At 51.9% G+C, this 70926-nt stretch overlaps 1 protein-coding gene across 1 annotated transcript; it reads left to right on the top strand.

The window, feature by feature from the left end:
- Positions 1-15449: 15449 nt before the first annotated feature.
- LOC135326193 (olfactory receptor 14A16-like) lies at positions 15450-68325 on the top strand (the record flags this gene model as incomplete). Its single annotated transcript, XM_064504045.1, has 3 exons — positions 15450-15911; positions 67051-67118; positions 68082-68325. Coding segments are annotated over 3 exons (774 nt in total), but the record flags the coding sequence as incomplete, so codon positions are not given.
- Positions 68326-70926: the final 2601 nt, after the last annotated feature.

Raw genomic sequence — 70926 nt, 5'->3', positions numbered from 1 at the left:
ACTCCGTGGCAAGGAGAGGGGATGGGAGCCACGCTGGGGCCCCTCACCAACAGGCAGAGGAGCAAGGGCACATCAGAGAGGAGTTTTCTGTAATGAGATGGGAAGAGCATCCTTCCTCCTCATCTGGAGAGGCGAGCCAAGAACAAGAGGACAAGCAAGATGGAGGACTGCTGGACCACCACCATCAGCCCAGACTGCAGTTCCTTGTTGCCAGTGCTCCTGAAGCTCTCCACTGAGGGTAAGGGCTTTGGATGCTCCTTCCTGAGGGGTTGCACAGAGACTGTTAACTGTAAAAAGGGCTGTGGATCCTGGGCTGTGGGGGTGGCTGGACAGGGTGGGGGCTGCCAAGAGAGCCTTGTTGTAGAGTCCTGACTGGCTGGGGGCACAATGTGGCAGCCAGGACTCCTGGGTGCTGGGGCTTGGCCCTAAGCCCCCAGGATCCTGTGGGGGTGGGGGCAATCCATGGCCAGGTTTCCCTGGGAGTGGGTCCCCCTTTGGGATCTGGCTCTGACAGGAAAGGGGTGCTGCATCCCAGAGGCTGGGGTGGCCTGCAGTGGCCATGCCCAGGGCCCCCACACTGGCACCAGGGCCAGCACCAGCAGCAGCCCTGGGGCTGCTCCCCTGTGCCCGGCACGGCCCCCGGGTGCAGGGCAGCCAGGAGCCCCGTGGGGCCCCTGCGGCAGAGCCCAGACCCTGCGGGGCAGCAGCTGGGCCCCAGGGCCCCGCACTGCCCAGGCACATAGCACCGGGCTGCCCCCAGGCCCTGCCGCACCCCGCGCTGCCGCCCATAACATGGCGCCCCCCCGTGGGGGGGAGGAGGGGAGGGGAAGGGAGGGGCAGAGCTGGCCGCCAGGGCAGCAGGCTGCAACGTTTCCGTGTGTATGTGTGTGTGTGTTTTGGGGCCCTGGGGGTGCCCTGTCTGCTGCCATGTGTGGTGCTGTGCCCTGTGTGTCCCTGCTGCAGAGGCACGTGTTGGCTGGCCACCCTCCATGAGGCGAGGGGTGGGGGTGCAGGGTGTCACAGTGGTGGGGTGCCCTGTGGTGGGGGTAGGTGGTGGCTCCAGTGTCTTGGTGTTCAGAACGGGAAGAGGTGCCTGGAGAGAGCAGTGCTGTGCGTGGGGAGTGCCGCCAGGCTGGGGAGCTGGGGAGCCCTTGGAGGGGAGGAGATGACTTGGCTCGCAGGGCCCAGGCTGCCCTGGTGGCCAGAGCCAGGGATGCTGGCAGCCTGCTGCCTTCTGTGTGCTGAGGTTCAGGCCTTGAGTTTGTGAAGCTCTTGCCAGGATCTGCAGGCAGGATCCAGACTAAAGGGCAGGGAGTGTTTCTGCTTGCTCTGAGATGTGAACCAAGGCTGCTTTTTCCCTCCTTTCCTCTCATTTGCTTTTCCTCATGAGAACTTTCCTCTGCAGCCGTGTTTGCTGAGGGTGGAGGAGTGGCGGGACATGCTTGTTGCCAGCTGGGTGTTAACATGCTGGCAGCTCTTTGGACAAATGAAGGCCTTGTGGAGCGGTGGTCCTTGGAGAGAGGCAGGTGTGTTCTTGGGAGACGACTGTCAAGGGGCTGATGCCTTTATGTGCCAAATCTTCACAGACAAGCAGTTGCTTTGAGTAGGCCAGCCACAGCCAGAGTGCCCTGCAAGGCCTGCGCAACCCAAGTCTCTCTTCCTTCCAGTTTCAGCCTCTTTAAGATCCTCCAGCATCCTGCTGTAGTGTGAGCTTTCTATGCCGCAGCAAGGAAATGAGAGAGCACCCTCCATGCAGGCATCAGTGTGCCAGGTGTGGTGTGGTTAGGTGCTGTCACTGCTGCACCGTGTGTTTTGGGAGCCCTTGGTGCCACAGCTGCTGCCATGTGTGGTGCTGTGCCCTGTGTGTCCCTGCTGCAGAGGCGCGTGATGGCTGGCTATCCTCTGTGAGGTGTGGGGCAGTGGGTTTGGGGTGCCACAGTGATGTGGTGCCTTGTCTTGGGGACAGGTGGTGGCCCCAGTGTCTTGGTGCTCATCTTGGGAGGAGGTGTGTGGAGAGAGCAGTGCTCTGCTCCCAGAGCCCAGCCTGCCATCGTGGTGTCCTTCTGGGAGACCCGGGGCTGGGAACCATTGGGGACCATGTTACTGCCTTGGAGCATTCTAGTGCGAGCCAGGGATGCTTGCAGTTTGCTGGCTTCTGTCAGCTGAGGTTCAGGCTTGCAGTTTGTGAAGCTCTTGATGCTTCCCCGAGTCTTTGAGATTGTACTGAGTCTTCTGCAGAAAGTCATCTTCTTGCTCCTTAATGGCTTTCTGTTGAATCTGGACCCTCACTGCATCTTCCCTTCCCAGATCTTAATCCATTCTGATCCATCAGACAGATGGGGAGTTAATCAAAGCAGTCAGAGCCACTTCTCCCCTTTTTGCCTGCCCAGACCCTTGAGGCAGTGCAGATGCCACCTCACAAGAAGTCAGGCCTCTCGGGGAGACAGGTGCCTCTTAGGCTCCTGTCCTTGGTCAGCCATGGAGGTGGCAGCTCCAAAGCTGCTAGTCCCTTTGGAGTAGAGTCTTAGGATAGCAGATTCCTTGAGCCTGCAATGGGAGAAACATCTGGAGGTGGGGGTCCAACACCCTGCTCGAGGCAGGTCCCAGGAGCAGAGGTATTTTCAGGCCTTTTCCAGTGAAGTTTTGAATCTCTCCAAGGATGGAGATTGGGGAACCTCTCTGGGTCCCTGTGCCATAGTCTGGCCGCCATCATGGAGAAGAAGGGCTGTTCTTAACATCTAAGAAGAATGTCCCATGCTCCTAGTTGTCCCTGTTGCCTCTCATGCTGTTACTATGCACCTCCAAGAAAAGCTGGCTCTGTTTTCACTGCACCTTCCATAGGGTTGCTGTGCAGAGCAGGAAGATCCCCCTTGGCCTTCTGTTCTTGATGCTGAACAAACCCAGCTCTCCCAGCCTCTCCTTATATGCCCTGTACTCTAGCCCCTGACCTTCTTGGTGTCCCTGGGCTGGACTGCCTCCTATGTGTTAGTGCCTTTCTAGAACTGGAGAGCCCAAATGGCACCCAGTATCCAGACGTGGCCTCACCTGTGCCAAAAAGCCAGGTAGAATGTCTCCGGTGGCCCTGCTGGTTACGTTCTCACAAATACAGCTCAGCATAGAGGGGAGACATTTGCCCGTGGCTGTTGTGAGAATGCAAGGCCAGCAGAACTGACACTAACCCTCCGATTCTTTCTTCCTAGGTTGCTGCAGTCATGTAGGCTCCCAGTGCAGTCCTAGAGTCCCCGAGGATGGAGGCAGGGTGCCTTCACTGTGACACCAACACGTCCCAACGTGTTGCCAACACCGTGAGCCCTCTGTGGAACCTGCTGCAAGTGAATGAGGTGAGGCTGCGTATGGAAGTGAAGGCTGCCGTAAATGCATCTGGCTTTTTTGGGTCACCTGGGGTGTGAGTTCCCCTCCTGGTACCTCTGCTCTGCTGCAAATTCCTCCTCCCACAAATGCTGTTGGTGCCAGCCTGCTCAGCAAATGCTGTAATGCTCCCTCCTTTTCCTAGATGGTTGTGGTGCTGTATAGGATGAATCAAAGACCCTTATAATAAATGCCAGCATCCCCTGTGTGCCTTTGTCTGCGTGCCCCAAAGCCTGCTTTGATTGAACTGAGGAACTCTCAGAGCTCTTGGGCTTCTGGCTCTGTGAGGGGTGAAGATGTGCCCAGGGCCAGGCTGCCCATGGCACCCAGCCATTGGTGTGCCACAAACACAGCTCCGGAGCCCGGGTTCCTGCTGCAGAGCCCATTCCCACAGGATTGCAGGTGTTTCCCCAGACCTCCAGTCTGGGGCTGTCTCCTTGCTGGTGCCACGTTTTCAGAGCCTCTGCACCCTTTCTCCCTTCACAGAAGCTCCTTGTCCAGCTAATGAAAGGAAAGGGGCAGAGGTTACTTTAGGCTCAGGAGACCTACAGGACTCCCAAGTTGTGTCTGTAACTTTATTACAAAAAACAAATGCCCTAACCCTTGTCCCTAGCTGGAGGTTCATGATGTGGTGGGGTTGTGGGGGTGGAAAGCAGCAGCCTGCTGTGCCCACAGGGAGCAGCATCCTTCCTTCTGAAAACAGCAGCATTGCCCAAGGAGCCAGCTCTGGTCCTGATCTTGTGCTGAGTGTTTGCATACAGCTTGTGAGCCCAGAGTGCCTTGGCCACCTCCCGGTGTCACCACAAGAGCTTCCCTCTGTGTGTGGGTTGAGGAGCCAAGGCAGCAAGCAAAGCATTGCCTGGGGAGTGTGCAAGTGGCGAGGGTCGAGCATCCGTCTCTTCTTGCTGGCACTTGGTTGTATCTAGCAGAAGGGCCAGCTCTGTGGGGCAGAGACAGTGTGTTTACAGACTAGCTGGCACAGCCGAGGTCTGGTGTGAGGTCGATGCCTGGTGCAGGGCTGAGTTGATGTGACAGTGTCAGAAACCCTTTCCAGTGCAGCTGCTCCCTGGGCTGGTCTCTTTACCAAGGCCCTATAAATGGAAGTGGTGTCCTGCTGTCATTTAATACGTGCTGCAGAACAAGTTGCTCACAGCTAAGACTTGATGGTAAAGGAAATGCAAGTGCAATTGTTCCCTTTTGGGATTTGGTCCCAGGGTGACAGAGTGGAGATGTCCCATGACCTGGAGAGAGTCTTGCCAGGAGATGACAGCTGTTTGCAGAGGAGTGTCATGAAAGGAGTGATGACAGTGACATCAAGGGACATGAGGGTGATCCAGGTGATCTCCTCTGTGAAGGGCATCAGAGAAGCCTGCCTCAACACGTGTGGTTTTGTGAAATACAGGCTGGCCCAGAGATGTGTCTCATGCCTGAAGAAGCAGTGGAGGTTCCCAGCTGCCCCTGTGACAGATCCTTTGGCAGAGCACCTTCCTGTAGAGGAAAGGCTGTACCCAGCAGGCTCTTGGTTGGTGCAGGTTCTTGGGATGTCACCTCCGTGCATTCTCCTGATCAGCAGGAAACCTTTCAATAGCTTCAGTGTGGCCTTGGAGGTCCCTTCTGCCGGAGTACCTGACAGGTCAGCAGCAGGCCCATGGGGAGGGTGTGTGCTTGTGAGGTCCCTTTATCCTCAGGAGCTGCTGGGCAAGCTGCAGGCAGCTGGCTTGGGTGCTGCCTGTGAGGTGACTTGTGCCTCAGCACCTCCTAGGCCAGGGGAGGCACCTAAGTGCTGTTGGTGCAGGTTGGGAGGTGCTTCTGCCTCAGTCCTTGATAAGCCAGCAGCAGGCACAGGGCTTCGAGGCTGAGTGTGAGGTCAGTGGTGCCTTGGTACGGGATAGGCCAGCAGCAGGCACATGGCTGCCATTGGCACTTGTGAAGTCAATGGTGAGTCAGTACCTGATAGGGCAGCTGCAGGCACATGGCTTGAAGGCTTAATGTGAGGCCCCTTTTCAATCCCTACCTGGTAGGGCAGTGTCATGTACTTAACTGCTGGTTGTCTTGGTGAGGATGTTGAGAACCTGAGAGACAGCCACATGCACATGGGTTTGGTGATGATGGTGAGGTCACTTTCTGCCTCAGCACCTCATAGGTGAGCATCAGGCCCATGGCTTGGATGCAGATGGTGAGGTGCCTTGGCCTCAGTACCTCATGGGCCAGCACAGGCATATTGGTGCAGTTTGTACTTGTGAGGCCACTTCTGCTTCAGGCCCTCATAGGCCAGGCACACTGAGCTTGAGAGAAATTGCTTGTCAAGTGTAGGAGTTTATTAGAGATAAATGGTTCTACACATATAACAAACATTGGGCAACACCAAACAATCTACAAACTGTAAGTATTAACAAACCTCAGAGTATATCCAAGCCGTACTGTTAAGCCACGGATGCACGATATAATGACCATTCTTGCTTTTTTCTTGTCCTTATGGGGCCACCCCTACGGTAACAGTTTTCCCCAGGTTATTCTCACCACACTTCAGCTGTGCCAGGATGATTCATGTTCTCCTTGGCAGTTGGCCTCAGGGTTGTCCCCACTGATGAGTGGGTTGTCGAGTCCGCAGGCCAGCTGATGATGAGTCCGAGTCCACACAGAGGTATGTGGCTTACTCCCTTAGCCTTCCTGGGCTTAGTTCCTTATCCAGTCAAACAATGCCAGGCCATGGTTACACAACAGCTGTATGGCCCCAGTCAATACCAGTAGGCATACCAAAAGATAACCCAGTGCTCAGCTGACAACAGTACGCAAATCAACAGGTCCTTCAGTGGAGAATTCCACGGTAACTAGATGCCTGTGGTTTGAGTCTGTGGTGTCACTTCCCCTTTGCTGACTAGGTTTGTTGAGCGATCATGGGGTCGTTGGAGGGTGTGCCACTAGGCTACAGCAACCGCACAGTGTGGTGACTCCAGCTGTGGTGTTCCCAGGATTCTTGCGGAGCCCCCCAGAGCAAACCCCTCTTCTGTGGGCTGTCCCATCCTGAGTCCCACGCTTGCCTGTGTGACGCTTATCAAATGGCTGCAAAGGTTCTAGCAGGAGATGGATGTCCAGAGGAATTCCCTGTCCCAAGGCCTTGGAGGAATGGAAGTGAAGGGATATAGACTTGGCCTTTGTGTGTTTTGGGGCCCTTGTGGGTCCCCTAGCTGCTGCCATGCCTAGTCCTGGCCCCTGTATGTCTCTGATGCAGAGGCGTGTGTTGGCTGGCAACCCTCTATGAGGCGAGGGGCAGGTGGTGCGGTGTGTCACAGTGGTGGGGTATCCTGTGGTGGGGACAGATGACGGCCCCTGTGTCTTGGTGCTGCTCTGCCTGGGAGGAGGTGTCTGGAGAGAGCAGTGCTGTGCGTGGGGAGTGCTGCCAGGCTGGGGAGCTGGGGAGCCCTTGGAGGGGAGGAGGTGACTTGGCTCGCAGGGCCCAGGCTGCCCTGGTGGCCAGAGCCAGGGATGCTGGCAGCCTGCTGCCTTCTGTGTGCTGAGGTTCAGGCCTTGAGTTTCCTCAGCTCTTGCCAGGATCTGCAGCCAGATATGCCACATAGACTGTGAAATACCTAGAAATATGCAGCTTAGAGTATTTGGAGTAGAAGAGGCCATCTTTCAGAAAAGGTTCTTTGTTGGAGATTTTTGAAGTTATCACTTCTGGGATCTGTCCAACCACAAGGTTTTTTAGGCTAGAGGCATAGCAGTTGCCTCTCCCTCCTATTCGCAAAGGCTATGGGGAGATACTGCCCATATAGCTAATTGGTGCGGACACTCTTTTCTTCTCATGTGGCAGGACCCTAGAAAGTCTTTGCTAATAATGCAGTATTATCTCCCAATTAGCCCTTACTTAACCATTTGAGTAACTCCCCTCCAATCCACTGAACTATAGAGAGGATCTTGAGCTCTTCTTGCTGAAGACCTCGCTGCTTCGGGGCTGTGCTGCTCCCTGCACCCTGCGCACTGCCCTGGGCTCTGACACAAGACATCCAGGGGCTGACATCTAGCAGGAGGCCTCAGAGCAGTTTAGATCATGTGGGACTTTTTTCACCCACACAGTTCACAAGGAAATGATCTTGCCACAGTGGAGCACTCAGAGGCGCCCTTTCAAGTGGCAGTGCCACAGTCATTAGCTTTTAAAATGGGCAAAATAAGGAAAACTTCCAAAGACAAAGTATTTCTTCAGAAAATAATTGGCCTGTAAAACCACTTCTCCCAGATGTGTGACTACAGTGAGTTGTGATGCTCAAGCACTTGCCTGCAAGTCAGCAGGAAATACTTCATGGGTCATAGCTGAGAACCAGCTTGCACAGCTGAAGTTGTTTTGTGCAGATAACTTGCAAGTCCCTCAGAATTATGTTCCTTGCCTTTCCACATGCTCCTGTCTGCTCTAAGGGAGTCATTTCTGACCTGACAGATCAGGTGTCCAGCTCAGCTGAGCATGTTTTGCAGTGTGTCACTGAGCTGGTTGAGGCCTGCAGGTTCCCGAACCTCCTGCCCAATCAGCTCGGGCACAGCCTGGGTCTTAGCTCATTCATGGACTCTTCTTTGCAAGTGAACTCCCTGTGAGATGAGATCCCAAGTGTGGCTCTGAGGCTAATTTGGACAAAGGTGCCCTCTTGGCAGTGAGGTGTGGATGAAAGCAAGTGAGGGTCAGTTCCTTCTGGAGTGGTCCAGGGCTTTCCCAGCAGGCCTTGTACAGTTCAGCTCACCCACCCATCATCAAACTGCACATTGGAGCTTGCAAGATGGTTCCTTTTTGGTAGCACACTATAAAATTCCCCTCTGGCTGGTAAGAATCCATCATGTGCTGCTTTGGGAAGGTTGAGGTGCCAAAGGAAGCCTCCAGATAATGTCAACAGTGTGTCTGGGCCACGGGGGCAGCACACTTGGCTCGGAGCTGACCTCGGTGAGGAGCTGTGCACTGCTTGGTGGCAGGTGTGCTCCACAGGGCTAGTCCTGAGCAGGGTGGCCGTGAGCCGTGCCTGCCTGCCTGCCGGTCGTGGGCTAGTGGGGTGGCTGCAACAGAGGTGCCCTCACAAGCAGCACCCAGATGGGTCCCTGTCACCTTTGTCACCCCCTCCCCTCCCCAGGGCTGTCATTTCTGCAGGGTGGGCTCTCTGAGGTGCTGGGTGACATCAGAAAGCCTGCTGCCCAGCACATCTGCTGAGGGCCAATCAGGCAGCTGCAGTGGAAGTGACCTCACAGTCAACACTGCAGCCATGTCCCCTTTGCCTGCCTCTCCCCATCCTCCTGCCCATATATCATCTCTGATGGATGAGAGGTGGTGTGATTCTCTTCTTGTCCTCATGAAACTGGGCATCTGAGGAAGGCAGGCTGGGACGGCGAGGAGGTGCAGGTGTGTTCTGTGCAAAGGTGTGGCTGGAGTGCACAGGGCTTTGCCTTGGAGCAGGTGATGAGCCAGTCAAGACCTTGTAGGAAGGAGAAGAGGACACAGCAGTCTGGGTGACATTCTGGGAGTGTTTGCTAACAGCTGCCTGAGGAGGGAAGGGAAGCAGCTGAAACCTTGTGCAGGCAGCTGGGGGAAGCCACATGGTCCCAGATCCTGGTTCTCGCAGGGTAGTTTCACCCCCTTGAAATCTGCTGGGAGGGCAGTGGGCCTGGGCACAAGCAGCCCAGGAGATTCCTGGAGAGTGCCGAGAACAATTTCTTGGCACAGGCAATCAGTGATCCAACACTGGCTGGACTCTGTCAGTCACAAGCAGAACAGACCTGGATGGGGATGTAAGGGTGGAGGGCAGACATGGCTGCAATGATCATGAGGCGGTGGAGAAATTAGACAAAAAGCCAAAGAAGAGCCCAGGGCTGCAGGAGAGCTGATTTCAGCTCATTCAGGATCTGCTTGGCAGGATCCCCCAGGAGACTTCCCTGGGGGGCAGAGCGGCCATGAGGCCTCTGTAAAGACAGACTAGGGAGAGGAAGAGAAGACAGAGAGGCAGAAGAAGAGAGAGGAGACGTCAATCTGAATACAGTAGTTTCTCAGAACAAGGTTTTTCCATTTAGAGTGTTGGTAGGAAATTTATTGCATTGAATAAACCGTACATTTATATAAATATATACACTCATGCAGAGTAGTTATTGTAGTGTATGCATATGGTGCTGCCAATCAGAAGGAAAGAAATTTTCCATGAGAATTGATAAGGGATGTTTGAAAACAAAGATTTGTTTCAGCTCTTGCACAGAGCTGTTTATGGCATAGATTTCACTCAGTGATGGGAACTTTACATTGAGGCTTTTATACATACATACAGAGGCCATTGCTGCCTGAGATGCCCTGTGTAGCTGTGTTCCCATGTGGTGCTGGGAAAATGTGACCCAGGAACCATGAGAACCTTCCTGGAGCATTAGCTGGTCAGCAGGAGAAGCATCTCCAGACCTCTCAGTGGGAGGTCTATTTCCATCAACTAGAAAGGGCAGTCCAGACAACTGGATTAGCCAGAGACATCTGCCCTGAAGGGGTCTGGCATCGAGTGAACTAATTCCCATCCCTGTTGTCGCCTCAAATGGAGTTACACTTCATGACCATGCAGGGAATGAAAAGGGAGAGTGGCTAGATGTGTAGGGACTCCTTTAAGACATCACTGTAACACAGGTACATTGAGATTGGTGCAAATTAGGGCATGGATAAATAGAGCATTTTCACTGAAGCTGATCAGCCTGCTTTCCTCTATCAGTTGTGAGCGTGTGACATCTCATGGTGCAACTCGCTGTGTGCAAAGAGTGAGGAGCTGCAAGGATGATCCTGGGCAGGGAGTGGTTTGAGGGGTACTGGACTTGTGTGAGACACAAAGATATCATTTTTAATAGTGTAGGCCTTATTATAAAAGAAATCCTTAGAAACAGTCAATAGAAACGAAAGAAGAAAGAAATTTAAAAAATTATTTAAAGCAAAAAAAAATAATGTTTCATTAAACCTTTCAGCTTTTGAAACTTCTTTGTGTTCTTATTGCCCTGGGAAAGTGATGTTTCAGAGCTGGGGTGGGATGCAGTCCCCGGGTCATGGACATGTGGTGACATTGCAGGTGCCCTGGTCCCCTCTGCCCAGACTCCCTCTGCAGCTCCCAGGGGCTCTGGTCTCCCACAGGTCCCCTGTGAGAGCGGCCAGGCCCAGGCAGGTGCCTCAGAGACACCAGGGCCTCTCCAAGTGCCACTGGGTGCTTGTGGTTGGACAGCTGAGCTCTGCCTGGAAGGGTGAAGAACTGTTTTCAAGATTTCAAAAATATGAGCCCACTTTCATCAGATCAAATGATTGGCTAATTTTAATGTCGATGTTCTCCTATGGTGAAATAGTGGAAATCTTCAGGAAGGATTCTTCAGGAATCTTCAGGAATTAGTTTTACTGAGTACTGGGATGGACCATCCCTGTGCGTGGCAGATGCTCTCCTTAAAGACCTAATGGCCTTGCTGAGCTCCTGGGCCCTTCAGAACTGAAGGCCCCTGAACAGGCCCAAGTCTGCTCCTCTGAAGTCCAGGGTCTGCACTATGCTACTATCCTTCCTCGCTCCGCTCAGGATCTGGGACTCTACTTGTTCATGGTCACCATAGGCAAGGCAGACACTGCCAGTCCCATCCCTGGTTAGTTCATCTCTGTTTGAAATTTCCAGATACAAGAAAGGCAGCACAAATATTGCCTGTTGTGCAGCTGTGCTAAGAAGTTGTCCCTGATGCCCTCCAAAAACCGCCTGGCCTGCTTGCACTCTGCTGTTTGCTCTTCCAGTTCATGTCTGGGACATGAAAATCACCACCACCACCCTAAGAACCAGGGCCTGTGATCCACAGAGTTGTTCACGTTGCTTAAAGGAGACTGAATCCAAGCACTCACCCAAAGCCTTGCTTCTTCCATGGAAGAGCTCCACACATCTGAGCTACCCCTTCACACAAAGGGCATCCCCCCTTCTCATTGTCCCTGAAAGTCTCTCCTGAAGAGCTTGTACCCTCCAAGGAGAGCCCTCCAGATGTTGCAGACCTCTGACAGCTTGTGCTCCTGGCTGTGCCCCAGGCTGCATGCATTTGCATCTCTTTGGGCTACAGAGCCTCAGCTGTGGCTCAGAGCAGAGACATGCTGCCATAGATAGCAGGTGGCAATGTAGTGGTGAAAGGAGGTTCCCACTAAGAGAGCAAACCCTGCAGGGCCCAAGGCCAGGGAGAAACAGAGCTGGGCTGTGCAGGAATGGCAGGAGAGGGGTTCGCTGCCTGAGGTGACTCTGCAGCACCTTGGGGCCTGTGACAGAGGTGAACTGATCTCCAGGCAGCACAAGGTGCCACTGATAGAAAGTCCCTGGGCCTGGGCAGCCTGAGATCCAGCCACCCTGAGGTCATCATTAGCATAGTCCCGGTTCCTGTCATCTGGGGGAGAGAGAGGAGGTTCCAAAGGTGGAGAGCTAGAAGGGTTGGAGAGTGCAGCGAGTGGAGGGGAGACCTTGGTGTGATGTGCCTCCCATTTATGCAGCACACTTGAATGTAGCTGGGATGGACTTGGCCTAAAGGCAGTGGTGGGATTCAGTTGCTTGGGCACAGGTAGGGAACCCAAGATGCCCTGGGGCACTTGCCCAGCACCACTCCAAAGAGGCATAGTTTTCCTGCAGGTGCTATGCTGTATGTGCTAGAGACATGTGGTTGTGTTAGACATCCCAGGCATGGAACATGGCCCTGCCTACGGACATGTCTGCACTGAATTCTGTTGGCTTTTTAGGCTGTAGAGGTCTGCCTGTGTCTCTGCTTCATAGTGAGTGGAGCTCTAGTAGTAGCAGTAGGCATCCAGTGTCATTACAGAAGGCCAAGGAAACTCCCCACCTGGCCCCCACCTGACACTCCAGAAGGATGTAGGTCTCATAGTCACTCAGACAGAGCAAGCAGACGCTGGCATATGCCTGGGACCACGTCTGTCTCTTCAACTGCTACCAGGTGTTTGTGTGTGGGCAACTGACTCATTCTCCCTCTCCAGTGATTATAACGGGAGCTTAGACAAGGAGCTCCCATGCAGACCTCTGTGTGTGCTCACTTCAGTTTTGGCAAGGGCAATCCCACCTCCTGTGTGTTTGTGGAGTTCACAGGAGGGATCTGAATCCCACTCTAGCCCAGGGGCTTCTAAACCAGCGTGTGATGTCCAGATTGACTCATCTGAATCAATACACGAACCATGTGTTAATGACCTCCCTTCTTGTCCCTGTCTAGGTGTCCTGCCTAGTGAAGGGATAGGAATAGGGGCTTCCAGAGTGGGACATTTCCACTGATCATAGATAGACAGCCTCTGATGAAAGAAGTTGCAATGTTGGAATCAGTTTCTCTGCACTCTTTAGCAAAGGACAATAAGTGATTATTGCAGTGAACATTTCCCAGGAGGAGGGAGCACAAGGGACAGGGAAATTCAGGCCTTCAGCTGGGTCCCTGCTCCTGAGTGGGGCCAGGCTCCTGGGATGGAGGGAGCTCATGGCAACCTGCCAGCACTGCCCAGACACAGCTGTGTGCAGGAGCAGCTCCTCTGCAAAGAGCAGCAGGGCTGTGGGCACTGCCTGCTGCTGCTGACATGAGCTGAGAGAAGGCAGGGAGAAGTGGAAGGCAGTGTGGAGTGGGAGGACAGAGGAGAGCTGCTTGTGGGGGAAATCATCACAGCCTTTGACATGGTAAGTCTCTGGCTGTACAGCAATATTATTGAGGTTCCTGGAGGGGTCTTCTGAACCCAGCCCATCCCATGACTGATAGGCTTTTTAAGAATTGCTCTCCCTGTTCTTCTAGTGCATAAAAGGAGGAGATCCTTTAGAGCAGGGATTCCCTGCCACACAGTCAGAGGAACAGGGCATACTGCTCCCTCCTGCCAGGGGCAGCTGCATGGGGGTGAAGCCTGGGTGTGCCCTCAGGTCTGTGCAGGGCTATAAATCAGACAAGTTCAGAGCAGTGATTCTGCTGCCTGCAAGGGTCTCATCGAGCTGCTTTATCCTCACTGTAGTCTACAGACAGCATTAGCATCACCTGTGTGGCCTCATGGGAGTTTATCTGACCTGCTCCTTAGGACCTGCCTGCACAGAGATGCCCCTGGCAAGTGCCCTGTCCCAGGAGGTTTCCGTAGGGTAGAAACTGAGCACACAGAGGGTGGGAAGGGGTCTGGGAGCACTGACCAGGAAAAGCTGTTGGGACAAAGAAAGAGCTGCCAGCAGGGACAGCTCCAGGCAGCAGAGATGGTCAGGGAATGAGAGGCAACTGCTAACAGAAACATCATTTGTGAATGGATTTAGGCAAGCCATGGTCAGTACTTTTGATGCTGGCATCTTCCTCAGAGCAACCCCCCCATGTCTCCTCTCCCACCCAGCCTAGCCTCTGCCCTGAAAGATATGGAGTCGAGGGCATGAGCCATCTCCTTTGCAGCCAGACCTCCTGCAGAGGAGAGGAACCTCTCTCTTTCCACGGACCCATTTCATGCTGCCTGACAAAGCAGCTGAGAGTGACTGCCCTGCAATGCTGCCACCTGCAAGGTGGCATGCCCAGCTGGGTAAGGCTTTCCTGAGTTCCTGTCTGTCTCTCTTTTTCCTTGCCTCCTTCAGCAGCAGGATCATGGGGTTGCTCCTTCTTTCTCCTCCTGTCCACACTGCTCCTGTTCTTGCTCTCAGGTCTCAGGGGTGGGGTTCAGACATGAGTGCTGCAAGTTGTGCAACAGAGGGATCTGCATGGAAATGAGGTTTCCCCAGCCCCCTTCTGACCTGTGGAGCTCTGGGTTTGGGAAATGAGCTGATCCTCCCTTAAGGAGAGCCCATCTTCAGTCCTAATGGTCCTTTGACCGTTTCCCTGTTGGGTCCTGCTGGGCTGCGAGCTGCCCTCTAGAAAGGCACAGCTATCTCATAGCATCTCTGTGATATCTGAGAGAGAGAAGAAGAAGGTGCAGAGATGCTGAGAATATGGAAATGATGGTGGGAGGCTGTATATGGGCATCTGAAAAGAGCCCTGTGTGTCCTTGGCTAGAAAAGGAGTGTGGAGACCTCCCTCTGGTGCTCTGAGAAAAGCAGAGAAGGTTGGAGATCTGCATTTTGAAACTGGATTTGTCTGCTCTCAGCAGGGGCTGGTTTCTTTCTAGGGCTACATATGAGTGTGGCTCATGCTCCAGCTCAAAGAGATGCGAGCACGGGACAGCTGGGAACAGGACTAATAGACAGACTAGTTGTCCTCACTCTGCAACAAGGAACAGTGAATCCGTTTTTCTCAGGACTCAGTAGAAATGCTGAGGATTCCTACCTTCAAGGAACACTTCCCAGGGGTGATAAGGATATGCAGAAGAGAATAAACAATCTTTAAAAATCCCTAAAACTTTTTTTTTTCCCCTCAAACCTCATTCTTTACAATTGGGAGTGCAGACACTGAAAAGCCCTTCTACATACAGAGTGGATTTCACCTGACAGAAATTGTCTTCTGTTCCCACTGATGTACAGCAGGAGGGACTCCTGTGGAGCCCATAGGCAGAGGTCCCTGCTCCTCACAGCAGCACACTCAGCCAGTGCAAAGTGGAGCCCAAGCAAGGGAGCTGCACAGAGATCCTCTCAGTAAAGAGAGAGGCAATGTGGCGGGTTGTATGAGAACTGCAATTTTTTTTCTTTTTTTTGTTTGAAAATTCTCTCCGAACTTCTCAATATCTTTTCTTCTTTGGAGAGTCCCCCACGCCTGGTGATAGCAAAATGTCCAACAGCAGCTCCCTCAATGAGTTCCTCCTCCTGGCATTTGCGGACACGCGGGAGCTGCAGCTCTTGCACTTCTCGCTCTTCCTGGGCATCTACTTGGCTGCCCTCCTGGGCAACGGCCTCATCATCACAGCCATAGCCTGCGACCACCACCTCCACACCCCCATGTACTTCTTCCTCCTCAACCTCTCCCTCCTCGACCTTGGCTCCATCTCCACCACTGTCCCCAAATCCATGGCCAATTCCCTGTGGGACACGACGGCCATTTCCTACTCAGGATGTGCTGCCCAGGTCTTCCTGGTTGTCTTCTTGTTTGGAGGAGAGTATTCTCTCCTCACAGTCATGGCCTATGACCGCTATATGGCCATCTGCAGACCCCTGCACTACGGGACCATCATGGGCAGCAGAGCTTGTGTCAAAATGGCAGCAGCTGCCTGGGCCAGTGGGTTTCTCAATGCTCTCCTGCACACTGCTAACACATTTTCAATACCACTCTGCCAAGACAACACAGTGGACCAGTTCTTCTGTGAGATTCCCCAGATCCTCAAGCTCTCCTGCTCAGACGCCTACCTCAGAGAAGTGGGGCTTCTTGTGGTTAGTGTTTTTTTAGTCTTTGTGTGTTTTGTTTTCATTGTGGTGTCCTATGTGCAGATCTTCACAGTCGTGCTGAGGATCCCCTCTGAGCAGGGCCGGCACAAAGCCTTTTCCATGTGCCTCCCACACCTGGCCGTGGTCTCCTTGTTTCTCAGCACTGTCATGTTTGCCTACCTGAAGCCCCCCTCTCTCTCCTCCCCAGCTCTGGATCTGGTGGTGTCTGTTCTGTACTCGGTGGTGCCTCCAGCAGTGAACCCCCTCATCTACAGCATGAGGAACAAGGAGCTCCAGGATGCCCTGAGGAAAGTGATTTCATGGCCATTTTTCAGCAGTGGTAACATTGCCATTCCTCTCCACAAATGACTCCCACAGTATCCCATACCAGGACTGAATATTGTTTATTCACTTTATTTTTATTATGGCTATTGTTACTATTATTAGTAGTATTTGTACTCATGTTGCTGCACAAATGCTTGGGTTCATTTCACCTTTACTGAGACTGCTCTGTCTCAGCTGGTGCCCATATAAAATTGTACCCAACACTGGATCGGAGCTGACTCCCTCACAGTATCTCTGTAATAAAGTAACTTCTCCTCAGTGCAGTGCTTGAAGGCTGGCTCTTCTTCCAAAGCTGGTGTCAAGAGTAGGCCCAAGGAAATTATGACCAAAGCGGCTGCTGCTGATGGGGTTCTCCGTGGGTTCAGGAGCAAAAATCATGTAATAATCTCTTAGAGACCAAGGACTGGATTTAGGACTCCCCCATCAGTGTCCAGTGGCAGTGGGGGGGAGGCCGGTGGAGTGGGACACCTCTGGATGTGCATACCTAAGGCAGTACCACATGTTAAGGCCCAGCGTCAGATACCTGTCCTTCTGGAGGGGAAGCTGGAGCTGCCAGGAGAGCACAGGGGATCTTCTGGGACAGCGTGTGCCTGGTGTGGGTAGTGAGGGAAGCCTCACAAAGGGAGAGATCCTCCAACGTCAAGTCACCTAAAGGTGAAGTGCTAAACCCAGGTATCTGGGAGCAAAGGAGGACTCCACAATCTCAGGAGAGGCTGTGAGGACCCAGCTGGCACAGGGAAGGGAGCCTGGAGAGAGATTCATGTCACCCTCTGTGAAATACCAGGGCCAGGATCTAGAGGCACCCCTGGACACAACTAGCACCCTTGGAAATGCTCCATAGTCCCTCCAAGACCTGCCACATCTGCATCCCCATGGAGGGACTAGAGGCTTTGATCCCCATTTGGTTGGGTCTGATTCCCACCCTGACCAGCACGGCCAGTGCAGAGTCCCCTTGTAGCCCTGGGGCCTCACAGCCCGCTTGCTTTGCAGAGCAGCACTGTCAGCTCGGGGTCCTGCAGGGAGAAGAGGGGAGGGGTGTAGGAATGGCCAGCGAGATCAGAGGAGGGATTGGGAGAGATGAGAAGGAAGTGGAACTGGGCTTGAAAGTGTCTTGGAGAGAAAAATGCCAACTTTTAATCCAAGACAACATTCAGAGTGTGGGTACACTACAGGGAGCTCTTGGTGCAGAGCCAGAAGTCCTTGCTGTCCTGGCCTCCACATGGCCTGGGAAGTGCCTGAAGAAGGAATAATGTTCCCCACCCTCCCAGCTCATAGCGCCATCGTGCCATCATCCCTCCTGGTGGATGGCACCAAAAAGAAGGCTGTCAGTAGCTGTGGTTCATGGATTCAGCACCAAATACACCATGGGGATCATTAAAACGCAAAAAGCCCTGATGAACCGCCTCTCTTCCTGTGATTTTCTTCAAGTCTTGTATGGCCAATTGGAGAGGTGTCGGGAGTGTAGCTGAAAGATGGAGACTTCAATAGTATACAAGTATTTCTGCTTTGAAAGGTTTTTTTTCGGAGTGCTATTTTCCAGCTTTCAGAATAAGTGGCAGCAACATTCTCCAGCTAAGACTGATCCAGAGAGTCTCCTCATGAAGTCAGGACATGTAGGAAAAGCAGTGTCCTGGAGGTCAGACCCTGCATGGACAATCTTCCTCCCCATCTCCCCAATCCTCCCACTGCTCTCATCAGCCAACTGGGACTTCCATCACTCTTGTTAAAAGCTAACCTTATTCCTCTGAAGTCTGCAACTGAATGTTACAGCTCATAGGCCCCAATTCCCACCTACCTTACCTAGAAAAGTAGCTGCAAATAGACAAAGAAGCTTTTTCTTTTAGTAGAAAACAAACAAAGAATAAAGCATGATATAGTTCCATAAAAAATTACACTCGCCAGTATGCTCATTCCAAGCTGCCTCCAATGAGGTGCACTTTCCACAAGGGATAGCCTGACTAGAAACCTTTTGGATAGATAGGAAACAGTAGATGTAAACACAATTAATGCCTTGGCTAACGGGACAGACTGCTGAAAGACAGATCAAGCTTTAAATGTCCTGAAGTGGAACTCAGCAACTAGGTATCTGAATGAACCAAGAGTAAGGGAAGGAGGAAAACTGGAAAACATGGGAAGTTACGATGTCCAGCTAGGGTGCTGGAAAGGTGATGGTAGAAATTGTCCATTTAATCAGGGCACGTGGAAACAGAAGAGGGAGCCACACAGCTCCTGGGGGTCCCAGGCCATGCCGGGGGTGGTGCTGCTCTTGGGGATCTCGGACTGGGCAGTGCTTCTGTACAGAAGTCTGGAAAAGGCTTGATGCGAGGCCCTAGCGAAGAGGGATTTTCCTGGGTGCTCAGAGACACCCACACAGGACTTGGGACATGTGGAGGGAAACCCATCCCCCCCACACCAAACACTTCCTGGGACCTTCCTGCGTGCTTGGGCCCAGAGCAGGAGGGGGTGGAGGAGACTGCCACATCCCGGACTAGCCTCCATCAGGCCTTCAGCTCCACAGTGTGTCTCAGCTTGAAGTGGGCTCTCTAAAGCAACACTTCCGTCATTTGAAGCTGTGCCTCTGGACGAAGGGCAGAGACCTCAGGGTGCAGAGCTGGGGCTCACAGCATCACAGAGCGGGTGCCACAGGCTGAAGGAGCAACCCACACAAGTAGGTGAGTCCTTCCTTTTGCGGTGACTTCAAAAGCCCCATCTCTGACAGTATTCAAAGGGGATGGAGTCTCCCTTCTGCATGAGTCACTCCAGGGCAGAGATGAGGAAGAGCAGGAAGGCTGGTTGTAGGGACCTTCTCAAGCTTCAGCAGCTGCAGCGCTGGCAGCTGGTCACCTCAAAAATTTCTGAATGAGCCCAAATGCAGGTCCCAAGGCACTGCACTGCCTTACAAGCTCTGCACCAGAGCCTGGTCACCAGCCCTGCAGTGTGTGGCCATGTCCTGAGAAGCGTGGGATCAAAACTGTGGGAGTTCCAGGGAGACAGGGCTGTACAGCCCAGAAGAGAGCTAGGGTCCCAGGGAGGGGCCAGGGGTCAGGGACTGTACCCAGGGGAGAAGCGCTGCCTCAAGGTCATGCTGAGAAGCCCATGGATCAGCTGAGCCCCAGAGATGAGAAATGGCTTTCCCCAGGCTCAGTCAGAAGGAAAGCTGGGCAAAATTCATGGGAAATGAGAAAACTTCTCCAGATTAACTACTTGGCCTGCCCCATTGGCTTTGGAGCCTGTCAGGGACGAGGGTCCTGGATAAAACTGCCTGGATGATGAATGCTAAGGGCATGTTTGCTCTTTTCTGGTGTAGCATCTCTATCTTAAGCACCGCAGACCAAGAAACCTTGCTGAGGACTTCTAAAAACAAAGCCTGCTTTGGGGCCTCAGGGAGGAAGGCTACATCGTGTCCCATACTGTCCTACATCCTACTTCTACAAAAAGAGCAACCCACAGTAGTTATCAGTTTTGAGGCTCACTGAAGCATCTCTGCTTGTGGCCTTGCTTTGTGCTGTTTCATCCCACATGACTTTTCTCCTGTCTTGCCAAACCCCAAAACAACTCTCTAGCCCCAGGTTGCTATACAGGTCTGCCCAAGGCAGAGACCTGCCAGTGTGGGCACGCAGAAGTGACCTCTGCAGTGCCCCATTTGAGATATTTCACAGCCTTTGGCACCATCTGGAGATGTTCCAGGATTTATCAGAAATTTTTGGAAAATGACTGGAGTGAAGGGAGGTGACTGCTTTCCAGGATGTTAGAGGAAATCTCTCTGCTCTCTCCCTGGCTGTGCCATCTCCATGGCAGTGACCTGCTGAGCTCCCAGGTGACACGAGCTGAGGTCACAGTGGGATGTGCTGCATCACAGGGAGGTCTCCCCGGTGCTGCCATGGCAGTGCCCTCTTTTGCCTGTGAGACCTGGACACTGCTGGGCACTGCTCACGTGCTCCCCACTGCTGTCCCTTGGAGTCGCTCCATGAAAAGGAGGAAGGACAGGAGGCAGCGGGGCTATGCTGGAGCTGCTTGCTGACAGGCAGAGGAACAGGGACATGCTGGAGAGGAGTTTTGGGGACAAGATGGGAAGGGCACCCTTCCTCCCCATCTGGAGAGGCACACTGATGAGAAGGCGACAAGTGAGATGGAGGGCTGCTGGACCCAGACCATCAGCTCAGACCACACTTCCTTGTTCCCAGCACTCCTGCAGCTCTCCACTGAGGATAAGGGCTTTGGGAGCTCCTTGCTGAGGTTTCACACAGAGGCTGTTAACTCAAAAACGGCTGTGGGTCCCGGGCTGTGAGGGTGGCTGGACAGGGCTGGGGGCTGCCACGAGAACCCTGCCTGAAGGTCCTGCCTGGCTCAGGAGACAATGTGGCAGCCAGGACTCCTGGACCCTGGGGATAGGGCTGCCCTGAGCCCCAAGGCTCCTGTGGGGCCAGCTCCATCCCCTCATGGCAGGAGGCAATGAATATCCAGGATTCCCTGGGAGTGGGTCCCCCTTTGGGATCTGGCTCTGGCAGGAAAGGGGTCCTGTGTCCTGGAGGCTGGGGTGTCCTGCAGCTCCTATCGGGCTCTCAGGAGCCTGCTGGAAATGCCATGTTGGATATAGATGTAAGAACCTTGTAAGAACCCCAGGGCATCTACTTGTTTGGGAGAACCTCTCTTCCTCCCCCCTGCATCCTTTTATGCTTCCAACTTGGCAGAGCATGTTTTGGGCTCAGAGATGTTGTCCTCTGATGGCCACAGCCCCTGTCCTCCTGCAAACTGGGGTCAAACCTCTGCACCCAAAAGACAGCCTGTTTGGGGGAGCAGCTTGGAAACAGGCGGGGGGAAACAGGGGAGGGGAAGAGCTGCCGGCCAGGTCACACAGGACTGCAGTGTTGCCATGGCATCACCCGCAGTGCTGCCCTCCTATTGGCCAGCAAGGGGAGGAGGGCGGCCTGGGTTGGACTGATGGCTCTGTCAGCCAATGGTAGTGCAGCAGGCTGCCAGTGGCCTCGCCCAGGCCCTGCCCCAGGCTCGCTTTGAGTGTGCATGAACACGCACTGTTCAGGACAAGGTATAGTGAGGTAACTGCAGTCTCAGAAGCTCATAGGCCAGTGACAAGTACATGACTGTGAGGGTGCCTGTGAGGTGCCTTCTGGGTGAGAAGCCAATAGGCCAGCAGCAGGCTCTGAAGTGGGGAATGTGCTGGTGAGGACAGTTGTGTCTCGGTACGTGATAGGCCAGCAGCAGGCCCCTTGCTGGGAAGTGACTTTGAGGTCATTTCCTCCAGAGCAGCAGGGAGGCCAGCAGCAGGCAAGTGGTGAAGAGATGTTTGTGAGCTCACGTCCGACTCAGTGCCTGACAGACTGTGTGGAGGCACATTGCCGGGAGAGTCGCTGTGAGGTCACTTGTCTCTGCAAGGCTAGCACTTGGCTAATGGCTTGGGTATTTGCCTGTGAGGTCACTTGTGCCTGAATCCCTGATAGGCCAGCAGCAGGCAGATGGGTGTGGAAGCAGATTGTGAGGTCTCCTGGGCCAGAGTACGTAGCAGGCAGCAGCATGTTGGTGGCTGGGGAAGGTATTTTGAGGCAACTTGTGTCTCTGAAGCCCTTAGACCATCAGCAGGCACCTGGTGGGGGTAGGGACTTGTGAGCTCACTCTAACAGAGCAGCTGATTGGCCAGGAGAAGACATATGGCTTGGATGTTGGTGGTGATATGATTCCTGGGTTTGGTGAGTGTGCCGGGAGGAGGGATTGACGCCTGCAGAGCTCTACAGCAATACAGAGATGCAACTAATAAATCAAGCGGATGTAGGCATTAAAGAATAGTGAATTGAAACTGTCTAGAAATGGCTGCTTAGCACAACTTCTATAAAACTTGCTTAGCATGAGTAGCTAAATTTGCTGAAGCCTTAGGCCGCACTTGGGAAAAGTAATAAACCTTTACCGAGTTTAGTAAAAAATAGTGCCTCAGAGCTCATTCAGGCTGGGAAGATAAGGAAGCCACACACGGTCTGCGCTCCTGTGTTACCCACTCCGAAAGGGAAGACATCAAAACAATTGAAAAATAAGACCTTGGCAGACAACCACCAGACCCAACAAAAACAGAGGTACAACCTTCATCAGAGACTGCAAAAATCAAAAATAAGGAGAAAAACAGCTTACCTAAGAATGACGCTGAGACCCAATGAGGAGCAGGAGACCCCAGACCAAAAAAATTACTATTGGTCTACCTACCGCGTGAGGGGTGGGAAATGTAAGTTGAAAAAACTGTAATTGCCCAGGATCTGTTTACTTTAGGGTCCCTCTTTGGAGGCACCCAGCTCGAGCTGTAATTACGGCACGCGCGTGATTAAAATTTAATTTGTTTTGATTTGGCTCTGAATTTACTTGCGAGAACCTAGGGTCGAGCCCTGTTATGGTGGCCGACAAGCCTAATTTCCATAACATTAATGCACATGTCTATGTCTAACACAAGTGTCTGGACTTCCTTTTCTAGTCAAGGAAGAGAAATAAGTTGTCTCACTGAGAGGTCTTGAGAGACTTCTCCTGGTGACCAGCTAATGCTCCAGAAAGGTTCTCATAGGTCCTGGGTCACATTTCCCAGCCCCACATGGGCACACAGCCACCCCAGGGCATCTCAGGCAGCAATAGCCTCTATCTGTGGGCAAATGAATAAAGGCCTGAACACTGACTTTTAGTCATAAGGTAAAACCTATTCAAAAAATAACTCTATGCAAGAGCTGAAAAAAATCCCCATCTCCACAACAATTTTTTTATCAGTTGGAATGGATTTTTTATTTCTTTTTTTATTGTATATATTTATTATATACACATATATATATACACCTACAGTTATTCATTCCCGGCTATAAGAGAAGCCTGTACGAGCAAGAGTGGACAGACCTCCCAATGGTGGTTGTCCACACCAAGTGGAGACAAATCCCAGCTGAAGAGCCCCTGTGGCATGGGAGCAAGTCAACAGGAGAAAACCCTCCCTGCTGTCTTCTGGATGAACACAGGGCATGGGTTTAACAGTCATGGGCGGGATTCAGCTCCCCTGAGGGCAAAACGTACATGTCTGAGCTTCAGGAAAGAAAGAGTGGAGAGGATGGAACCACCTACTTAGAGGTGCAAACCACTCTGGTAGAAAAATCACACCCCAGGTACTGAGACACAAGTCACCTCACAAACTGCTGCTCCTTGCCTATCACTTGCAGAGACAGAAGTGACCTCACCATCACCTTCATGGCCATATGCCTCAGATTGGCCTTTGAGCTTTGGAGCCTATCAACCGGTCAGAAACCAGTACTCTCATCATCATCTTCCAACCCTAATTGCCTGCTGCTGGCAGGTCACCTTCTCAGAGGGACATGACCCAGCTATGTGCCAGCTGCTATCCAGTCAGGGACTCATGCAGAAGTGACCTCACAATCACATTCTAAACCATGTGCCTGCTGCTGGCCTATCAGGCACTCAGGCAGAAGTGACCTCATAGACAGTTTCCAACTCCTATGCTTGCTCCTGGCCCATCACCAGCAGACACAGAAGTCACCTCACAGTCCCCTGCAGGGTCATGTGCCTCCTAAGGGTTTACAAGCTTCTGAGAGACAATCTTCTCCTAAAACACAGCCATGATACCACAGCTGTTTGCACTGCCGCTCAGAGGGACCTTGGCAGGCTGGAGAAATTGTTACAAGACAACCCTGAGAAGCTCAGAAAGAATGTTTGAAGTAGGTAGATTTGGATAATTTCTATCTTAGATAGAATTTGCTTAGCATGAGTAGCCGCACACTTGCTTAGCATAAGTAGCTAAATTTGCTGAAGCCTTAGGCCGTGCTCCTAGTTTGTTAAGAAAAGGCCTCAGAGCTGGTGCAGGCTGGAAAGATAAGGGAGTTACAAGCAGTCTGCATTCCTGTGCCCCACTCTCCAGAAGGGAGGATGCCAAGGCTGAGAAATAAGGCCTGTTTGGGTGCCAGGACCTTGGGAAGCAAAGCCTCCTCTCACTGTTGAAACAGTGTTAATTAAGGGGTCTGGATTATGTCCTCTTCCTCAGGACCTTGGGAGATAACGTCTACTGACCTAGCTGGGGCAGTGTTAATTGATCAGGACCTTGAGAAGCAGGGGTGGGACCCAGGGAATGAAGAAATCACTAACCAATCAGTGTACAAGGGAAAGTCGCAAATCTGGCAATTTGTTTGTATAAATGCTACCTGAAAAGTTGGGGGGGTGTGCTCGATTTGTGGGAGACCACCGAGCACCCAGGCTTGCGCAACTCTGAAATAAATAAATAAATGTCTCTCCTGAGTGTGTAATTATTGGCTCATTGCACACCGGGCAACGAATCCGCTTTTCGGACAACAGTTTTCTGGCGACCCAGGTGGGACCCTCGCTGTAAAGCCTTGCCCGGATCGTCTTGCCAGTTCCGGCAGGGAGACGCTGCTCATCAGACTCCAGCGCGCACCGACCGTTTTGTTCGGGGACTCCGTGAGCACCCTCCCTGGTCGGAACAGGTAAGCGACTCAAAGGTGCAACGCAGTAATTATTAAGAGACATTGCATAAAGGGTATGATACAAGGGTAATTGGTTGTGGTAACCAAAGGTAAGCTTTGTACACGTTTGGACAGTGACGACTGGAGTGTACGAAAGCGTAATTGGTAAGAACGTTCTTTTAAGGGTGGTAATATGGGAACAGGACAATCTGTGGGGGTATCCTCCTGTTCTCCTTTAGGATGCATCCTGAAACATTGGAGAAAGTTTGGTGGGAATCCTTTAACAAGGAGAAAATTAAAGGAATACTGTACTCAGTGGTGGCCAATGTATAAACTGGAGGATGAGGAAAAATGGCCAGAAATGGGAACGCTAAACTGTAATACAATCTTGCAACTTATGTTGTTTTGTAGAAGATAGAACAAATGGGATGAGGTCCCATATGTAGATTTGTTCTTCTCTCTGAGAAATGATCATGAAACTAGAAAAAAAAATGTAAGCTGTTGATCTCTGATTCAAATGTGTTAATGATGATGGGAAACAAAGAGAAAATGTCTCGGTGTTGCTCTGCTTGTAGCATTGGGAAAAGATGTTTAAAAGCGGGTGATGAGGAAGAGGATGTACAATTATTGGTCTCTCCTGAAAGAGATCAAGATAGTGTTAATAGCAGAAATAAGGGAAGTGAGGCATGTAGCCCGATTGCAGGCAGAACTCGGGCCACTCGGGCTCAACAAAATCCCGTGATTCAGGCCCCGCTGCGTCAAGCAGTCGGACCAGACGGGATGCCTGTGTATGTGAAGGTCCCTTTTTCAACTACAGATTTAATGAATTGGAAGGAGTCTGCCGGGTCGTACCGAGAAAATCCAGAAAAAATGTATCAATCCTTTAAAATGATAATTGAAAATCATAATCCAGATTGGCAGGATTTACAGGTGCTTTTAAATACTTTGCTTTCACCTGAGGAGAAAAGAATGGTATTAGATAAAGCTCAAGAGGAAAATAAAAGGCAAAATGCCAGAGACGGACCAGACCGTTTTATGCCGACCCGGGAACCGGGTTGGGATCAAAACACAGGGGCAGGCAGGTTAATGACTAAACAGTACCAACAGTTAATACTATATGGGGTAAAGCATGGAGTACCTAAGCCCAAAAATATTGCAAAACTATATCAAGTCACACAGGGTAAGACTGAAGGATCCCTCTGCATTTTACGAGCAGTTATGTGAAACTGCCCGAAAATGGACAGACTTGGATCCTGAGGATGAAGCAAATAAAATAACTTTTACTACATTATTTGTAGGACAATCAGCACCAGATATAAGGAGAAAGCTTCAGAAAGTAGATGGTATGTTGGGGATGTCGATATCGCAATTAATAGAAATTGCATATAAGGTGTACAATAATAGGGAAGAAGTGGAGAGAAAGGAAAAACAAAAGGAGAAACTGAAAGATAAGAGGCAAAATGCTGCAATCTTGGCAGCTGCATTTGCCCAAGCACAAACTCCCTCTCAGGGAGGGAGTTTTCTGAAAGGACAAGGACGTAGAAGAGGGTATAGAGTAAGAGGGAATTTGGGAGATGGAATTCCGCTAAGGAGAGATCAGTGTGCAATTTGCAGGGGGAAGGGGCACTGGAAAAATGAGTGCCCGAAGAGACAAACAGATCATTGGAAACCTGAGTCTGCATCTGTTCCAGAGGCAGATTTGCTCATGATTGGTACAGAGGATTCAGACTGACGGGGACCGGGGGTTGAGGAATTGGATTCCCCAGCCGAACCCCTGGTTTCAGTAAAGCTGGGGAACGAAACAGTTAAATTTTTAGTAGACACTGGAGCAGCATACTCAGTACTAAATAGCTGTAAGGGACCAATGAGTAAATTCTCTATGCCAGTAATTGGGGCCACGGGAAAGCGAGAGGTTAAACCTTTCTGTCAACCAATTAAATGTGAAATAGGAAATAGAGTGTTAACACATGAATTCTTGTACATGCCAGAATGCCCATTACCCCTAATGGGGAGGGATTTACTGAATAAACTGGGGGCACAGATAACCTTTGATCAAAACAAAGTTAAGGTGCACATTCCACAAAGTAACGCCTGGAAGGCACAAGCATATATGTTGCAGACAGCACTGGATTCCGAACAGGTGGAGGATGGACCAAGTGAAATTCCCTCTGAAGTAATGGACGCAGTAATCCCTTTTGTGTGGGCAACGGAGAAACCTGGAAGAGCCAGATGTGCAGAACCGGTAAAGGTGGAATTAAAACAAGGAGCTAAACCGGTAAGGTGAAAACAGTATCCCATGAAGTTAGAGGCCCGTGTTGGACTGGAGCCTATGATTAATAATTTCTTAAAGTATGGACTGCTGCGAGAATGTCAATCCGAGTACAATACTCCAATCCTGCCTGTAAAAAAAAAAAAAAAAAAAAAAAAAAAAACCATGAGAGAGGGCACCAGGCTTTGGGAGTGCTTGTACAGACTTTAGGAAATTGGAAAAGACCTGTGGCTTACTTTTCAAGACAGCTGGATAAAGTGAGTGCAGGATGGCCAGGATGCCTCAGAGCAGTTGCAGCTGCTGTGCTGTTAATACAAGAGGCACGAAAATTGACATTGGGACAAAAAGTGACTGTTTATGTGCCACATGCTGTTGCAGCAGTTTTAGAACAAAAAGGGCATCACTGGTTATCCCCAAGTAGGATGGTGCAGTACCAGGCAGTGATACTTGAGCAAGAAGATGTAACCATGAAGGTGTATAATACCCTTAATCTGGCATCTTTATTACCATTTCATGAAGGGGGAGGTTGGCTCATGACTGTCTGCAAACTATTGAGTGAGTATATTCCAGCCGTCCAGATTTGAGAGATGTTCCATTGCAGAATCCAGACTGTATAATAAAGGGAGAAAGAAGGGCTGGATACGCTGTCGTCACTTTGGAAGGAGAAATCGAAGCAAGATCACTACCAGCAAATACATCTGCCCAGAAAGCAGAACTGATTGCTTTAACCCGGGCTCTGGAATTATCAGAGGGAAAACGAACTAATGTGTTTACAGATTCAAAATACGCCTTTGGGGTTATACATGCCCATGGCGCAATTTGGAAAGAAAGAGGATTGCTATCTTCTCAAGGGAATCCTATAAAATACAGTAAGGAGATTATGGGACTACTCAAAGCAGTTAATAAACCCAAAGAAATAGCAGTAATGCATTGCAAAGCGCACCAGTCCGGACAGACTGACATAGTTAAAGGGAACAAAAGGGCCGATGAGGCTGCAAAAAGGGCAGCATTATCCGTGTCGGTGGCAGCCTTAGTTCCAGAAAGAATGTTAAAAATGGAAATTCCAGTATACACTGAAAAAGAAAATAAATTAGCAGAAATACTGAAATGCATAAAAACTCCCGAGGGATGGTGGGTGACATCTACTGGACAATGTGTGGTAACTTTGCCGATAATGAAGAAGCTGATGAAGCAAATACATGATAGCACCCACATGGGAGCCGAGTCACTTGTTGAAACAGTTAAAAGATTTGCTGTGGGAGTCAGTATGCTAATAATTGCAAAAGGTATTACACAAAAATGTGAAATCTGTCTTAGAAATAATCCCAAGATTCAGAAGAAGCCCCCCCCAGGGGAAGTAAAAAGGGGCTTTATGCCCGGGGATTACTGGCAAATTGATTTTTCTGAATTACCAAAATGTAATGGATATAAATATTTGTTGGTAATTGTTGACACCTTTTCAGGATGGCCTGAAGCTTTCCCGTGCCGTACCAATAAGGCCAGGGAGGTAGTAAAAATGTTATTAAAAGAAATTATACCAAGATTTGGGGTACCAGAAGGGTTTTCTTCAGATAGGGGACCTCATTTTATAGCAGAAATAGTACAGCAAATCTCAAAAATACTACAAATTAAATGGGACTTACATACCCCCTGGAGGCCACAATCCAGTGGAAAAGTGGAAAGAATGAATCAAACAATTAAGAGACAGGTAGGAAAATTGTGTCAGGAGACTCAGATGAAATGGACTGATGTTTTACCTCTGGCATTATTAAGAATCAGAATAACCCCAAGGGTTAGGGAGAAAGTTAGTCCATTTGAGATTCTGTATGGTAAACCTTACACTGTAAATTTAACTGGAAATGAAGTTCAAATGCACGTTAAGGGCGATCAAATTTTAAGTGATTATCTCTTGTCTATGGCAAAGGTTCTTACTTCTCTCCGTAGGTACATCCAGTTAAGATCTCCTGTACTTTTAGATTCACCTGTACATTCATTCCAGCCGGGAGATCAAGTGTATCTTTGGACCTGGAAGGACGAGCCATTGGTAGAAAAGTGGAGGGGACCGTATCTTGTACTGCTAACAACAAATACTGCTATGAAACTGCAGGGAATTGATTCCTGGATCCACTACACCCGAGTGAAAGCAGTATCTCGAGAGACGTGGAAAGCTGAACAAGTTCAACCTTTAAAGTTAAAAATATATAAAGATATATGAGTTGTATTGAAAGCGAATCGGTTTTAAATTTAGATTGTATTCAGGAAAGAATTGCTTTAATCTGTTTGTTAGGAATAGGGTTAATATTGTTGTTATGGTATCTATGGTATCTGTGTAAAAATGATGTTCTCCCAAATAACCAGGAGAGAAATGTGGTGGTTAGTTTTTCTAAGTTACCTGAGCCAAACAATTAAAGGGAACCAGGAAGGATTTTGGAGCCATAATCTCCATTTGGAAGTAATTACGAAATCTATGAAGATAATTAACCAGAAGGATTGCTGGGTGTGTACCCACTTCCCTGAACATTCCAATAAGGGCTTCCCCCTAATTGGAGTGCCTCTTAATTTTTCCTTTATGGAATTTATGAAACAGATAAGAAATGATAGCGATCAAACGAAATATAATGAAACAACCGAACAGGAATGGGAAGTCCAGAGTGTGACAGGAGACTGTTATCAATGTGTCCGAAGATGTAATAATAGTAATAGATGGTGGGAAAAAACTGTACCCTATGGAAAGCAACCGATCAACTGTACTGGAGCCATTAAGGTGGGAGGTTATAAAAATTGCTCTCATATACCTGAAATAGGTTATAAGTGGCCAAGTAAGGAACTAAATGGGTGGCATGTTCCGAAAGGTAGTGGATGGTATTGGTTGTGTGGGTACAAGGCACGAAAAGTGCTACCTCCTAATTGGTCAGGGACGTGTACTTTAGGGGCAATAATCCCTAATGTTACTATAAGAAAAGAATTGAGTAATAAATATCAAAAATCCTGGCTAAGAACATTCATGAGGAGACAAAAGAGGGTCAATAATCCTTTAATAGATCGACCTACTAGGTTTCAGTCATTCGTAAGGTGGCTGTTTCCACAATTGGGAGTGAGTGAACTTGAAAAAGCAATAGTAAATATTTCAGCAGTTATTGAAAAAATAGGGAATAAAACCTCTGATGCCATTGCAGCTTTACAAGAGGAGGTTTCAGAAATTGCTAAAATAAGTACCCAAAACAGGATGGCTCTAGATATGTTATTGGCATCTCAGGGAGGAGTATGTACAGTAATAAATACTAGTTGCTGTGTATATGTGGATCAAAGCGGGAGAATTTCTACCGATCTAAATGAAATCTGGAAGCAGACTGAAATCTTACATGAGGTTCAGAAAGAAGATACTTCTTTCGGATTTGAAGAAATATGGAAATGGTTGACTTCCTGGTTCCCTGATGTGAGCTCATGGGTTAAAAAATGTTTAACAATTTTAGGATTGGTGTTAGTAGTTTTTGTATGCGTTTATGTAGTGATTCAATGTATTTCTAAGTGTTATATGAAACTAATATGGGAAAGATTTTAAAAGAGTGAGACTAATATGAAAATGATCATATAAGTCTCAAAGGGGGGAATTGTTACAAGACAACCCTGAGAAGCTCAGAAAGAATGTTTGAAGTAGGTAGATTTGGATAATTTCTATCTTAGATAGAATTTGCTTAGCATGAGTAGCCGCACACTTGCTTAGCATAAGTAGCTAAATTTGCTGAAGCCTTAGGCCGTGCTCCTAGTTTGTTAAGAAAAGGCCTCAGAGCTGGTGCAGGCTGGAAAGATAAGGGAGTTACAAGCAGTCTGCATTCCTGTGCCCCACTCTCCAGAAGGGAGGATGCCAAGGCTGAGAAATAAGGCCTGTTTGGGTGCCAGGACCTTGGGAAGCAAAGCCTCCTCTCACTGTTGAAACAGTGTTAATTAAGGGGTCTGGATTATGTCCTCTTCCTCAGGACCTTGGGAGATAACGTCTACTGACCTAGCTGGGGCAGTGTTAATTGATCAGGACCTTGAGAAGCAGGGGTGGGACCCAGGGAATGAAGAAATCACTAACCAATCAGTGTACAAGGGAAAGTCGCAAATCTGGCAATTTGTTTGTATAAATGCTACCTGAAAAGTTGGGGGGGTGTGCTCGATTTGTGGGAGACCACCGAGCACCCAGGCTTGCGCAACTCTGAAATAAATAAATAAATGTCTCTCCTGAGTGTGTAATTATTGGCTCATTGCACACCGGGCAACGAATCCGCTTTTCGGACAACAAAATGGGCACAGAGGAACGTCATGAAGCTTCACAAACGGAAATGCAACATCTCGCACGTGAGAAAGAGTAACCCAATGCACCAGGAAACACTGGGTGCTGACCAGCTGAAAAGCAGCTTTGCAGAGAAGGACCTGGGGGTGCTGGTACACAACATGAAGTAGCATGAGGCAGGAACATGTCCTCATGTCAAAAGAAAGCCAATGGTTTCCCAGCCTGCACTGGGAAGAGTGTTGCCAGCAGGGCGAGGGCTCTGTGCCTGCTGTCTAATCAGGTCCTCAGGCACAAGTGACCTCAGAAGCACATCTTCCTGCTGTGAGCCTGCTGCTTGCCTATCATGTTCTCCCGGATAAGTGACCTCACAGGCACTTCCACACCCACGTGCCTGCTGCCGGACCATCATCTTCAGAGACAGAAGTGACATCACTGTCATCTTCACAGCCAGGGTCCTCCTAGTAGCTTAGGAACTTCCAAGACATAATTCACCTCATCATAACTTTGCCACCCATCAGCCTCTCAGTGGCCCATCAGCTGATCAGATACAAAGAACCTCACAAACAACATCCAAGCCCACGCACCAGCTGCCGGCCTTTCAGCTTCCTGATGGACATGACCCAGCTCTGTGCCTGCTGCTATCCAGTCAGGTACTTGGGCAGAAGGGACCTCACAATCAACATCCAAGTCATGTGCCTGCTGCTGGCCAATCAGCTGCAGAGACAGGAGTGACCACAAAACCTACATCCTTAGCCCTGTGCCTGTTGGTGGCCTATCAGGTACTCAGGCGGATGTGACCTCACAACCATTTACCCCACACAGGAGTCACGTGCTGGCTTATCAGCTTCGCACATACTTGCATTTCAGTATTGCTGTAGAGATCTGCAGGTGTCAATCCCTCCTCTGGGCACACTCACCACACCCCAAAGTCACCTCACCACCAGCAGCTGCTGGCCTGGCAGTTGCTCAGATAGAAGTGAGCTCACAAGTGCATGCCCCCACCAGGTGCCTGCTGATGGCCTGTGGCTTTAGAGACACAAGTTTCCTCAAAATACCTTCCCCAGCCACCAACATGCTGCTGCTCTACCATTTACGATAACTTCCCCCGCTGTGAGACAAATGCTGACCTACCAGCTGCTCAGGCAGCGTGATCTCAAAAGCACAGATCCCAGCCGTGTCCCTGCTGCTGCCCTACCAACTGCTCAGGCAGAAGTGACCTCACAGTCACCTTTCCAGCCACAGCTCTGCTGCCATCCAAGCAGCTCATCAGTCACAAGTGACCTCACAATCAACATCCAAGCCTTGATCCTGCAGCTGGCCTATCGGCTACTCCAGCAGAAGTGACCTCATCATCAGTAGCTGAGCCATGTGCCTCCTGATGGCCTGGCAGCTACTGACCAAGAGCTGATTTGACAGTGGTGATCTTGTGGCACAGCTCTTGCAGACAGCCGTGACCTCCCTGCCCACAGCCCAGGCACGCAGCTATTGCCCCTGCAGCTCCCCCTGCCCTCCCCAAGGCTGAGCCAGCTCTGGAATGGCCTCCCTGAGTCACATCATGACAGCACAGATTCACGTCATCCCCTCACCATGCTCACAGGGCAGCCAAACACCCCTCAGGTACCAGGTACTACACCAAAAAAGCAGCACCTACACCTAGCCTATCATGTATTGATGCAATGGTTACCTCACAGTCCAGTTCAAAGCCATATGCCTGAAGCTGCCCTCAAAGTGTCTGAGTCACAAATGACCTCACAAGCGCAAACGGTGGCAATATGCCGTCTGCTTGGCTATCCGGTAACGAGGCACAAGTGACCTCACTATCAGCCTTGAAGCCGTCGCCTAGCTGCTCGCCTGTAACACACTCAGGAAAATGTGACCTCACAAGCACAGAGAGCAGCTGTGTCCCTGCTGCTGGCCTCTGAGGTACTCAGGAAGAAGTGACCTCACAGTCTGCCCCAAAGCCATGGTCCTGCTGTTGGCCTGTTACGTCCTGAGGCGGAAGGGAGCTCAGAACCACAACACCGCAGTGTCCCTGCAGCCTGCCTCTCGGACAGCACTGAGACATGAGGGACCTCACCAGCATCACCAAAGCTATGTGCGTGCTGTTGGCCTACCAGGCTCAGAGGCACAACTGACCTCACAAGCACAAACGGCATCGACGTGCCTGCTGCTGGCCTAGCTGGTACCGACTCACAAGTGACCGGAAAAGTGCAAACCTTCACAGAGGAGAAGCTCACCCAGGCCACTCGCATGGCCCTTGAGTACGCTGTTATCACTCCGTACAGAACAGTCATCTGCAAACGGCTTCCATCTCCTGGCAGGATTCTCTCCAGGTCATGGCACATCTCCACTCTGTCACCCTGGCACCAAATCACAAAAGAGAACAATTGCACTTGCATTTCTTTTACCATCAAGTCCGAGCTGTGAGCCTTTGCACCAGAGCACCTACACAATGACAGCAGGAGGCCACTGCCATTTCTAGTGCCAAGGTACAGAGATCAGCTGAGGGAGCAACTGCACTGGAAAGGGTTCCTGACACTGTCACATCAACTCAGCACTGCACCAGCCATCATCCTGATGCCAGACCTCTGCTGTGCCAGCTAGTCTGCAAACACACAGTTTCTGCCCCACAGAGCTGGCTCTTCTGCTAGATACAACCAAGGGCCAGCAAGCAGAGATAGAGGCAGGACACTCACCACTTGCACACTCCCCAGGTACTGTTCTGCTCACTGCCTTCCCTTGGCTTCTCAGCTCAGACACACAGGGAAGCTCTTGTGGTAACACCAGGAGGTGGCCAAGGCACTCCAGGCTCACAAGGCAGGTGCAAATGATCATCAGCACAAGCTCAGGGACAGAGCTGGCTCCCTGGGCAATGCTGCTCTTTTCAGAGGGAAGGAGCCTGCTTGCTTTGGGCAGAGCAGCTGCTGCTTTCCACCCCCATCCCCTCAGGAACATCCAGCTAGGGATGGCCCATTTTGTTTAGTAATATAGGGCTATTTTGTTCAGTAATACAAAAGTTACAGATACACTGTAGAAACATTGGAGAGTGCTGAAGGCCTCCTGAACTCAAAGTAACCTCGGTTACTTTCCTTCAGTTCCTTGGACAAGGAGCCCCTGTGAAGGGAAAAAGGCTGCAGAGGCTTTAACATGAGGCCCAAGCAAGGAGACAGCCCCACACTGGAGCTCTGCTGAAATGCCAGCTGTCCTGGCTGAGCAGGCTCTGCAGCAGCAGTCCAGGCTCCACAGCTGGATTCACAGAGCACTGGGGGCTGGGTGCGACAGGCAACCTGGCCCTGGGCACAGCTTCACCCCTCACAGAGCCAGGAGCTGGGAGACTTCCTCACTTCAAGCTAAGCAGGCTTTGGGGCAACTCAGACAAAGGCACTCGAGATGCTGGCATTTAATTATAAGGGTCTTGTATCCATCCTACATGGCACCACAACCTTCCAGGAAAAGGAGGGGGCACAATGGCATTTGCTGAGTGGGCCGGCAGCAACAGCATTTGTGCAACGCGGAATTAGGAGCACAGCAGAGGTACCAGGAGGTGAACCTACACCCCAAGTCACCCATGGAAGCCAGACGCATCCATGGAAGCCTTTGCATCCATACATAGCCTCATCTCATTCACCTGCAGCTGCTTTCACACAAGGCTCACAACATTGGTAGAGATATTAACAGCTACAGGGACACGCTCTGGCATCCAGCCTCCATCCTCAGGGGCTCTAGGCCTGCACAGGGAACCTACATGTGTGGAGCAACCTAGAGAGAAAGAAAGAATCAGACTGTTACTGTCAGTTCTGCTGGCTTTGCAGAGTCGCAACAGTCAGGGGCAAATGTCTCCCCTCTGTGCTGGGCTATATTTGTGAGAGCACAGCCAGCAGGGCCACCAAGATGTTCTGCCCCTCTTTTCAGCAGAGGGGAGACCATGTCTGTATACTGGCTCCCGTTTGGGCTCTCCCATTCTGCAAAGGCACTGACACACAGGAGGGAATCCAGCACAGGGACACCAACATGGTCCAGCCTGGAGCATGAGCATGAGGCATACAAGGAGAGGCTGGGAGAGCTGGGTTTGTTCAGCCTAGACAAGAGAAGGCCAAGGGGGATCTTCACACTGTGCACAACCACCTTATGGAGGGCACAGAGAAGATGGAGCCAGATTTTCTTGGAGGTGTACACGAATAGCATGAGAGGCAACAGGGACAAATTGGACAATGGGAAATTCTTCTTAGATGTTAAGAACAAGCCTTTTTCTCCATGAGGGTGGCCAAACTGTGGCACAGGGATCCAGAGAGCTTCTCAGATCTCCATCCTTGGAGATAATCAAAGCTTCACTGGAAAAGGCCCAAAGCTACCTCCTCTACTGGGACCTGCCTTGAGCAGGATGTTGGATCCCTACCTCCAAATGTCTCCCCCATTGCAGGCTCAAGGAATCTGCTCTTCTGAGACTCTTGCCAAAGGAACTTTCCAGTGGCTTTGGAGCTGCCACCTCCACCGCTGAGCAAGGACAGGTGTCTCAGAGCCACCCATTGCCCTGAGAGGCCTGACTTCTTGTGAGGTGGCATCTGCCCTGTCTGCAAGGGTCTGGGGAGGCACAAAGTGGAGAAATGGCTCTGAGTGCTTTGATTAACTACCCATCTCTCGGATGGATCGGAATGGATTAGGGTCTGAGATGGGAAGATGAAATGAGGGTCCAGATTCAACAGAAAGCCTTCAAGGAGTGAGAGGAGAACTTTCTCCAGCAGAGTCAGTAAAATCCCAAAGACTCACGGAAGCATCAAGACCGTCAGAAACTGCAAGCCTGAACCTCAGCTGACAGAAACCACCAAACCGCGAGCATCCCTGGCTGGCACCAGGATGCTCCAAAGAGGGAACACGGTCACCAACAGTCCTCACCCAGGTCTCCCAGAAGGACTCCGTGATGGCAGGCTGGGCCCTGGGAGCAGAGCACTGCTCTCTCCAGCCACCTCCTCCCATGCTCAGCATCAAAACACTGGGGCCAACACCCAGCTCCACCACAGGGCACCCCACAACTGTAACACCCTGCTACGGCTGCATCTCACAAAGGGTTAGCAGCCAACACGCGCTTGTGCGTCAGTGATGCACAGGGCACAGCACCACACAGGGCAGCAGACAGGGCACCCCCAAGTGCCCCAAAACACAGAAAGCTCAACTCTCCATCCCCTCAACAGGCACTGCCTCTGAACAGCCAGTCACAGCCCGGGGCCTGCTCACTTCCCACCTCCAGGAAGCAGAGGAGAAGGGCTCTCACAGGGGCTCATCAGGCAGCTCTTGCCTCTCACTTGTGCCTCAACTTCCCTGAAAGCACCGCTGCCCCCGCCCCGGCTGGAGGGCACCCGCCGCATCAGGACGCAGCCCCGCCAGCCCCACTTGCACCTGCTCTCACCCGGCCCCTCGCTCCCACTTTGCTCCTACCCCGCTTCCAGGGCTGGGTTTTTCTGCATGCCGCACTCCGATTGGTTGACAGAGACACCAGTCAAGCACATCCCCGCCCTCCTCCTCACACCAGCCAATAGAAGGCAGCCCTGGGGCACTGCCGAGAGAACATTCTAGCCTCCTGCCCTGGCAGCCAGCTCTGCCCCTTCCCCCCCGCCCCGTCCCCTGCCCCGCGGTGGGGCGCCATGTTGTGGGCGGCAGCGCAGGGCGCAGAGGGGCCTGGGGGCAGCCCGGTGCCGTGTGCCTAGGCAGTGCGGGGTCCTGGGGCCTGGCTGCTGCCCCGCAGGGACTGGGCTCTGCTGCAGGGGCCCCACGGGGCTCCTGGCTGCCCTGCACCCGGGGGCTGTGCCGGGTGCAGCAGAGCAGTCCCGGGGCCAGGGCCGGTGCTGGTGCTGGCCCTGGCGCCGTCGTGGGGATCCTGGGCATGGCTGGGGCGCTGGAGCCCACGGGCAGCATCCTGCTGCCCTCCGGGCAGGGCAGGGCCCTCTGGCCCCTGGGGCCCCAGCTCCCTGTCCGTGGCAGCCCCGCGGCTCGGCAGCCCTTGCGCTGCGCCCAGCAGGGCTGGGCCGTGGCCAGGCAGGGGCTGCTCTCTGCAGGACTGGGCTGGGCCCTGGGAGTTCACGCCTGAGAGCTGAGGAGGCTGTGGGAGCATGGGGCAGCGATGGGGGGGCAGCTATAGGGAGAGCAGCTCTGGGCCTGCTGGTGGTGTAGGGCCCAGAGGAGAGATCAAAGGGGGACCCACTCCCAGGGAAACCTGGCCCTGGATTGCCCCCACCCCCACAGGATCCTGGGGGCTTATGGCCGAGCCCCAGCACCCAGGAGTCACATTGCCTGCCACATTGTGCCCCCCAGCCAGTCAGGACTCTACAACAAGGCTCTCTTGGCAGCCCCCACCCTGTCCAGCCACCCCCACAGCCCAGGATCCACAGCCGTTTTTACAGTTAACAATCTCTCTGTGACCTCTCAGGAAGAAGCTCCCAAAGCCCTTACCCTCAGTGGGGAGCTGCAGGAGCGTTGGGAACAAGGAACTGTGGTCTGGGCTGATGGTGTTGGCTCAACAGTCCTCCATCTCGCTTCCCCCTTGCCCTTGGCTCACCTCACCAGACGAGGAGGAAGAATGCTCTTCCCGTCTTGTTATCCAAAACTTCTTTCCAACGTGCCCCAGGTCCTCTGCCTGTTGGCAAGGGGCACCAGCATGGCTCTCATCCCCTCTCCTTCTCCTGGAAGCCGCGGTGGGGAGTGCAAAAGTGTCCAGCAGCGGCTGGGCCTCTTAGGGAAGTGAGGGCACTGCTGTGGCATCGGGGAGACCTCCCTGTGATGCAGCACATCCCACTGTGACCTCAGCTCGTGTCATCAGGGGGCTCAGTAAGTCACTGCCATGGAGATGGCACAGCCAGGGAGAGAGCAGAGAGATTTCCCCTCACGTCCTGGAAAGCAGTCACTTCCCTTCACCCCAGTTATTTTCCATAACTTGCTCATAAATCCTTCAGGAATGTCTCCAGATGGTGGCAAAGGCTGTGAAGTATCTCAAATGGGGCACTAGAGAAGTCACTTCTGCACCCCTCCACTGGCAGGACACTGCACTGGGCAGATCTGTACAGGAATTCAGGGCTTCAGGGCTGGTTTAAGCTTTGGCATTTTTCAAAGTCAGGATCAAAGTCATGTGGGATGAAACATCATGAAGCATGGCCACAGGCTGAGATGCTTTGGGGAGCTTCAAAACTGGTTTCTGCTGTGGGGCACTCTTTTTGTCAAAGTAGGATGCAGGACAATATGGAAGAGGACAGAGCCTTCCTCCTTTAGGCACCAAAGCAGGCTTTTTTTTTAAAGTCCTCGACAAGGTTTCTCCATCTGTGGTGCTTAAGATGAAGATGAAACTCCAGAGAAGAGCAAATGTGCCCATAACACCCGTCATCTGGAGGGCCAGGCGAAGGAACAAATCTGGGGAAGTTTTCCCATTTCCCATGCATTTTGTCCAGCTTTCCTTCTGGCTGAGCCTTCCCTGAGCCTAGGGAAAGCCCTTTCTCCTCCGTGGTCCTCTTTGGGCCTTGGGCTTTTCAGTGTCCCCCTGAAGCAGTGCATCTTGCCTGGGGGTCACTAAAGCCTCTGGCACCCTGGACACACCCAGCCACCACCCAAGTGCTCCTGAGGGTCTGTACAGCCCTGGCACCCTGCATCTCCCACAGTTTTGACCCTGGGCATCTCAGGACATGCCCACACACCACAGTGCTGCTGCCCAGGCTCTGGTGCAGAGCCTGGAAGGCAGTGCAGTGCCTCAGGACTGGCATTTGGGATCATTCAGAAGTTTGTGAGGTGACCAGCTCCCACCTCTGCAGCTGCTGAAGCTTGAGAACGTCCCTACAACCAGCCTTCCTGCTCTTCCTAGTCTTTGCACAGTCCTGAGTGACTCTTGCAGAAGGGAGACTCCATCCCCCTTGAATACTGTCAGAGATGGGGCTTTCCAAGTCCCTGCAAAAGGAAGGACTCCTTTACTTCTTTAGGTTGTTTATCCAGCCTGTGACACCCGCTCTGTGATGCTGTGAGCCCAGCTGTGCACGCTGAGGTCTCTGCCCTTTCTCTGCCCTGTCTCCTGGGTGTCTGCCCAAAGTCTGGCCAGTGCACCAGGGCCATGGGAAGTGTTGCTGTAGAGAGCTCACTTGAAGCTATGACATGTTGTGGAGCTGAAGACCTGACGGAGGCTTGTCTGGGATGTGGCCATGCTCCCAAACCCCCTCCTGCTCCTGATCTGAGGGCCCGGGAAGGTCCCAGGATTGAGAGCAGTGGGTTTGGTGTGGGTGGGATGGGTTTCCCTTGACATGCCTGAGTCCTGCCTGGGTTGCTGTGAGGGCCCAGGAAAATCCCTCTTCCCTAGGGACTTGCATAGCGTGTTTTCCAGACTTTTGTACAGAAACACAACCTGGCCCAAGATGCCCAAGAGGAGCACAGCCCCCAGCATGGTCCAGGACACCCAGGAGCTATATGGCTCTCTCCTCTGTTTCCACATGTCCTGATTACATTAACAATTTCTAACATCCCTTTACAGCACCCTATCTGGGCACTGTAACACTGTAACTCCTTCCATTACTCTTTGTTCATTCCCATACCACACTGTTGATTTGCACTGTGTGGAGTTTAAAGCTTGCTCTGTCTTTCAGTAGTTTGTTCCTCTGGGCAAGTCCTTCATTCTGTTTCTATCTAGCATTTCCTATCTATCCAAAACATTTCTAGCCAGGCTATCCCTTGTGGAAAGGGGACCTCATTGGAGGCAGCTTGGACTTAGCATACAGTTCAGGAGCGTAATTAATTTTACAAAACTATAGCATGCCTTTTTTTTTTTCCCCCTTCTGGCTTGCAATGAAGAAAAATTCTTCTGTGTCTATTTGCAGCTAGTTCTCTAAGGAAAGCAGGTGGGAAGTGGGGCATATGAGCTGTAACATTCAGTTACAGACTTCAGCGGAAAAAGGTGTGACTTTAACAGGAGTGATGCAAGTCCCAGGTGGCTGATGAGGGAAATGGCAGGGTTGGGGAGATGGGGAGGAAGGTTGTCCATACAGTGTCTGACCTCTGGGACACTGCTTTTCCTACATGTCCACGCTTCTTTAGGAGACACTCTGTATCTATATCATTTGGAGAATGTTGCTGTCACTTATTGTGAAAGCTGAATAAGAATACTAATCCTAAAAACCTTAAAGAAATACCTTTATATGATGTTCTAACTGAAGTCACTGTCTTTCATCTACACTCCTGAAACCAATTAGCTGTACATTACTTGAAGAAAATTACAGGGAGAGACGTGGTTCATCAGGGCTTTTTGCATTGTAATGAGCCCCATGGTGTATTTGGTGCTGAGTCCATGAACCTCAGCTATTGCGAGGAGATTGAGCAAAGTGTTCAAGTCAAAGTCAGAGGCAAATCCCAAACTTTTGTAGAGCTTTAATAGATCCCACTGAGGGCCATTACCAGCAAAGACTCGCTGGGGGCTGATGAGAGCAGAAAATTGTAGTCACTGGTTACAGGTAGGCAAAGGAAATGTGCAGGTGGCTCTGATGCAAAGTGAAGCCTTCATTTGTTCTATAGAGCAAAACAGCCAAGCATGGACATTGAGACCCTGGGAAGGGAGATGCTTTCCCTCATGCCTTGCCCAGGGCTCCTCCTGGGGGCAGTGTGCGGGTGGGGGTGTGCAGTGCTGAGTGCAGGACAATGACAGGACATCTCCTGGGGTCCCTGGGGGGACAAGAGGACAACGAGGCCCCAGTGTCTCCTGGCAGGCCTTGGTGGCAGAGACAACAGCCATAGGACAAAGACCTCAGTTCTGTCAGGGCCCTTCAGCCTTTGCAGCACCCTCGGCCATCTCCACCACAGACTGACGTACACTGTCCCCCTCCTGCTCCTGTGTCCCTGCAGACTATAGACACCCAGCCTGCTTCCCCACCTTGCTCTCACCCTGGGTTCTCTCTCCCTTCATTGATGTCTTTCATCCTCACTGGCTGTTCCTTGGAACACAAAGCCATTGGCTGATCACAGACTCCCTCTGGGTGACCTGTTGCACCACAGCACCACCCTTCAGGTAATTTATTTTTATGCTACTGGCCAGTCTGAACTTCCCAAGCTGCAGGTCTGAGCTTGTTTCCCCTTCCCATGCTTCTTCCCACTACCAAGAAAAGTTCCGGGGAGCCTGGGAATCGGACACACCAGTGCTGAGTCGAGGGGGATAATAACTGCTGTTGTCTGGGAAGCCATGCTCCTCCTAATGCAGCCCTGTTGATGTCTGGCCTTATTCACAGTGAGCATGCACCACTGGCTCCTATGGCATCCCTTGCAATACCCAGGCCTTCTCCTCAGGCCATTCCTCAGCTGCTCACATCCCAAACTGCCCTGATACATGGGGTTATTCTTCCCCATGTGCAGGACTTGCCCCTTCTCTTTCTAAAACATCATGTGGTTTCTGTTAGCTGAATCCCCAAGTTTCTCCAGGTGCCCCAGACTGAAGCTCAGTGCAGCAGCTGTTAACGTGGAGTGCAGATGGCTCACCTTGAGTTGTGATGCCCCTAAGAAGACAATAGCAGAAGGAATTGCAGGACACTTCAAGTACTAGAAGGAAGTACTGGTTTAATGGAATTGCTGACCTAGGTAGGAATTACCATGGCAACCATCTCAGGAATGCCTAGTGAGGGTACAAAGCAAGCACAATGAGGGTCTGTGAGGAGACGGCAAAGGGAGGTGGGCAGTTTGTACGGCAGGTTATCAGGCTAGTAAGGGGGTAGAACTTGGAAGGAGTAAAGGAGAGAAAAACACAATTAAAGGTGAGACAAAGGAGCGATCAGAGCTGTTCAGGGGTACCTGCGAAGCAGCCCTGCCTCTGTCCATCTCTGACTGGAGCAGGACAGGCAAGCTAATTAATCTGATCATACTTGTGTCTGACTTACTTCCATGGTCATGAGAACTGGGTGCTTTCCCTTACACCAACAAGAATTGACCCAGAGGGGAAGGAATCACAGAGTCTTTCAGGCTGGGCAGGACCTCAGGAGGCATCCAGCCCAACCTTGTGCTCACTGCTGGGTCAGCTTTGGGGTCAGGCCAGGTTGCTGAGGCCTTGATCCAATCTTGAAAACCTCCAGGGAGGTCCTCCTGGGTATCAGTATGGGCTGTTCTCGAGCTTGGAGGATGCTGCCTTAAAAATCTGCCAGCTTTCCTGAGCTCCTTTGCCCTTCAGAGCTGCCTCCCAAGGGATTCCTCAACCAGTCTCCCCAGTAGGCCCAGGTCTGCTCTTCTGACACCCAGAGTCTGGACTCTGCTACCCTTCTTCCTCACTCCCCTCAGGATCAGACATTCCACTGCCTCGTGGTCACTGCAGGCAAGGCTGACACTGATTATCACATCTCCGGTCAGTTCTTCCTTCTTTGCAGGTTCCAGGTCAAGGAAGGTGTCACCGCTGATGACCTATCTGGCTTAGATGTGCTAGGAGGTTGTCCTCCACACCCTCCAGAATCCTCCTGTACTCTTTCTAGCCTGCGGCATTGTCATCCCAGGATATGCTGGGGAGATTAAAGTCTCCCCATCTGAACTGGGGTCTGTGATCCACAGACTTCCTCAGGTTGCCTAAGGTTGCTTTTGTAGTTCTGCAACAGCTTGTGCATCTCCCCTTCCTCTTGTTTTGTGGCCCAGGCTTTGTGCAGTTGTGTATATTTGGGCTGCAGAATCTCAGCTGTGGCAGCAGGGCTGAGTGCAGAGTTGTTGCTGTAAAATCTGTTCCCCAGAGACAAGGACGCCATGTATGCAATGGCCCCACTTCAGAACAGAGACCTGCTGGTGTAGGCGATATATGGTGATATAATGATGATATGAGGCACCGACTAAGAGAGCAAACCCTGCAGTAGCCAAGGCCAGGGAGAAACAGAGCTGGGCCATGCAGCTGTGGCAGCAAAAGTGTTTTGTACCCAAGATGACTTTGCAGCACCTTGGGGCCTGTAATAGAAGTTACCAGATAGCCAGGAAGGACAAGGTGCCTCTGAGAAGGTCCTTGGGCCTGAACAGCCTGCAATCTAGCTATGCTGTAGCTGCATCATTACTATGGTCCCTGTTCATAGCATTGCTGGGTGAGAAGAGCTTTAGGGAGAGGAGAACTAGATGGATTTGAGAGTGTAGGAGTATGTGTGGAGACCTTGGTGTGATGTGCCTTCCATCTTTGCAGCATGCTTGGATGTAGATGCGATAGACTTTGCCTAAAGGCAGTGGTGGGAATCCCTTGCTTGGGAAGAGGTAGGAGACTCGAGATGCCCTGGGGTGTTTGTCCAGCAACCACTCCAGAGTGGCATGATTTTCCTGTAGGTCCTGAGCTGTATCTGCTAGAAACATGGTGGTTGTGCTGGACACCCCGTGCATGTGACATGGCCCTGCAGGCCTGTTGTCATTGCATTAAACCAAGTGTCTGCACTGAATCACATCAGCTGCTTGCAACATCAGGATCTGCACAGGTCTCCGCTTCAGGGTGAGCGGAGCTCTTGCAGTAGTAGGTAGCTGGTGTCATTTGGAATGGCCAAGGAGAATCTCCACCTGGCAGCTGATGCCCCAGAAAGATGTGGGTTTTAGAGCTGTTACATCAGAGCAAGGAGACATGTCTTGGACCACCTCTGACACTTCACATGTCAGAAGCTGTTTGCATATGAACAACTGACTCCCACCCTCCATCTCCATTGATTACAATGGGAGCTTAGACAAGAAGCAGTCACACCATGCACCGCAAAACCTGGGCAAGGGGAATCCCACCTCCTGTGAGTCTGTGGAGGGCATGAGAGGGAACTGAATCCTACTGCATCCCAGGAGCTTCCAAATCAGTATTTAATGCCTAGCTTGACACCTCTAAACCAACTGCTAAGGCATGAATAAATGAACTCCCCTCTTGTCCCTGCCTAGGTGTCCTGTCTTATTATGGGATGGGAGCAGGCCCTTCCAGAGTGGGACATTTCCACCTCTCCCAGATAACCATCTTCTGATGAGACAAACTGAAACACTGAACTCAGTCTCTCTCCCCTGTTTAGGGAGGGACCATCGGTGATTATGTTAGTCTACTTCAAAGGGCATTTTCCAAGGGGTGACCACACGGTCTTTCAGGAGATGTCAGCCCTGGAGCCCTGGGAACTTCCTGAAGGTGCACAGGGCACAGAGAAAGTCACATCTTCAGCTGGGCCTGGCTCCTGGGACTGCAGGAGCCCATGGCAACCTGGCAGGCGCTGCAGAGAGACAGCTCTGTCCTGGTGCAGCTCCTCTTAAAGGAGCAGCAAGACTCAGGGTGCTGTCTGCAGGTGCCAGGATGAGATGAGCGACTCAGAAGTTAAAGACAGTCAGCAACAGGAGGACAGCTGAGAGCAGCACACTCTGAGCAGAAATCCTCACTGCCCTTGACACAGTAAGTCTCTGGCTGCAGGGCAACACTGCTGTGGTTCCCAGAGGTTTCTTCTGCAGCTGGCACCTTCCAGAGCTGATAGGGTCTGTCAGGGCGGCTCTGCCAGCTTCTCCTGTTTGGAGCAGGTGGTGCTTTACAGCAGGGATTAGCTTCCACACTATCACAGGGACAGGGCATCATGGCTACCTTCTCCCAGGAACAGTGCATGGGTGTGAAGCCAGGGAGTGCACCCAGGTCTGCCCAATGCTGCATTTCAGAGCAGTGTCCCTGTGCCCCAGGGTGCTGTGCACCCGGGGCAGTGACTCTGCCTGCCCAGGGAACTCCCCATGATGGTGCTGCAGGGAGAAGCTGTGGGTGGAAGGAGCGACCCCCAACAGGGCATGTTCCTTCTCCTCTTGAGAGGGTGCTGCTTGGGTCAGGGCTGCTCTCAGCTCCAGCTCACCCCCAGGACATTTTCTGAAGAGAACTTTTCACAAGGAAAGTTTATGCTGGTCATACCTGCAAAGGGCAGAACTTTCCTTCCTGAGTCTGTGCTTAATCTCCTCATCTTTTGACAGGGCTGGAATGGAAACAGAGTTGTTCAGTCTGGACAAGAAACTGCGACTCCAAAACTGTTAAACGGAGAGATCAAAAGGTCTGCAAGGAACCTCAGCAAATCCCCTCAGCCACCCCTCTGCCTATGAGCAGCACCACCATAATCTTTATTAGCCTCCTCAGGGTTGGTCTTAGCTGCTCCTCAGCACCTGCAAACCTGAAGGTATCTGCCCCTGGGACAGTGCCAGGCAGCAGCAGGATGATGCATTAAAGGGAGGAAACTTCTCACAGGAAAGGCTGTGGGAGGGTGGATGTGGGCAATTCCCTGACAGCTTCTGCAATGCAGATGCCTTCCCCTGAGCCAGCCCCTGTGTCTCCTCTGCCGCCTACCAGAGCCTCTGCCCTCAAGGCCACAGCATCCAGGGCAGGAGACACCTCCTTTGCAGTCCAGGCTCCAGGAGAGCAGATGTGCATCTCTCCTGTAGGTGCCCACTTTACCACTGCCTGACAGAGTGGCTGAGAGCAAAACCTCCTCTGCAGGGGGATGTGCACAGCTGAGTAAGATGCAGGCTTTCCTGCGTGCCCATCTGGAGGTGTTTGCATGGGAGTGAGGGGTCCCAGACCCCTTCTAGCTGTGGGTCTTTGGGCCATGCAGTCTGTAGGGCTGGGGAATGCGCCAAGTCTCCCTAAGGAGACATCCCCTTTTGGGCGATGCACTAACCCAAACACTTTTGCCCCTCAGGATTCTCTAGTAATGCAAAAAGCCAAGGATTTCTGTCCCTTCAATAGATGTGCCCCACGTGTGGTGGGCAAGCCCCTCTGCTACAGCCCTTCTTCTGCAGAATGGGTTGTGAGGATGTTGTAGACCCCTTCCCAGTTATGAGTAGGCTTAATCAGAGAGAGGATGTGGACACACAGCTTGTCTGTACCCCCTGCCCCACAACCCCTATTGTGGCTGCAGGTGTGGTGCGGGTGGTAAACTGATGTGAGGGTAGGATCTATCTTAGTGGAACGGGGACCTCTGCAATGGGTCCTGTAACCCCTGCCTTCATGGGCCTGTTTTCCTCCCTTGCACCGAGTGGGAGCTGGTGGTGAATGATTTGGATACAGACAACTGTTCAGAAGGGTGAAAGAGGAGGAGATGAATTCCTCCCAGGGTTCTTCTCTTGCAGAGGCTGATGGGCTGGACACTCATGTCATTTGTCCCTGCAGGACTTGGAGAGTATTCCCATGGGATCACTGCATGAAATCCCCCTCACTCAGCTCAGGGCATCCACCCCAGAAACAGCTCCCCCCAAACACATGTTGCTGTTTGCTCTCTCCATGTACCCAGTGTGGCAGAGCACATGGTGAGAGCTAAGGAACTGAAGTTACAGGTGAGTTTCAAATATGAAAAGTCAGTTTTGTTCTGGAGTCATGCTTGTGGTTTGGCTGGGTACCAGGGCTACGCTTGTGTGCACACCCTGAGCACTTCCGTCATTAGCTCCTTGCCTGGCCCGAGAATTTCCTGGCCAGTCATCTGCACAGATGAGAGAATAGGTTGTCATGAGGCAAAAGACCACCTTGAAACTAGGTGATTGACTGGACCTAGGCAATTAAGTATTTGACCGTGAGTTATGGCAGCCCTGCAGGTGGGAATTTCTGAAGGTTCTAGAAATTCCCCTGTGCCAAATCCTGCTGTGTCTAGTCCATTTTGTATGCTGAAATGTGTTGATAATCATCTTGGGTGGAGTGTCCCGAAGTGTCCTTGCTGCAGAAGTGATCTGATTGTGCATGGCTAAGACATTTGTAAATAGTCAAATACAAAGTGTCCCTGCAGTAATTGTCACATACTATGCGGTTAAGGTGTATCAATAGCAATGAATTATGCATGTGCTGGGTGGTCACGTGGGTCCCCAGCCAACGGGAGTAGAACTGAGCCAAACGGGGGTTCAGGAGTCTCACCTAATCCCGCCGACAGCACTGCAAGGACACTTCGTCACTGGACAATGACTGACCATCTTGTTTTGGAGATTTGATTCTGAGTGTGTGTGTAACCAGCAGGGCTGACTCCTCTGGAGCCCACGGACAGAGGACCCTGTTCCCCATGGCAGACTCCGAAAGCACAGACTAGAGCAGAAGTAGAGGAGGTGAAGGAAGGTCCTGCTGTTAAGGAGAAAGGACATGTGGGGAGTTGCTCTGAGAAATGCTGTGGGTTTTGTTCCAAGTCAGTCCTAACTTGTCAATGTCTTTTCCCCCCTGGACATTCTCCCACAGCCCAGAGGCAGCAAATGTCCAACAGCAGCTCACTCAGCAAGTTCCTCCTCCTGCCGTTCTCTGACACACAGGAGCTGCAGCTCTTGCACTTCTCGCTCTTCCTGGGCATCTACCTGGCTGCCCTCCTCGGCAACGGCCTCATCATCACAGCCATAGCCTGCGACCACCGCCTCCACACCCCCATGTACTTCTTCCTCCTCAACCTCTCCCTCCTCGACCTTGGCTCCATCTCCACCACTGTCCCCAAATCCATGGCCAATTCTCTGTGGGACACCAGGGCCATTTCCTACCTGGGATGTGCTGCCCAAGTCTTTTTGTTTCTCTTCTTAATTTCAGCAGAATATTTCCTTCTTACCATCATGGCCTATGACCGTTATGTTGCCATCTGCAGACCCCTGCACTACAGCATGCTCATGGACAGCAGAGCTTGTGTTAAAATGGCAGCAGCTGCCTGGGGCAGTGGATTTCTCAATGCTCTCCTGCACACTGCTAACACATTTTCAATACCACTCTGCCAAGGCAACACAGTGGACCAGTTCTTCTGTGAAATCCCCCAGATCCTCAAGCTCTCCTGTGCAGACTCCTGCCTCAGGGAAGTGGGGCTTATTGTGGTTGGTCTTTGTTTAGCTTTGGGGTGTTTCATTTTCATTGTGGTGTCCTATGTGCACATCTTCACTGCTGTGCTGAGGATGCCCTCTGAGCAGGGCCGGCACAAAGCCTTTTCCATGTGCCTCCCGCACCTGGCCGTGGTCTCCCTGTTTGTCAGCACTGTATTGGTTGCCTACCTGAAGCCCCCCTCCATCTCCTCCCCAGCTGTGGATCTGGTAGTGTCTGTTCTGTACTCAGTGGTGCCTCCAGCAGTGAACCCTCTCATCTACAGCATGAGGAACAAGGAGCTCAAGGAGGCACTGAGGAAACTGATTCAGCTGCTACCATTTCAGCAGCTATCAGCTGCCCATCCCTCTTTGTAAGTGCCTTGAATTCATCTCAGACAACTCTTGTGCTTTGGGCATTGTATCTGTGATAATCAGGCTTGTAGAAATTTTTTTAAATTCATCCCACTTCTCCAGAGGCACAAACCCAGCCTGTCTGACCCAGAGGCCTTCTGTAAATGTGTCTATCACTGTGTCAGAGCTGGCCTGTCTCTAATAAAAGGGGATTTCCTCAGTGCAGTGCTTGAAAGTTGCTTTCTTCTTCCAGAGCTGGAGCCAATAATTCACTCAAGGCCTTTCACCCTGAAAAGGACTGTTGTTTTTCCGGGACTCTTTATGGACTCAAGGCGATGAGCTCATGGGGTGCTGTGTTAGGGAAGGAGGGCTGCATTCAGCTCTCACTTGTGGGTGCCCAGTGCTCCTGGAGGTGCTGAATGGTCAAACAGTATCTGCATGGGGCTGTCTGCCCTATAACAGGGCTGGTGACAGATGCCCACAGCGGATCCTCTGCCTCTGCAGGCAGAGGGAAGGGAGCCTTGAGAGTGGTTCATGTCACCTTCATTGAAAAACCCTGGGCTGCATCTAGGGCCACACCTGAACACAGCCTGAGGCATTTGAAATGCCCTGTGATTGCTCAGAGCATCATCCACAGCCACAGACCCCTTGGTGGGGGGTTGTCAGGTGCAATGATGCCCGTCCAGCTGGGTCTGCTTCTCACCCCAACCACCACGGCCAGTGTGGGATCACCCCGTGGCCCTGGTGCACCACAACCCGCTTGCTCTGCAGAGCAGTACTGCCAGCTCGGGGCTCTGTGGGGAGCACAGGGGAGGGTGCAGGAACGGCCAGGCAGGCCAGCACTGATGCACTCCCTGGGGACAGGCTCTCTGGGGAGCAGGGACCTCCCTGGAGAAGAGGAAAGGAGCAATTGTGTGCTTGCAAGGAAGAAAAATAGAGAAATCTATTCCCATGTATGTCAACTAAGGGCAGGGGGTGGTGAGCAGAGGCATTTCTACACCTGCTCTGAGCTGGCTGCCTCCCACCTGCAGTCCATTTTCCTGGACTGGAGAAAAGTGGGGACACACTTTCGCTGCAGAGCTGGTCATGTGGGGACTTGCTTTAGTTCAACGGAATGACATTCTGAGTGTAGCGGCAGGGCTGGCAGGCACTGGGGCCTTCTCCCCCGGTCCAGGAGGTGAGACTGCTCCCCAGTGCTAAGGGGCTAAAAAGGAAGTTGTAGGTGCAGGGAGAAAGGCAGAGAAATACTGCAAGTCTCCTTCAGGCCAGACGTCATGGGATCTGCTTCTGAGGGCATTTCAAAGGAGATCATGATGTGACTCAGGTCCCTTGTGAGCCGCACACTGGAGGCATCTCATAGTCTTCAGTCACCCAGGACTTTAAGGACCCAGAATGAAATCTTTGAGTTCCAGGAAACTCCCCGTTGGTTGGGAGGGGTGTCTCAAATCCTGCTGCCCTCTATCGCACAAGGGGGGCCAGGAAAAGACTCTCCTTCCCCCAGGTGCCACTGGAAGGAATGGCCTTGCCAGAGAAGGGGGAAAATCCGCCTGTATTTGGAGATGTTTGCTGGTGGGACTCCTGGCCTTCATTCCCCCTCTTTTGATTTGTCTCCACTTTCTTCCACCACTTCTCCCACATGAATTTATTTGACACTGTGATGTGTGTCCCGGGCACATCATGCCCATGCCATGAGCAATCAGAGGAGGCCATATCCATGGCTCAGGGATCGGGATGCTTGGCAGCTCAGGATGGTCTATCTCTAGATAGGTTAGACTAGCAAAGATGGATTCTGTCTCTAAAAAGTCATAATCCTGTCCATGCATCTAGAGATAGAGTAAATAACGGGTCCCCCTGGAGCTGCCTCCCTTAAGCAAGTCTGGGCACATGTGGCTCCAGCCACTTGGCGACTGGCAGAAATGCCTAAATCCCCACACACACACCTTTTTTTTTTTTTTTTTTTTTAAGTTGTTTTGAAAGGTTTCCATTACTGGGGCATTGATGGCACCATCATGGCATTGAAAAAAGAAAAAAGAAAGGGGAGGATGGCACCATCTACTCAGAGGCACAACTACAGAGGTAGAGAACTCACACTGCAGAAGAACATGCATTTCTTCCCCCCCCACTGAGGGGATTCAGGACTTCTGTGTGGTTAAAGGTGGATGCAAAGAATTTCTGGGGTAATGTAGATATGCCAAGGCAGTATCTCCCAGACTGCCCGTATAATCAACGGGGAGAAGGAGGTGTTCACCTGCCTTCTTTTAGATGGTCGCATAGAGCACAAATGACTCCTGTCCCAGAAACATTTGCTCTGTGCTTGAAATGAGGCCTGAGGTCATAAGCTTTTAGCATAATTCAGGTTGAAGGGACCACAGGAGGCCTGTAGTGCAACCTGCTGCTCACAGCAGGGTCAGAGAGAGGGTCAGAAACCAAAAAAGGCCCCTGCCAAAGGATTTTGGGGTGATAGGGCAGGAGACGACAGTAGAGAGCTGACAGCGTAGTACAAGTCTCATGCATAAAAGAGTTTCTTTTTTGCTTTCTCCAGAGAATTAAATCCTCAGCTCTCCAGAGGGAACAAGCTGGGACACTGACTTTGCCACGAGCATGGAGGTGGAGAAGCTCCTGAGCCCCTTACAGACAGAGGCTGGTCCAAAGACCACCACCCCAAAGGCACCAGACCCCCCAGGCATGCCTGCCTTGCTGCTGGGCACCCTCCAGCCCCAGGCAGGAGGTCTGCTGGGAACAGCGTGGGGTCTGCAGCCTGCAGCCCTGGCCACCCTGCAGGTGTGGTGGGACCCCGCTCCTCTAGGTGAGACTGGGCTCTCCTGCATTTCCCCAGTCTGAAGCCTGCATCCCCCCCAGCTGGGAATACAGCCAATCAGGGAGGGTCAATATGGGAAACACTGCCCTGGGCAGTTATTCCCTCCCTGCAGCCGGTACAGCCCTGCTGATGCCCTGTAACCTGTGAATCCAGGAGATGGGACTCTGATCTGCTCTGGCTCTAAAGATTTCTCAGTCTTTAAGACCCAGGATGCAAAGCACCAGTCTGGGGGCACCTCAGCAGTCGAAGGCGCTGAATGTCTGGTGTGTTCCTGAGAACTTTTCTGCAGTCTCCCTGCACTGGTTTGACTCCTGTTGCCCAAGGAGCAGAGACTCCTTTTGAGGATGAACTCACTCCGTGTGTGACTCTGAGGACAGGGCTGACCAAGCAGCACTAATACCAGTAAGGCCTCAACGCCACAGCAGTGTCCCCTGCCCAGGACTCCTCCTTCCAGCCCCTTCCTCCTGGAGCATTTGGATTGGGAGGGACCGCTGGAGATCTCCAGGACCACGATCTGCTCTGAGCTGGGCTAACTTTACAGTTAGGTCAGGTTGTTAAGTGCTTTCTCCAGGAGATTTTTTAAAAAACTCTGGGCCTCTGCCCCAATGCTGCTCAGTGCTCATGATTATTTCTTTTTTTCTTCATTAAACTCTTTTGAAATTTGCTTTACTGCATCTTCTCCTTGTTGTCTCTTGTCCTTTCCTCTCCTGGCTGCCAGCCAGACCATCCCATCTACTTTGACCAAGGACAATCACAGCCTCACCTCCAAGCACAGCCTTGCTGGGATCTCCAGGCCCTGTGCAGGTGGGCTGTGGTGGCCAGCTCCAAGCAGAGCTATGTATTGCAAGTCTCTACATGGTCTCAGAGGAGAGTGTAGGGAGACATAACATTGCCCAGGGCAGAGCCTGTGGGCTGACACCAGGGCAGAGCCGAGATCAGCAGGGGTGAGAACACAAGACCTCCAGCAGCTCCTCTCCCTGCCTGTGCAGGGAGTGACACACTTGACAGTGCGCCTGAGAGAGGACAGTGACGCAGGACGGAGGGCACCGTGAGCTGCGTTACTGGGCTCCAACCACCTGTGCTGGGTCTGGGAGTCCTGGCAGCCTGTGCCGCTGGCTGCAGCCCTCAAGAAATCCCCAACTCTGCTAGCAGCAGTGGTTCCCCTCCAGGACTGTCGGGAGCTTCTGGAGTGTCGTGGCTCCTGTCTCCCTCCTGTCCCTGCGCTGGCCCTGCCCTGCTGCCCTCCATGTGGCCCCATGGCCCCACTGTGCAGGCACCGCACAGGACAGGGTGCGTTCAGGGTGGGGAAATGTCCCCCAGCATGGTTCCCATGACGGCCCTCAGTGCCCCATCCCCCAAGGCCCTCCTGCCCAGCAGCCTCCCACCAGTCCCCAGCCCCTGCCCAGCCCTGATCCTGTCCCCCAGGGTTAGCAGAAGGCCATGCTCTGGGGTCTGCTGGGGTCTGGGCCCAGGGAGAGGCCAGGCAGGGTGGTCATTCCCCCCACACAGGTGCTGAGCCCAGCAGGCAGACGGAGCTGGTCACATTCAAAGATCAGCCCTCACCAGGACCATGGGGAATGGCCAGTGCTGGAGATGGCTGGTACCAGGGACTGGGTGTGTGAGGAGTTTCCTGGGACAGTTTCTCCTCTCTGTTCATGCAACAAGGTGGGCTGGATCTTTGCCCTGAAGCACCCTGCTTGAGGGCTCCCATGGGAGGAGGATGGTCTACAGGCCGAGTAGACTGCCCCAGGACCTCCTCTGCATGCTCCCTGCCAGCCCTGCAGAGGATCCAGGAGAGGGCTCGTCCTCCCAGGGCTCACAGCAGGACGCCCAGTCCTCCAGCTGGGCATGGACCCCTTTCTGGATGTGACTTTTGGGGTGAGGACCAGCATGCAGGGTGAGGGAGACTGTCTCAAGGTCATGTGCTGGGGACCTGGCCTGAGGGACAGCAGCAAAGTGATATGGCTTCTGGGTCCTGCTTCCTTCAATGCAGGCTCCCACAAAGGGTTCCAGCCTTTTTTTTTTTTTGGTGCCACCCGCCAGGAGGGACGATGGCACTATGAGCTGGGCGGGTGGGGAGCATTAATCCTGCTTCAGGCACCACCCAGGCCATGGGGAGGGTCAGGACAGCAAGGACTTCTGGATCTGCACTGTGAACTCGCTTTAGTGTACCCACACTCTGAATGTTTGGTTTTTTTTTAAATGTGTGTCTGCATTTTTCTCTCCAAGACACTTTCAAGCCCAGTTCCACTTTTCATCTCTCCCAGTCACTCCTCTGATCTTGCTGGCCATTCCCACACCCCCTCCCCTGTTCTGCAGAGCCCCAAGCTGCTGGCACTGCTCTGCAGAATGAGCAGGCTGTGAGGCCACAGGGCCATGAGGTGACTCTGCACTGGCCGTGCTGGTCAGGGTGGGAGCAGACCCAACCAAAAGAGGATCACAGCCTCTAATCCCTGCAGGGGGACTGCAGATGTGGCAGGTGCTTGCAAGGACTGTGGAGCATTTCCAAGGGAGCTAGTTGTGTCCAGGTGTGCTTCTAGATCCCGCCCCTGGTATTTCATTGGTGATGACGCAAATCGCTCTCCAGGCTCCCTTTCCTGTGCCAGCTGGGTCCCCACTGCCTCTCCTGGGATTGCAGAGTCCTCCTTGGCCCCCAGATACCTGGATGTAGCAGTTGGCCTTTAGGTGACTCCACCTTGGACAATCTCTCCCTCTGTGAAACTCCACTCTCTGCCCACCCATAGAACATGCTGTCCCAGGAGATGATCTGAGCTCTCCTGGCACCTCCAGCTTCCCCTCCAGAGGGACAGGCATCTGACACTGTGCTTTAACATGTGGCACAGCTCTGGCTATGTGAATCTGCGACCATTCATCCCCTCCACTGTCACTGGACACTGATGGGGGAGTCCTAAAACCAGCCCTTGGTCTCTAAGAGATCATTACATGACTATGAGCTTTTTGCTCTTGAACCCATGGAGAACCCCATCAGCAGCAGCCCTTTTGGTCATGATTTCCTTGGGCCTATTCTTGACAGCAGCTTTGGAGGAAGCCCAGCCTTCAAGCTCTACACCAGAAAGAACCTACTTTATTTCAGAGATACTGTGAGGGAGTCAGCTCTGACCCAGTGTTGGAAACAATTCTATATGGGCACCAGGTGAGACAGAGCAGTCTCAGTAAAGGTAGAATGAATCCAAGCATTTGTGTAGCAACATGATAACAAATACTACTAATCATAGTAACAATAGTGAACAAACAGTGCTCAGTCCTGGTATGGGATACCATGGGTGTCACTTCTGGAGAGCAATGGCAATGTCACCACTGCTGAAAAATGGCCATGGAATCACTTTCCTCAGGGCATCCTGGAGCTCCTTGTTCCTCATGCTGTAGAGGAGGGGGTTCACTGCTGGAGGCACCACCGCATACAGAACAGCCAGCACCAGATCCAGAGCTGGGGAGGAGAGGGAGGGGGGCTTCAGGTAGGCAAATATGCCAGTGCTGACAAACAGGGAGACCACGGCCAGGTGCGGGAGGCACATGGAAAAGGCTTTGTGCCAGCCCTGCTCAGAGGGGATCCTCAGCACAGCAGTGAAGATCTGCACGTAGGACAGCACAATGAAAATGAAACACCCAAAGAATAAACAGGCACCAACCACAATAAGCCCAAGTTCCTTGAGGTAGGCATCTGAGCAGGAGAGCTTGAGGATCTGGGGGATTTCACAGAAGAACTGGTCCACTGTGATGCCTTGGCAGAGTGATAGTGAAAATGTGTTAGCAGTGTGCAGGAGAGCATTCAGAAAACCAGTGCCCCAGGCAGCTGCTGCCATTTTGACACAAGCTCTGCTGTCCATGAGGGTCCCGTAGTGAAAGGGTCTGCAGATGGCAATGAAGCGGTCGTAGGACATGACTGTGAGGAGAGAATACTCAGCCAACGTGAAAAAGACAAGAAAAAAGACCTGGGCAGCACATCCTGAGTAAGAAATGGCCATTGTGTCCCTCAGGGAATTGGCCATGGATTTGGGGACAGTGGTGGAGATGGAGCCAAGGTCGAGGAGGGAGAGGTTGAGGAGGAAGAAGTACATGGGGGTGTGGAGGTGGTGGTCACAGGCTACGGCTGTGGTGATGAGGCCGTTGCCCAGGAGGGCAGCCAGGTAGATGCCCAGGAAGAGCGAGAAGTGCAAGAGCTGCAGCTCTCATGTGTCCGCAAATGCCAGGAGGAGGAACTCGTTGAGGGAGCTGCTGTTGGACATTTTGCTCCCTCCAGGCATGGGGGACTGTTGAAGGAGGAAAAGAGAGTGACAAGTCAGGAGAGACTTCTCTGTTCAAATCTCTTTCCTGCTCTCACAGACACCCTGAACACACACACACACACAGACACACACACACATTGCTTTACTCATTTTCAGCAGGACCTTCCTTCAGCTCCCTGCCTGGAGCTCCAGTTTGTGCTGGCTGCATGTGCCATGAGGAGCAGGGTCCTCTGCCCATGGGCTCCAGAGGGGTCAGTCCTGCTATAATGAAGAAGGGCACCTTAAGTTCTTCACCTCCAGTTCTGAGGCATTTTGACCACAAAAGCAACAGCCTCACTTTTGGGCGGCTTGTTTCTTTGTCTGTCTGCTCTGCAGGGTAGGAATATGCACCCTTTCCCCTGCTCTCAGTGTGAAGACTAGTGAGGCCTGAGAGGCAAAAGCTCTCCCTGTGCCCTAGGACAGAGCCAGCACACTGGTCTCCACATCAGTCCCATTCCCAGATGCCTTGGGCATGCACCTTTCTCAGCTAGGGGACCACCTCAAGGGCCCATGGCCTGTGCTGATAGTGGTGTCCACTTGCAAAGCACAGATCTCCAAAGTCACCTCCCTTTCTCAGCTCAGATGTTCTGAGAGTGAAGGAGAGGCTGTGACATAGCACATGGCTCCGATGATCAGAAGAAGGACTCTGTGATGTGGCTCTGGTATGGAGAGAGAACTCAGCACCCAGTTGCTAGCCAAAGACACACAGGGCTTAGTTCAGCTGCCCACATACAGCCACTCCCAACAGCACTGCCATTTCCTTAGCACCTCTGTGGCTTCTGCATGGGACATTCAGTTATCACAAATATGCTATAGAAGATCTGTGCCCTTCTGGAGGGCAGCACACAGCCCGGCGGCACACCACAGGGAGGGTCAAGTGTCTTAAAGGTGGGGTCTCCTGAAAGGACAATCAGCTCATTGCCCAGCCCCAGAGACTGTGCTGCTTTGAGCCCCAAAGGCAAGAAGGGATCCTCGTCCTCCCCCTCCATTGGAGACAACTCTGCAGCAGGAACCACAGGGTCTGTGTCAGACTCTGTAGCTGCAAATTTCCTCCCCAGAAAGCCCAAGAGCGAGAACAAGAGCAGCCCAGACAGGGAGAGAAGCAAGGAGCAACACCTTGGTGCTTCTGCCTAGGCTGGCAAAGACAGAGAGAGACAGGCACACTGAGGAAGGCCTTCCCCTAACCCAGCTGTGCCACACCACCTCTCAGATGGAGACATCACAGGGCGGTTGTTCCCAGCCCCTTTGTCATGTTTTAGGAAATGGGCACGTGGCAGGAGAGCTGCTGCTCTCCTCTTCTGGGGCTCTGGCTGCCAAAAAGGCAGTTGGTATCCTGGATCCTGTGGCCTTGAGGGCTCTGCTGGGTGGCAGAGGAAAGGTGAAGGGGGCTTGCTGAGGGGAAAGCATCTGCACTGCAGGGACTGGCAGAGAATTTCCTGCATCCCAGCCTCGCATGAGGTTTCTGACAGCAGTTTCCTTTCGCTCTTTGATCATCTCTCTGCTGCTTGGAGATGTCCTTGCTGGCAGCTCTTCCTCTGTCCCCACACAGACCCATGCCACTCGCTGGGCACTCAGCTCAGCCCTACGGAAATCTCCAAGCAGCAGGAAACTGCCCAGGGGCAGTTCCCTGTTTCCAGGTGTTAAAGAGCAGATCAGAGAGTCTCTGATGAGACTGGCAAGGTGATGTTGGTGCTGTCTGTAGGCTGAGGGGTTGTGTAGGCAATTGCTGAGATTCCTCACAAACCTATTCATCCTTCAGTGCGGTGAAGGGGCTTGTTTATACCTGACTGCTGCATTTCCATTCCCACCATGCAGAGACAAGTCCTATGGAAAACTCCACTCTCAAAATGTCCTCATGCTGAGCTGGAGCTGGGGGCAGCCCTGACGCATGCAACACCTTCTCAAAGGGAGAATGAACCTGCCCTGCCAGGGGTCACCCCTTTCACCCAGAGCTTCTCCCCACAGCACCATGGGGAGCTCCCCGGACAGGCTGAGTGCTGACCTTCGCAAGCGGAAGACTCACTGCCCTGGGCACACGGCACCATGGGGTGCAGGGGCACTGCTCTGAACTACAGCCCTGCACAGACCTATGTGCACACCCAGGCTTCACTCCCCTGCACCAGTCCTGCAAGGAGGTAGCTGTGATGCCCTGTCCCTGTGCGGTGTAGCAGGGAATCTCCCCCTCCTCTGCAAGGGAGAAGCCAGGAGAATGATCCTTAAAAGCAGTCATGGGGTGGAATGAGTTCAGAAGACCCCTCCAGGAACTGCAGTAGTACTGCCCTGCAGCCAGAGGCTTACCGTGCAAAGGGCTGTGAAGATTCCTCCCACTGTGAGCTCTCCTCTGTCCTCCCACTCCACACTGCCTCTCACTTCTCTCTGCCTGCGCTCATCTCATGTCAGCAGCAGCAGGCAGTGCCCGCAGCCCTGCTGCGCTTGGCAGAGGAGCTGCTTCTGCGCACAGCTGCCTCTGGGCAGTGCTGCCAGGTTGCCATGAGCTCCCTCTGTCCCAGGAGCCTGGCCGCACTCAGGAGCAGAGGCCCAGCTGAAGGCATTAATGTCTCTGTCCCTTGTGCTCTCTCCTCCTGGGAAACATTCACTGCAGTAAACTAAAATAATCAGGTATTGTGCTTTCCTAAAGAGTGGAGAAAGATGGACTCCAACATTGCAATTTATTTCATCAGAGGATGGTTATCTATGAAAGATGGAAGTGTTCCATTCTGGAAGCCCCTATTCCCATCTCGTAACTAGGCAGGACACCTAGATGGGGACAAGAACAGAGTTCATTTTCTCATTGTTCAGGTATTAATTCTGATGAGTCAGTTTGGGCTTCTCAGGGTGCTTTAGAAGGCCCTGGGCTGGCGTAGGATTCAGCAAACTCCCATGACCTTCACAGACACAGAGGAGGTGGGATTCCCTTTGCCCAGGCAGAAGTGAGCACAGAATGGATGTCTGCATGCGAGATCTTGGTCTAAGCTCCCATTATAATCCCTGGAGATGGAGGGTGGGAGTCAGGTGCTCGCACGCAAACACCTGGTGACATTGGAAGAGACAGAGGTGGTCCAAGGCATGTACCAGTGTCTGCTTGCTCTGACGGAGCAAGTGTCAGACCTACATCCTCCTAGAGCATGAATAGGGAATTGCCTTGGCCACCTGAAATCATACTTCATGCCCACTACTACCAGAGCTGCACTCACTAGGAAGCTGAGACACAGGCAGATCCTGACATTGCAAACAGCTGATGTCATCCAGTGCAGGCACTTGATTCAGTGACAGAGAAATAGGCCTGCAGGGCCACGTCCGATGCCTGGGGGGTCCAGCACAACCACGTATCTCTAGCAGATACAGCACGGGACCTATAGGAAAACCATGCTCCATTTGGAGTGGTTGCTGGGCAAGTGCCCCAGGGCATCTCAGGTTTCCTACCAGTGCCCAAACAACTGGATCCCACCACTGCCTTTACACCAAGTCCATCCCATCTACCTTCAAGTGTGCTGCATAAATGGGAAAGGCATGTCACACCACGGTCCCCACTCTAGTCTCTGCACCCTTAAAATTTTCTAGCTTTCCTCCCCCTGAACCTCTTCTCACCACCAGATGATATGAGCAGGGAATAAGCTAGTGATGACCTCAGGCTGCCAAATCACAGGCTGCCCAGGCCCAGGGACTTCTTCAGTGGCACCTTGTCCTGTCTGGAGATCAGCTCACCTCTGTCACAGGCGCAGTGCTGCCACAGAGTCAGCTCGAGCAGCCAACTCCTCTCCTGCCATTTCAGCCCAGCCCAGCTCTGTTTCTCCCTGGCCTTGGGCACTGCAGGGTTTGCTCTCTTAGTGGAGACCTCCTTTCACCATTACATTGCCACCTGCTATCTGTGCCAGCATAGCTCTGCTCTGAAGTGGGGCCATTGCACACATGGCGTCCTTGGCTCATGGTAACAGGTTTCACCATGACCAATCTGTTCTCTGTGCCACAGCTGAGGCTCTGCAACCCAAATATACACAAGTGCATGCAGCCAGGGGCACAGAGAGGAGCAAATGGAGATGCACAAGCTGTCACAGGACTGAAACATGGTTGGAATAACTGAGATGCAGTGGAACTGCTAGCATGACTGGAGGGCTGTGATGACAGGGTACAAGCTCTGCAGGCAAGACGGTTGGGGAAGATGAGCAGGGGGGATGTCCTTGGTGTGAAGGGACAGCTCAGATGTATGGAGTTTTGGCATGGGATGGGCAAGGGTTTGGGTGAGAGCTTGTGGGTGAGCATCAGAGTACAGGTGATGCAGTGATGGGAGTTACAGACCCCCTGATGATGGTGAGGAGGTGGATGCAGTCTCCTTTAAGCAACCTGAGGAAGTCAGTGAGTCACAGGGCCTGACTGTTATGGTGGGGTGGGTTAATCTCCCTGACATTCATTGGAAGGGCAAACAGCAGGGTGCAAGCAGTCCAGGAGATTTCTGGAGGGTGTCAGGGACACCTTCTAAGCACAGCTCCCTGATGGGCCAGTAAGGGTGATGCTCACCTGGATCTGGTACTCACACAACAAGGAAGCACTGATCAGGGATGTGATAATCTGTGGAAACCTTGGCTGCAGTGACTATGGAATAGTGGAGTCCCAGATCACAAGGACAATAAGGAATACAATAAGGCATTATGATAAGATGGGTAGACAACTGGGTGGTTAAAAAGCTGGTTGGATGATCAAACTCAGGGTTTTTTTTGAATGGGTCATGCTTGACCTGGAAGCTAGGTAAAGGTGGAGTATGCAGGGGTCCATACTATCACCTCTCCTGTCTAACAGATCCATCAGTGACCTGGAGGATGCAACTCTCATCATGCATGTAGATGACACCTACTCAGGAGGAACAGTCATGTGTTTGAGGGCTGCCATTCAGAGGGACCTCAGCAGGAGGGAGGAAGAGGCCGTCAGGAACTTTGTGACATTCAGCAAGGACAAATGCAGGTCCTGCACCTGGGGTAGACCAACACCCTGCAGTGATATGGGCTGGGGAGTACCCAGCTGGGCAGCAGCTCTTTGGAAAAGGACCTGGGAGTCTTTGTGGGCAGCAAGCTGAACATCAGCCAGCAGCGTGACCTAGCAGCAGTGGAGGTCACAGCATCTTGGGCTGCATGAACAGGAGCAGAGCCAGGAGATGGAGGGAAGTGATTATCCTGCTCTACTCAACACTCGTCAGAGCCCATCTAGATACTGCATCCAGCTGGGCTCCCTGCAGAAGAACACTGTTGATCCCATGGAGTGAGTCCTGTGGCAGGCCCCCAAGGTGGCTGGGGGCTGGAGCACATGCCCTGTGAGGAGCAGCTGAGGGAATGGGTTTGTTCAGCACAGAGAACGGAAGATTTCTGGGGGGAACTCATAGCAGCTTCCCAATGCAAGGTTGCCACTGATAAACAATGAGGCTGTTACCGCAATTCATGGCAGGAGAATGAGAGGCAATGGTTATAAGCTGACACAAGTGCAGTTAAAATTGTATATAAGGGAGCAAAATCAGTGAGGATCCTGAAGCATTTGAAGAAGGGTCCAGAGAGGTTATGGACTCTCTCTTCTTGGAGGCTTTCAGGACACAGCTGGACAAAGCACTGAGGCTGTGAATTCAGGGTTGATCCCCATGTGAGCGGGAGGTTGGACCAGAGTGCTCCCAAGGTCCCTTCTGACCTGAATGGTCCTTGATCCTGTCATCTCTGGCAATAGCTACTGCAGTTCTTGCAGGCAGGAATTCCTTTTCCACATGTGGATTAGCACTTGACATGGCCTCCCCAGAGCCCGATTGCCTTCTATGATTAAATAGGTCTGTTGGTGGTTGGAGAGCAGAAAGTGTCTTTCAACTTGATTTTAGCAAGGTGTTGGACACTGTCTCCCACAATATTCTTGTGGAATACAATTTAGAACTTTACCATCTAGATGGGTGGACAACCAGATGGCTAAAGAACTTGTTGGGTGGTCAGGCTCCGAGGGCAGTGGTGAGTGCACAGTACTCTTCTTGGAGGCCAGGGAGAAGTGGAGTACCATGGGGTCTCTCCAGGAACTTGTCCGGTTCAACAGCTTTATTAGTGACATGGAAGAGGCAACACTCATCATACTTGCTGAGGACCCAAAACTGGAGGCGGGGGGCAGGTCTTCTGCTTGAGGGCTGCCACTCAGAGGGACATGGACAGGCAGGAGGAATGGGCTGTCAGGAACCTCATGGAATTCAACAAGGACAAATGCCAGGTCTTGCACCTGGGATTAACCAACACCCCACAGTGTTACAGGCTGGGGCCTGAGTGCCTGGGAAGCAGCTCTGTGGAAAAGGACCTGAGAGTCCTGGGCGACAGAGGCAAAACATGAGCCAGCAGCATTGCCTGGCAGCAAAGAAGGCCAGAAGCATCGTGGGCTGTCTGAGCAGGGGCACAGGCAGGAGGCTGAGGGAAATGATGATCGTCTCCTAGTCGGTATTCCTTAGACAGCGTAGAGAATACTGTATCCAGTTTTGGGTTCCCAGGGAACGAAAGAGGCTGATAACTAGGAGCAAATCTGGCCAAGGCCCTCACAATAGTCAGGGAGCTGGAGCACCTGCTCTGTGAGGAAATGGGGCTTGTTCAACTTGCAGAAGAGATGGCTTTGGAGGGATCTCACAGCAGCCTTCCAATGGCTACGAGGAGGTTATCCAGAAGATGGAGACAGGGTCTTCACCAGGGTGCACAGTGGGAGGACAAGAGGCAATGGGCAGAAGCTGAAAGAAGAGACATTCATGCAGGAGATAACGAAAAGCTTTTCCACTATGCGGATGGTCAAGCATTGGAAGCGGTTGCTCAGAGAGGCTGTGCAGTCTCCTGCCTTGGAGGTTTCCAAGACCAGACTGGATGAAGCCCGGAGCAACCTGGTCTGACCCCAGAGCTGACCCTGCTGTGAGCAAGGAGATTGGACTAGGGACCTCCTGAGGTCCCTTCCACCCGGAAGGAGTCCATGATTCTTCCCACTCTCAATCTTCTCTCGCTGATGTCAGGGAAAGGATGCAGGTTCCCTGTGACAGTGGAAGTAGGCCAGCTTTCTTGTGCTCCTCCAGGCAGAATTATTCAGATGCAGGGCTTCTTGGCAGGAATCCCCCAAAGAGCCTTGATCCATCCTTTGCTTCACTTTTAATTTCCTTTTTTTCCTGTTTTCTCCCCTTCTAAATTTGTATCTTTTACCATTCTGATTGTTCCCGTACAGCCCACCCCACCCCTGCTTACCCTTAACTCATTGGTGCTGTTTTGGCTTAGTTTGGGATTTGGGTTTTTTTGCTTTTTTTTTTCATTTTGACACAGATGAACTTTAGTCCAGAAGACTCTTGAGAAACTGAGGTGATTTGGACAACAGATACCTCATGAAGATTTACAAGAGAAGTGTCAAGTCCTGCACCTAGGCGGGAATAAACCTGTCCATGAGCAGAGGTTGAGGGACCTGCTGAAGTGGAGGCAAAGGGCAGTAGAGTAGGAGCCTGTGACTGCTTCGAGGGTGGTTTCAGAGATGATAGAGCTTTTCTTGGTAGTGGGAAACAGCATGAGAAGGGGAAATAGTCACAATCAGCAGCTTTTGAGCTTTAGATGTGACATTAGGAAAAGAAAATGTCACTCGTAGGGCAGTGCTGTGGTGCAACAGGTCACCCAGAGGGAGTCCGAGTTCAGCCCCTGGCTTTGTGTTTCAAGGAAAAGCAAGTGAGGACAGGAAGACTACAGATTAGGACAGGTCAGGATATCCCGGGCTGACAGCAAGGTGGGGAAGCAGCTTGAGTGTCTACAGTACACAGGGAAACAGGCACAGGTGTGGGAAAGCATAGGACAGCCTGTGGTGGAGATGGCCTGGGGCACTGCCAAGGCTGAAAGCTCCCAACACAGCGAGGTCTTTGTCCTCTTGGCTATGGCTGGTGTCTCTGCCACCAAGGCCCATGAGAAGACACCATGCCTTAAAGCACTGTGGCCTTGCTGCCTCCTTGTCCCCTGGGAGCCCAGGAGGTACCGTATCATGGTCTAGCATTTGGCATTGCACACCCCCACCCACACACTGCCCCCAGGAAGAGCCCTGAGCAATGCATGATGGAAAGGATCACCCTGCCCAGGGGCTGGCTGTCAGTGCCTGGCTGCTCTGCTTGATAACACACATCAAGGCTGACTTGGCATCAGAGCCACCTGCCCATTGTCTTTGCCTGCCTGCAATCAGGGCCTCCAACTTTCGGCTCTAATCAGCCCCTGGGGAGACTTTGTTGGTAATGGCCCTCAGTGGGACCTGTTAACGCTCCAAGAAACTTGGGATTTGCTTCTGACTTTAACTTCCTGAGAGGTTTCTTCAGTCTCTTCTCAGCATCTGTGGTTCATGGGCTCAGCACCAAAAACCCCATGGGGCTCATTAAAATGCCAAAACCCCTAAGAAGCCATGCCTCTCTCCATAATTTTCTTCAGTTCTTCAAGTCTTGTGTGGCTAACTAGAAAGTTTTCAGGAGTGTACTGAGGTTAGGCAGATTTCAAAGAGCACCTGAAAACAAAAGATGTCTGCTTCTGAAGTTTTTCTTTATTCTTCAGTTTTCACAATAAGTGATACCCACATTCTCCAATTCATACTGACCCACTGGGTCTCCAAATGAAGTCTGGGCATGTAGGACAAGCAGTATTTTTGATAGGAGGCATGTATGGGCAACCTTCCTCCCCTGCTCCCCAGCCCTGCCAATTCCGTCATCAGCCACGGGGGATGTAGAGCACTCTGGTTAAAATCTAACCTTTTTTCTCTCAAGTCTCTAGCTGAAGGTTACAACTCATGTGCACCAATTCCCACCTGCTTTCCTTAGAGAACTAGCTGCAAAAAGGCACAGAAAGATTTATCTTAATGGCGATCAAACAAAAATAAAGTTTGAAACAGTTTAATAAAAGAGAAAAGACACTCCTCAACTGTATGTCAAGTCCAAACTGCCTCTGGTGAGCTCCACTTCCCACAAAACATAACCTTCCTTGAAATGTTTTCAACAGATAGATAGGGAAGGACAGACAAGAAGCAGAACAAAGGAGCTGGCTAAAGAGACAATGAGACTGCTGAAAGATGAGGCAAGCTTCAGACTCCCAGAAGCTCAGAGCAGCAACTGGAGAGCTGAGAGGTGCCTTTAGAAATGACCAGTTTCATCAGGACATGTGGAAAGATATGAGAGATCACTGAGATTACATCCACAGCCTAATAGACAGAGCAGTGGAAACACAAGGTCAAGGGCAGATCAATATTTCTTCTCCCCAGATTAATACCTTTCCTGAAGATTTCCACTATTTCATCACAGGAAAACATTGACATTAACATTAGCCAATCATTTGAGCTGATGAAAGTGGGCTCATATTTTTTGTAATGTTGAAAACAGTTCTTCACCTTTCCAGGCAGAGCTCAGGTGTCCAGCCACAAGCACCCAGTGGCACTTGGAGAGGCCCCGGTGTCTCTGAGGCACCTGCCTGGGCCTGGCAGCTCTCACAGGGGACCTGCGGGAGACCGGAGCCCCTGGGAGCTGCAGAGGGAGGCTGGGCAGAGGGGAGCAGGGCACCTGCAATGGCACCACATGTCCATGACCCGGGGACTGCATCTCACCCCAGCTCTGAAAATCACTTTCCCTTTCAAAAAAGAAAAAAAAGATTCTCCACAAAACATTATCTTTTTGTCTGAAAAGGAAAGTGATTTTCAGAGCTGGGGTGGGATGCAGTCCCCCGGTCATGGACATGTGGTGCCATTGCAGGTGCCCTGCTCCCCTCTGCCCAGCCTCCCTCTGCAGCTCCCAGGGGCTCCGGTCTCCCGCAGGTCCCCTGTGAGAGCTGCCAGGCCCAGGCAGGTGCCTCAGAGACACCGGGGCCTCTCCAAGTGCCACTGGTTGCTTGTGGTTGGACACCTGAGCTCTGCCTGGAAAGGTGAAGAACTGTTCTCAACATTTAAAAATATATATATATGAAAACGTTTTCCTCAGCTGAAAGGACTGAATAAGTCTAATAAAATGTTAGTGCTTTCCCATGATGACGTAATGGAGATTTTGAGGAAGGTCATGAATCTCATGACAGGAAATGTTAATCTGCCCCTTAACTTCTGTTAGCACTGCTCTGTCTGTTATGCTGTGGCTTTAACCCTTCCCCTATTTCCATGTGCCCTGATTAAACTGATCATTTCTAAAGTCAACTTTAGGTCCAGCACAGGGCCTGGAGATCCCAGTAAGGCTGTGCTTGGAGGTGAGGCTGTGATTATCCTCAGTCAAAGTATATGGGATGGTCTGGCTGGCAGCCAGGAGAGGAAAGGACAAGAGACAGCAAGGAGAGGATGCAGTAAAGCAAATTTCAAAAGAGTTTAATGAAAAAAAAAAGAAATAATCATGAGCGCTGAGCAGCATTGGGGCAGAGGCCCAGAGTTTTTTAAAAAATCTCCTGGAGAAAGCACTTAACAACCTGACCTAACTGTAAAGTTAGCCCAGCCCAAAGCAGATCATGGTCCTGGAGATCCCCAGCGGTCCCTCCCAACCCAAATGCTCCAGGAGGAAGGGGCTGGAAGGAGGAGTCCTGGGCAGGGCACACTGCTGTGGGGTTGAGGTCTTGCTGGCATTTGTGCTTCCTGGTCAAGCCTGTCCTCAGAGTCACACAGGGAGTGAGTTCATCCTCAAAAGGAGTCTCTGCTCCATGGGCAACAGGAGTCAAACCAGTGCAGGGAGACTGCAGAAGAGTTCTCAGGAACACACCAGGCATTCAGCCCCTTCAGCTGCTGAGGTGTCCCCAGACTGGTGCTTTGCATCCTGGGTCTTGAGGGCTTAGAAATCTTTAGAGCCAGAGCAGATGGGAGTCCCATGTCCTGGGCTCACAGGTTTCAAGGCATCAGCAGGGCTGTACTGGCTGCAGGGAGGGAATCACTGCCCAGGGCAGGAGCAGATCCCCCTCTGCCCTCCCCTCTCTCTTCACACCCCAGAACAGAAATTGTGTTTCCCATGTTGGCCCTCTCTGCTGGGCTGTATTCCCAGCTGGAGGGGACAAAGTCTTCACACTGGGGAAATGTAGGAGAGCCCAGTCTCACCTAGAGAAGTGGGGTCCCACCACACCTGCTGGGTGGCCAGGGCTGCAGGCTGCAGACCCCACGCTGTTCCCAGCAGACCTCCTGCCTGGGGCTGGAGGGTGCCCAGCAGCAAGGCAGGCATGCCTGGGGGGGTCTGGTGCCTTTGGGGTGGTGGCCTTTGGACCAACCTCTGTCTGTAAGGGGCTCAGGAGCTTCTCCAGCTCCATGTTAGTGGCAAAGTTAGTGTCCCAGGTGGTTCTCTCTGGAGAGCTGAGGATTCAGATCTCTGGAGAAAGGCAAAAAAGGAAACCCTTTTCTCCAGGGGACTTATAGTGCCCCGTCAACCTTCTCCTGTCTTCTCCTGCTGTATCACCCCCAAAATACTTTGGCAGGGGCCTTTTTTGGTTTCTGACCCTCTCTCTGACCCTGCTGTGAGCAGCAGATTGCACTACAGGCCTCCTGTGGTCCCTTCAACCTGAATTATGCTAAAAGCTTATGATCTTGGGCCCCATTTCAAGCACAGAGCAAATGATTCTGGGACAGAAGTCATTTGTGATTATGTGACCATCTAAAAGAAGGGAGGTGAGCCCCTCCTCCTCCCCGTTGACTGTACGGGCAGTCTGGGAGGTACTGCCTTGACATATCTACATTACGCCTGAAATTCTTTGCATCCACCTTTAACCACACAGAAGTCCTGAATCCCCTCAGTGGTGGGGGAAGAAATGCATGTTCTTCTGTAGTGTGAGTTCTCTACCTCTGTAGTTGTGCCCCTGAGTAGATGGTGCCATCCTCCCCTTTCTTTTTTCTTGCCTGAAGATGAGCCTGCATGGGGAAGTGAACGTGCAGGTTGGCTGTCACTGCAGTGACCGTGAGATGGTGGAAAGGTAAGAGGAAGAGCAGAATCACTGCCTTAGACTGCAAAAGAGGATTTCACCTTGTTCAGGATGATCCTTGTCAGGATCCCAGGGGTAACTGCCTGGAGGGCAGAGGAGCCATGGAGCCCTCTTGGATCTTCAGGAACAATGTCCCCAAAGCACAGGAACACAGGAAAGTCTGCAGGAAAGTCCAGCGGGGCCCGGTCTGAGGCTGGCATGGATGAAGAGCGACTTTGCGACTTAGGACTTGAAAAGGCAGAAGGAAGTGCACAGAAGGTTGGAAGGGCAGTGGGCTACCCAGGAAGACGACACAGACATTGCCTGTGTTGGAAGGGATGGAGTTAGGCAAGCCAAAGCTCAGCTGGAGCTGGAGATGGAGCTGGAGCTAGCAAGAGATGGAGAGGGCAACCAGAAGGGCTTCTGTAAGGACGCTGGCAGCACAAGGCTTGAAAAGGCAGAAGGAAGTGCACAGAAGGTTGGAAGGGCAGTGGGCTACCCAGGAAGACGACACAGACATTGCCTGTGTTGGAAGGGATGGAGTTAGGCAAGCCAAAGCTCAGCTGGAGCTGGAGCTGGAGCTGGAGCTAGCAAGAGATGGAGAGGGCAACCAGAAGGGCTTCTGTAAGGACGCTGGCAGCACAAGGCAGCCATCCGAGGAAAATGTGATCTCCCTGCTCAGTGGGGCAGGGGACCTAGTGACAAAGACAGGGGAAGGGCTGAGGAGCTCATTGCCTCTTTTACCTTGTCTTTTACTGATATTGTCCACTGCCAAGGCCTCCCTGGCCCCCAAGTCCTTTGGCAGCATCTGTGTTAGCAAAGCCTCACTCATGGCAGAGGAAGAGGCAGCTGGAGAGGACTTCTGCCCAGTGGGAACACACAAGTCCACAGGACGAGATAGGAAGCACCCCAGGGTGCAGGGAGAGGTGGCTGGAGTCATTGCAACGCTGCTCCTAATTGCCTATGAAATGTCAGGGTGATCAGGGAGGTTCCTGATGACTGGGAAAAGGCAGACATCACACCCATTTTCAGGAAGGGCAAGAGGGAGGGTCTGGGGAACAACAGGCTGGTCAGCTTCACCTCTGACCCTGGCAAGGTGATGGAGCAAATCCTCCTGGAAACCATCTCCAAGCATATGAAGGAGAAGGGTTGGAAGAGGCAGCATGGGTTGAGCAAGAGGAAATGGAAACCATGCTTGACCAACCTGGCTGCCTTCTAGAGGGGAAAGCAGGGGATTTTGTGAACTTTCACTGTAGCAAGGCCTTTGACACAGTCTGTCATAGTGCCCTTATAGGCAAATTGTTGGAATCTGCCCTGGATCAACGGACCATAGGGAAGGTGGAAGATTGGCTGGACCATCAGGATGAAACGCTGTGCTCAGTGGTGCAAGTTCCAAGTGGCAGCTGGTTACTAGTGGCATCCCTCAATGATTGACATGTGGGGCAGGACTGTTTAACCTCTTTATTAATGGCCTGCACAGTGGCTGGAGCACACTCTCAGCATCTTTGTGGACAATGCATAACTGGGGGGAGCCCCTGGCAAGCTCATCTAGTTCCTTCTGCATTGACCAGGGGGTTGGGACTAGACGACATCCAGAGGTCTCGTCCACCCTAAGTGCTGTGTGATTCAGTGACCTGTTCCCTGGAGAGGTCTGTAAAGAGAGAAGAGGCAGAGGAAGCAGACAGGAGAGGGAAGCAGAAGAAGAGATCTGAAACATGTCCATTTAAATAAAGTAGTTCCTCAGAACAGAGTTTCTCCATTCAGAGTACTGGTGGCAAATGTATTTTGATGAATAATGTGTATATATATACATATATATACATACATATATATATGTATGCTCACACAGACAGACTAATTCCTGTAGTGCATGAACATGGTACTGCCAATGAATAAGAAAGAAAAACTATTTGGCAATGGTGAAAACTCTGTGAAGTTTTGAAAATGAGGATTCTTTGTCAATTATTGCACTGAAAATGTTTTAGAGACTCCTTTGAAACCTTGCTTTAACATGGGTATGTTGAGATTTGTGCAAATTTGGCCACCCAAAACCAGAGCATTTCCTTGAAGCTGGGCACCCTGCTTTCCTCATCAGTCGAGCGAGCCTGACACCTCAGAGTGTGACGTGCTCTGTGCAAAGAGTGAGGAGTGGCATGGACAGCCGTGGGCATGGGGTGGTTTTCTGAGTACCGGGCTCTGTGTGAGACACAAAAATATCCATCTATGACTAGATCTCTGCTGCAGGTCATTTTTTTGTAAAAAAATAGGTGTCTAAAAGTGGAACAGCCCTTCCACATAAGGGGTGGACATCATCTGCTGCAGGATCTGTGGATCAGATCTAGTCACTTCCCACTCCCACTATGGTACCTGGAGATAGAGCACAGATGGTAAACTGACCTGAGGAGAGGGTCTATCTCAGTGGGACAGAGACATCTAGAAAGGGTCAGGTCAGCCCCTCCTTCACTTGCCTGTTTCTCTCTCTTGCTCAAGCAGGATCTGGTTTGACTGATTCAGACACAGACACCTCTGTTCATGAGGGCAAGGTTGGGAGAGATGAATCCCTCTCAAGGGTCTTCTCTTTCAGAGACAGCTGGCATGAGAGCTGTACTCATCTCTCATTCTGGTAAATAGACAATGTTCCCACTGTGTCCCTGGACCAAGTCCCCTTTCTGCATGTCATGGCCACCATTTTTTGGTATCCGAACAAATATGTGGGGCTGATTGACACCTCCATTTACACCCTCTAGCAGAGCAGATCTGACTCCTCTGGAGACCATGGGCAGAGGTCCCTGCACTGCATGTCACGTTCAGTCAGCATGAACCAGAGCTCCAGACAGAACGCTGAATGAATGTGAGGTACAGAGAAAATGTAAGGTTTTCTATTACAAATGGAATGGCTTTGGCTCAGAGAAGACTGCTGTAGTTTGTCACTGTCTCTTCCCCAAAGCTGAGCGGGAGCAAATGTCCAACAGCAGCTCCTAAACTGAGTTCCTCCTCCTGGCATTTGCAGACACACGGGAGCTGCAGCTCTTGCACTTCTCGCTCTTCCTGGGCATCTACCTGGCTACCCTCCTGGGCAATGGCCTCATCATCACAGCCATAGCCTGCGACCACCACTGCCACACCCCCACGTACTTCTTCCTCCTCAACCTCTCCCTCCTCGACCTTGCCTCCATATCCACCACTGTCCCCAAAGCCATGGCCAATTCCTTGTGGGACACCAGGGCCATTTCCTACTCGGGATGTGCTGCCCAGATATTTTTATTTGCCTTTTTCATGTCAGTTGAGTATTCTCTCCTCACAGTCATGGCCTATGACCGCTATGTCATCATCTGCAAACCCTGCACTACAGGACCCTCATGGGCAGCAGATCTTGTGTCAAAATGGCAGCAGCTGCCTGGGCCAGTGGTTTTCTCCATGCTCTCCTGCACACTGTGAACACATATTCAATACCATTCTGCCAAGGCAACACAGTGGAGCAGTTCTTCTGTGAAATCTCACAGATCCTCAAGCTCTCCTGCTCAGACTCCTACCTCAGGGAACTTGGGCTTCTTGTGGTTAGTATCTGTTTAGGCTTTGGGTGTTTCATTTTCATTGTGCTGTCCTACGTGCAGATCTTCACTGCTGTGCTGAGGATCCCCTCTGAGCAGGGCCGGCACAAAGCCTTTTCCATGTGCCTCCCGCACCTGGCCGTGGTCTCCCTGTTCATCAGCACTGAAATGATTGCCTACCTGAAGCCCCCCTCCCTCTCCTCCCCATCTCTGGATCTGGTGCTGGCTGTTCTGTACACGGTGGTGCCTCCAGCAGTGAACCCCCTCAT

Source organism: Dromaius novaehollandiae, unplaced genomic scaffold (assembly GCF_036370855.1).
Source record: "Dromaius novaehollandiae isolate bDroNov1 unplaced genomic scaffold, bDroNov1.hap1 HAP1_SCAFFOLD_37, whole genome shotgun sequence".
Lineage (NCBI taxonomy): Eukaryota > Metazoa > Chordata > Aves > Casuariiformes > Dromaiidae > Dromaius > Dromaius novaehollandiae.
The sequence above is the reverse complement of the archived record's forward strand: the minus strand, read 5'-3'. Positions and strand labels throughout refer to the sequence as shown.